This window comes from Vipera berus, assembly GCF_964194415.1.
Source record: "Vipera berus genome assembly, chromosome: 6".
NCBI classification, from domain to species: domain Eukaryota; kingdom Metazoa; phylum Chordata; class Lepidosauria; order Squamata; family Viperidae; genus Vipera; species Vipera berus.
Genome location: NC_138208.1, coordinates 28,720,163 through 28,792,251, shown reverse-complemented (window position 1 = coordinate 28,792,251; position 72,089 = coordinate 28,720,163). Strand labels below are relative to the sequence as shown.

The following is a 72,089-nucleotide window of genomic DNA, read 5'->3' as shown; positions in this document are numbered from 1 at the left end:
ATAATACATTTATTTCTTAACCTAAATTTGGAAGTATAAGATAAATATTTTTATATAGATTCCAACGAAAGATTTTGTAATGATGGAAAAGTTTTTAAAGCCAGCGTGACCAGGCATCATAGGATCCTTTCTCTGCATATTAAAGCTTCTGGGTATGTTAAAGTTGAGTTTATCAAGGGGAAACATGGCCATATTGAGCCCAGCAAGTCTGGTTGCAACTCTACACATTTGCAATATTTAGACTGATATGTGTCCAAACTATTCTGAAATGATGTTTCACTACCTTTGTGCAAAAATTCTTTAGCAGACAGCTTCCGGATGGCAAGGTGACGCCAGAAGCAGCCATTTCTTGCCTGTCAGCCTCGCAGCTCCGTAGAGCTGCCGAAAACAGCGCTGATCAGCTGTTCGGTGGCTCGGAAGCCCCCACCTCGGGAGAAGAGGAGGGGGTGAGCGTCCAGGTAGGGGTAGAGCTCTCCGGGGCTGCCAGAACTTAGAGTTTTGGCGGCGGAAGGATTGAGCCCCCCAGAAGCCTGGGCATGCTCCGGACTGCGAGGCGCCTCTGCTCTGGGTTTTTTGGAGCAGAACAGGGCGTTCGCAACCATCCCTGCTAGCAAGGAAGAGCTTTTGAGAACGAGGACGCAGGCAGAGCGATGCAGGAGATTTTGGTGAAGATGATGTTTTGATCTTTAACTCAATGGACTTTGCTGAATCTGCATGTGAAAGTGCGTAGTTAACAATAGAGGGTGAAAATGGCGGCTATATCTTCTAAAGTTCCTGCCCTGAGGCAGCAGTCTTCGGTGAAAACTTCATTGTCCTCTGCATCTGAATTTGTATCAGCTTTTACAGCAAAAGATTTGCAGAATCTGTTGCAAGAGACTATGGAAAAGCAAATGCAGCAATTTGTTGAGATAATGGAGAAAAAGTTGGAGGAGAAGTTTACAGAGAAATTAAAAGAAATGAGAGCAGACATCACATCTGCAATAGAAAGCATGGTTAAAAGTATTGAGATTTTGGATGACAGAGTGGAAGATCTTGCTCAAAATGATATTAGATTGGAAGCCAAAATGACAGAAACTGAAAATGTAATAGAGAAAATGGATTATGATTTGATTTCGACACAGTATTCTCAGATGGAGTTTGCTTTAAGAATCAGAGGCCTAATAGAAAATCCTAAGGAAAATTTGGAGAAAATGGTTTGTGAGGCTTTGGAAGGGGTGTTGAAGCGACCAGCAGATGAAATAATGCAAGACATAGATAAAATCTTCCGTGTTAATTCGTGGATCGCAAGACAAAGGAAACTACCCAGAGATGTGGTGGTTTATTTTACAAAGAGAATGATTAGAAATGAAGTTATCCAGGCCTCCTACAGTATTGATTTTGTAATTGCTGAGCAAAAAGTTCTGATTTTAAAAGAGATCCCTGCAAAGATTTTAAGGAAAAGGAAGGAATTTGCTTTTTTGACACAAGAATTGAGACGACGTGATATTAAGTTTAGATGGCAAATACCAGTGGGTATTGTGGTGACCTATGAAGGTACGAGGTACTGTTTTACCACGGAGATTCAGGCACGTGATTTCTACAGTAATGTTTTAAAAGCAGTCTCCATACCATCTTTGGAATCTACAAAGAAAAAAGGTGAGAGAGAGTCTCAACGTTTCAGAGAGAACCCGCAAGTTGTTGAAGGGTTAATGCAGGCAGATGTGAAAGATACAGGAGGGGGTCAAATTTCATTATCACTGGAGAAGGCCAGAAATTGGAAGAGGCGTGTTATTTCTGGACGAATGAATCAAGCCTGAAGATTTAGTCACATAACTGTAAGAGACAATAATGTAATAAGGATTATGGGAATTGGAATTGCTAGAAGGACTAAATATTTGGGGATATATTTTTTACCCTTATAAAATAATTATGTAATATTTCGTGTTGCTTTAGTTCTAAGATGATTATGAAAAGTTAATTGGGAAGATTTGTAGTAGTGTTTATTGATATTCTGTAGGTTATGATTTGTTATTTGGATGAAAAATTTTAAGCTTTTAGTTGGATAGAAGAATAGTTTTATAAAATTGATATAAATTGTTTTCTTTGTGATTGGAGTTAATTTGTAATATTTTTATGGGTAATATTGGAATAGGTAATAGAATATAAGAATGATGTGATTATATAAAAATTTCTTAAGTTTGGAAAGTAATCTATGGTATTTTAAGTTGTATAACACATTAGGATAATGTGAATTCAAAGCTTAGTTGGAATGAGGAATAGTTTTAGACAATTGATATAAATTGGTTTATTTGAGATTGTTTTTATTGGGTATCAGATTGGAAGGTATTATTTTGTATTTGAATAATCATTGATATGATATATATATGTATGTTTGGAATTTACCTATATGAGTTAAAGTTTGATAGTTTGAATAGTTTAGGATTGTTTGCGTAAGTTAGATCATGATTGTTTGTATTTTTATACCCTGTGTTTTGGTATTAGATTGGAAAGTATTATTCTGTATTTGTATAATTATTGATATGATATATATATATATATATATATATATATATATATATATATATATATATATATATATATATATATATATATATATATATATATATATATATATATATATATATATATATATATATATATATATATATATATATATATATATATATATATATATATCTTTGGAGTTTTCTTATATGAGTTAAAGTTCGGTAGTTTAAATAGTTTAGGATTGTTTGCGTAAGTTAGATTATGATTGTTTGTATTTTTATACCCTGTATTTTGCTCTGGGAAGCGAGGGGGGGAGGGGTTGGGGAGGGTTGGGGAGGGGGAAGAGGGTGGGGGGGAGGGGGTTGGGAGGGTTTTTTTTCTTTTTTCTTTCTTTTTTTTGGTTTGTTAAAGATAAAATGTATTGTAAAACTTTTTAATAAAAAAAAATTCTTTAGCAGATGAACTAATGGTGAGGATTTTTGCTTTATTGTTTATAACAAGTATTCAATATCTAAACTAGCAGATAGGTTTTACTCATTCTTTTTTATGTTTTAAGTACTGAAAAGGTAGACAATGAAGAAACTTCTTCATCTAAGTAACATCTTGGCTTCAGCTGCATAATGAGAAGATAGATATCAAGATCTGCATCGCAGTCAATTTAGGTAGATGATCTAATTGCTGTGTTTTGATGACCATGCAATCTTTCATGCCAGCAGAATGTCTGTCATCCATTTCATGAATGTAAACAGTATTAGTGCACATATGAAGACCACTTCAGCTATACAATAGAGCAGACATGTCAAACTTGCGACGTCACATGACACCAAGTGATGTATCGGAGCTTTTTTCCCATTGCCAGCAATGGGGTGGGTGCAGTTTCCTGCTGACGCATCCAGCCCGTGGGCCGGCAGTTTGACACTCCTGCAATAGAGAATAAATAAATCTAGGAGATGTTATCATACTCTAAACTGAACAAGTTACATATGATAGGAACACCCTCATTTTGACAAAAGAAAATGCTTGTAGTAAGGACAGAAATACAATGGATCATTCCAGAGTAAGCTAAGTAATAGGCCTTCTAAATAAATTTCATTATAATTATGGTCTATAATAAAATGTTAAAATCTCTCCAACTGCTCTTTTTTACTAAGGTATGCACTAACACATTAAAACACTTACGGTATTCCTCCTTTATATTGAGCTTATTTTCAAAGAAGCCATTTCTGACATTGGCTAGATTTCTATTATTACAAATAATTTATATTATAGGTTTGATCTGTAACACAAAGTACATGTGAAAGAGGTGAGTGGAAAGCACATATGGAAGAGATGAACTTTGTAAGAGTTGTGATTTGCATTCCCAATATGTAGAAAATTAGAAAATAAAATCAGGGAATATATTTTACTTTAGTGCTATTTGTTCATGGCAGAACAACCTCTTGTAACTTGCAGAGGTATTATTAAGATCTAACAGATTCCTGACAAACCTAGCAGACAACTTTCTCTCCCAAAAAGTAGAGAAGGGAACTAGGGGATTAGCCATATTGGATTTAATTCTCACTAACAGAGATGAAATGATAGAAAGTGTCAAAGCCACAGGAACCTTGGGGGGAAAGTGATCATGCAGTATTGGAATTCAACATTATGGAAGAACAAGCAATAGAATACAGCCAAACTAGAGTCTTGGACTTTAAAAGAGCTAATTTCAATAAACTTAGAGAGACCTTGGGAAGAATTCCATGGATGAGAATCCTAAAGGGGAAAACAACTCAAGAAGCTTGGGAAATTTTGAAAAGTGAGATAATAAAGGCCCAGTCTAGCACAATACCAACAAAGAAGAAAAATAAAAGCTTTCAAAAGAAACCAGCATGGCTGCATAAAGAACTCTCTGATAAACTGAAAGATAAAAAGGACAAGTACAAGAAGTGGAAAGAGGGGCACATAACTAAGGCAGAATATCAGCAAACAGCCCGTGCCTGCAAAGATGAAGTGAGGGAAGCTAAGGCTCAAAATGAACTAAGGCTTGCGACCAAAGTCAAAAATAACAAAAAAAAAGCTTCTTTCAACATATAAGAAACAAGAAAAAAGTTAAGGAAATGATTGGTCCATTAGTGGGGGAAAGTGGCAAGAAGGTGACAAGCAACAGGGAGAAAGCAGAACTATTTAATTTGTTTTTTGCATCTGTCTTTACACAAAGGGAAAAAACAGTCCAACCTACCAAAACCAGTGCCATAAAAAACAGAATAGAAACACAAGTTAAGATAGGCAAGAAAATGGTAAGTGAGCACCTGTCCAGCCTAGACGAGTTCAAATCACCAGGACCACATGGATTACACCCCAAGGTTCTCAAGGAACTGGCAGACGTAATCTCAGAACCACTGAACTATATTTTTCAAAGATCCTGGAGCACTGGGAAACTACCAGAGAACTGGAAGAGAGCTGATGTAGTTCCCATATTCAAAAAAGGGAAAAAAAATAGATCCAGGAAACTACAGACCTATCAGCCTGACCTCAATACCTGGGAAGATTCTGGAAAAGATAATCAAACAACAAATCAGCAAACACCTTGACGCGAACAAAGTTATCACTAAAACCCAACACGGGTTTGTGAAAAACAGATCATGCCAGACAAACCGTATTGCATTCTTTGACCAAGTGACAAAACTAGTGGACCAGAGGAATGTTGTAGATATAATTTACTTGGACTTCAGTAAGGCATTTGATAAAGTAGATCACAACCTACTACTTGATAAGATAGAAAAATGTGGGTTAGATAGCATCACCACCAGATGGATTCGTAGCTGGCTGACAGGCCGTACTCAGCGTGTGGTCCTCAATGGAACTGCATCTACATGGAAGGAAGTATGTAGTGGGGTGCCCCAGGGCTCTGTTCTGGACTCAGTGCTCTTCAACATCTTCATCAACGATTTGGATGAGGGGATAGATGGGGAACTCATCAAATTTGCAGATGACACCAAGCTGGCAGGAATAGCCAATACTGCAGAAGATAGGCTTAAGATACAGGAGGATCTGGACAGACTCGAACACTGGGCACTATCTAACAAAATGAAATTCAATTGTGAAAAAAGTAAGGTTCTACATTTAGGCAGGAAAAATCAAATGCACAGGTATAGTATAGGTGGTACCTTGCTCGATAGTAGTAACTGTGAGAGAGATCTCGGAGTCCTAGTAGACAATCACTTAAATATGAGCCAGCAGTGTGCTGCAGCTGCCAAAAAAGCCAACACAGTGCTAGGCTGCATTAACAGATGGATAGAATCAAGATCATGTGAAGTACTAATACCACTTTACAATGCCTTGGTAAGGCCACACCTGGAATACTGCATCCAGTTTTGATCACCACGATGTAAAAAAGATGTCGAGACTCTAGAAAGAGTACAGAGAAGAGCAACAAAGATGATTGGGGGACTGGAGGCTAAAACATATAGGGAATGGTTGCTGGAATTGGGTATGTGTAGTTTAATGAAGTAACAGAGTGAGCGCCTGTTACTCATCCCAGCTTCTGCCAACCTAGCAGTTTGAAAGCACGTAAAAATGCAAGTAGAAAAATAGGGACCACTACGGTGGGAAGGTAACAGCGTTCCGTGCGCCTTTGGTGTCTAGTCATGCCGGCCACGTGACCACGGAGACATCCTCGGACAAGCGCTGGCTCTTCGGCTTTGAAACGGAGATGAGCACCGGCCCCTAGAGTCGGAAACGACTAGCACGCACGTGCGGGGGAACCTTTACCTTTACCTTTACCTTAGTTTAATGAAGAGAAGGGTGAGGGGTGACATGATAGCAGTGTTCCAATATCTCAGGGGCTGCCACAAAGAAGAGGGAGTCAAGCTATTCTCCAAAGCACCTGAAAGCAGGACAAGAAGCAATGGATGGAAACTAGTCAAGGAGAGAAGCAACCTAGAACTAAGGAGAAACTTCCTGACAGTTAGAACAACTAACCAGTGGAACAACCTGCCTCCATAAGTGGTGAATGCTCCAACACTGGAAGTTTTTAAGAAGAGACTGGACAGCCATTTGTCTGAAATGGTATAGGGTTTCCTGCCTGAGCAGGGGGTTGGACTAGATGACCTCCAAGGTCCCTTCCAACTTATTATTATTATTATTATTAAGTTACAAAGCACATGTGTCTTTTGATGCATAAACTTCCCAGAATATAGCCTTCTCCATATAGTAGGTGGATTCTGTTGTTGTTGTTGTTGTTAATTGCGAAGTCGTGTCCGACCCATCACAACCCCATGGACAACGTTCCTCCAGGCCTTCCTGTCCTCTACCATCTTCTGGAGTCCTTTTAAGCTCATGCCTACTGCTTCAGTGGATTCTAGATACCTTTGGGGGTTGGCCCAAAGCGACCTGAAAACTTTCCATGGGTTTGAAATCCTAAGATGTTATGTTTTAAATATCTAAGACAATGTTGCTATTACTGCCATTATGTTCCTGAGTGCATAAAAATATAACCACCATTATTGCAATGTCTTCCATCCACCACTAATACCTCAGCATTATGGAACACTAAGATCTCTTTGCTTTAAACAGTAAATACTGTGCCTCACTTTGATGTTAGGGTATATGTGGAAAACAAACACCCTCAAAGTCAATATATTATTTGGCCAAATGATTAATGGCTACTATCTGCCTTAAAAGGATTGTCATACTTTCTACCTGGTCCTTATTTATTTAGGTTTTGGGTCCCAATAGCATTGCATCTGCCTGCCATTCACACTTCTGCTTGGTCACCCTCAGTGGTCTGGTTGAGTGGCCATTATTTCATATTTCCCTGATTTAGTGCTTGAGTCCTTGTTAATGGAGATGGAACAGGAAGAGATAGCCCAAAGCTCTGGCTGAAGCCCACTGGATTACTAGCTTGCTTGACCTACTTTTGACCCTCAACTGTTATTGGAACTCTCTAAATGGACTCTATAAAAAAAAGGTTGAATCACCACTCAGAAAATAGATTGACTTATTGCAGAATGATTTAATGATAAGCAAGGGCATGAAGACACACCTAAATTACCTTACTTCTTCTGGGTGAAGAGAATAATGGGATCAATTCCTTTCATTTCCATTTTTTTCCAGAACATAAAAAAACCTTTGCCACAGAAAACTTTGAAATATATCATACCATTGAATTTTCAGTATGCTTGCTAGTTGTAACTCATTGCAGCCTAACTTATTTTCTTTAACATGACAGAAATAGCATACAAAGAGTTAAAAGGAGTGTGAAGGTGGGGTGTAGACATAACATTTTTGTTTTTCCAGATTATGGAATAGACAATTACACTAGAATTCAAAAGAAGCTTCATTTCAAGTGAAGTAAAATACAAAAAGTCCATATCTTATATGGCTTTAGTGTAACAGGGAAAGGTTGAACATGATTTTTTTCTTATTAAATTCTTACTACAATTGTCTTTTAAAAAATGCTAAAAATATCCACAGGAAAATCAGGGAGATCTCTGTGTCCAGCTATATGGTCAAAATGATATTTGGCATGATCAGGATGTAATAATTAGAAACTTGGCAAGTATTAATGTTAATTGAAAATGAGTTTAAGAAGGGAGCACACTTCTGTATAGAGAGGAAGAGAGACAAAGAATGTTTTCAGAGGACATGTTCAAAATAAACTACTTACAAGAAAATTATTGTGCCACTCCATGAGTTTTTATTGATAGGAGGAATATGTTTAAGACACACTGACACAAAAAAATAAATCAGCGCTGACTTTGGTTATTGTGCTAAAAGTAGCATTTCACTGATAGAAAAAAAAAATAGGGTGGGTTTCCTGCTTTTAAATGATAAATATGTATGAAAAAGAAAAGTGTCACCATGGAAACCAAAGTCTTTCCAGAGTTTTTCAGGCAGGCAAGTGTTATAATAGAAACTTGCAATCATTGTAAAAACAAATAGCGGGAGACTAAAAAAGGAGACCGTAGTTCATTTGGGCCCATTTTGTACTTAAAGTGGCACTATTCTTTGTGACATTCTCATTTTCAACTGCACCTCATAACATGGGGTTTGAGATTTTTTTTTCTTAAATATGGAGCAATTTAAAAAATTGCAAAAAGATGGGGAAAATCTTCAGATTTTAATAAATATCAGAAAAGACTTTTGACAGAAATCAAGTTTTTTTAAAAAAATCTTATGACTTGCTTTGTAGCATTCCAGTTTTACCTTAATTTATTGAGGAGAAGGATTGTGGAGCTACCTTGAAATTCTTTACATGAAAAGGAAGAAATCTTTAAAATAAATCTACTTTTTAAAATATAAAATTTCAGGAGTTAGACTTTAAAATGACTGTAAGGCATCCATATGTACTGCCTACCTCCTAAATAACAGGGTTGACTGATGTCCCAGCAAAAGATTTTAATTCAGTGTCAAGAAATAAAGAGGAACATTTGGCTGAAGAAGAGGACACCCACAGTGAAGATCTTGATAAAAACCTGCATTCTGCCATCCCACTGCCTATTCTCCTTTACCTTTATTTCTCTTTCATCTAGTATTGAAAGACATGGGACAAAGCTGCATTGGAAAATTCAGACAATGCATAGTTTGTCTGCTATGCTGCTCATGGCTTCAGTCTGAATTTCTATATGCTGGCCATGAGCCTGGGCTTGCATTCATTCAAATGATGTCTACTACAAGACCCAACTGACAATTTTCCTGCTTGTCCTTCCCATCCATTCAGGGAAGCCAAGCCTAGTGATTGGCTGCTATATGGATTGGTCTAGCCCTATTTACCTTTTCCTTTGTGAGGTCATTGATGCTCTCTGAGCTTATTATTTTCTTGCAGATGTTTCATTACCCAACTAGTAATGTCTACAGTGCATTTAGTGATTATTCCTTTCTACTGGTCCTCATGTGTTTATTTTACTTTCATACATGCCTTCGCTCTCTCCCCTCCTTCCCACATTATATCCTTTGACACTAAGACAGGCCCTTTCTTTTCTCTTGTGTTCACCATTGCTTTGATGCTACAAATAGTCACAACAGAGGAAAAAGATGGAGGTTTCATGGAAACTTTGCAACAAGGTTGATAGAAACAAAGAAGGAATCTTAGTATGCTCCCTGGGAGATGTAAAGGTCGTATGAAACATGAGCTTCTAGCTTGGGAGAATACTGTAGGTCAGGGGTCTCAAACTGCTGGCCCACAGGCCAGTTGCATCATGCAGATCTGTGCCCAGCCTAGCTCCAACAATGACATGGCGAATTTGACATCTGTGCTATAGGTCCTTGATTTATCAGCCATTCTTAGATACATTGCAATATTATAAAATCTTGAGAACATATTAGCCTAGCAGGCTAGGATGGAATGCCTGAACAGAGCACCAAACAGCCCTGCTGGAAAAGGAGTGCTGCAGTGGAAGTGGGATTACTACTAGAAGAGAAGTGCTGGAGACAAACCATTTTGAAGAGGTTAAGAAAGCTCAAGTCAGACCTTTGAACTGAAGCTGGAAGACACCAGGGAGTTGTGGGAAAACAAATCATCTGTTCCTTCATTCTGGAAGTAGTGTTTGTCCTGTATCGGCAATGTGCCAAGCAGAAAATATAGATTTGTTTGTAGTTAATGAAATATGTTGAAAGAGCAGCACTAACACACACAAAACAGTTAAAAACTGATAAAAACCCCTACCACCTACATATTACAACAATAATGAACCTTGCATTTCAGTTCCTCTCTTCTATCCATCCATAAAATTACAGCCAATATTTGCAAAAAATTAGTAGTTGTACCTCTATATCAGGAGTGCTAATAGTAACCAGTAAAAGAATTGAATTTTATATATCTATTTATTTATTTAGCAAATTTATATAGTCACAAAAATTACTCTGGGCATCTTACAAGCAAAATTATGATTAAAGTCATATCACAATACAAAAACCATCAGAGATAAATAACAATAAAAAATTAAAAAATCATAGTTTGTGAAATTATTTTTAGAAACTGTTTCTGGGAAGTTAAAAGCCCAGTTTGTATCACCTTTAACAACCTAGCAGGAAGTCTTTGCATTCTCCTAGATCTAAACAAAGACAAAATTTGCTGGCATTAGAAAAAATAATATCGTGGCACAGACTTCATTTTTCTTGAGTTCTTGAATAAAATATGATCATTACTTTTGTATTTCTAGGATTGAGAAATTAGTACCACCTACCTGTGAGTCACATAAAGAATATGCTTCTACAGATTGGCACCTTTTGCCTAACTCAGCCTTTGGGCCTTTAGCAGATTGTGGGCAATGGCAGACTCAAATCCATCAGAATTTAGAAGTACTGTAATGGGCACATTGAATTCTCCTTTACATTTACAAGGATTTGATGTTGGTACTTTATGTTGACAGATATAAGAGGGGTATATATAAGATGCCCTAACTGATAAAATTTATTCAAGGTTGATAGGAGAGTTGAGGAAGAGGTGGGAAGAAAAAAAAGATATGCAGGTAAAGAAATCACATGTGATGTGTGGAGAACTGAGACAAAGACATTGCTTCACTGCAATACTACAGTATTTTTATGTTTTGCTTTGGCTTTTCAGAAAATCTCCAGGAACACAGATTTAACTTCTAAATAAGCAGTTTACATATTGTTTTGATTAGACAGCCAAACATAACAGCAAAAATATGCAGGCAGATTTCAATTCTTGATGACAGCTTGTGGGTGATTTAATAGCCTTGGCTGCTAAAGGCAATTGTTCTTGTTTAATATTCCTGTGTATTTATGCCAATATTTCTTTGTAAACAAAGCATTTGGGCTTATGTTATTGTATCGCTACTGCAAAAGCCATTTTAGAAGGTTTATGGGAGTAAAATGCACATGAGCAATATTCTAAGCCTGCTTGATATAGGCTAAAATCTAGTGAAAGTCAAGCCTGCTTCCAGGCTACATTAGAGACTGTGTTGTGATTTAACTGTCTAGTACAAAAAAAAATAGAGAGAGAAATGCAATAAAACTTGAAATCAGTAGAAATAAAAACTTGAAATCAGTACAAATATGTAGGGTGTGGAGGGGCAGAAAGAAAAATAAATTAAAATCTCATTCTTTGAACAATTTCCCAGTTTCCAATATTTGTATATTTATAAATGATTTCATAACTCTCAAAGCATTGATATGTGTTTATTTAAATGTAACCGGTTTTATAACCTGCTTGTTATCAAGTGCCAGGCATTGTGTAAGAGGCTGTTCAGGGACAGGAAAGAGGTGCTGCCTATCCAACTGGGTTTATACTAGTTTTTGCCATGGATCAAAAGCCCTTCCAGGGTTGGAATAACTATCCTGGCTCTATGCCTTTCCATAGGATTGTGGAAAAAAGGAATCTTTTCCAAGTTACAATTCAAATTTCCAAATATCTTCTGGCACCACTAACATAGAGTGATTGCAACAGTTTTAATGCAACAGCCCTAGGAATCTGCCCAGTATCATTCTGTCCCTTGTGGTATTATATTTTCTCCCCCTCCCCTCCCCCTCTTTCTTTCTCTCTCTCTCTCACACACAAACACCATTCTATTAATTTCTGACTTTTTCCCCTGGTGTTTTTAAAACATTGGAAAAATCTCAACTCATAATTTTTAACTTTAGTTTTACATAAAACCTTTACTAAATTGAACTTTTTAAAAGCAGAATACACTAAGTGATTTCCTTAGACTGAGAAAAACCATAACTCTGATGAAGATCTTTGTGATTTTCATAAAAGATTCCATGTTCAAATCCTAAGATTTCCAGATCAAACATCTGCCCAAAGAACTTAGAGACCTGTTGCTAGCCAGTGTAGGTAATCTGAATTATGTATCATAATTAACAGCTTGTTCTAATTCATTTTCCTATGTCACTAAGAAAATAAATGTGGCTGGATATTATAATATTAGGCAAGGCACTTATATTTACTATAAAATCACCAAGAGTCAGACACAACTGAGTGGATAACATCATCATCACTCATATTCAAAGAGTTCTTAGGTTGAACAATCAGCAGAAAAGAAGAAAAAAAATATTTATTTATACATATTAAGTCTGGCATAAATAATACTCTAATTTGGGATAGTGTAAAGATCTGGTAGAGGGAGTAAGATAGATAATCTTGGCAGAGATATATAAGGACCATTGCCTAGGCAAAAGAGATGAAACATATTTTACATCCAGAATAAGATAATATTTGGAAGACACACACCTCCCTAATATTTCTGAACTATAAGAAGAAAGCAGAGGTACAACAAAATCAGGACTGATGTCTGCTCCACTAGGTAAACCAGGCCCAGAAATCAGCTCCACAGGAAGGCTAAAATGGCTTTTATTGAAATTGGCTATAAGCACAGAATCTTGCAAGTGACTTTGATTCCAAAACCTTCAAAGAACCTTTTATCCTTGGGGCACCTTGGAGGAACCCTAGCAGTAGGGCCCCCCAGGATACCTACTTACACAAACAATTTTAAAAGCCCACCCAGTTTCTTCATTTTTTTATGCTTGATGCCAATACTGCCTTCTGTTATAAATGTCAGTTATCCATATTAATTCCTTTGTTGTATATTTCTTAGCTAAATATCTTAACTTTCTTTTGTTAAAATGCTAGTTTCTAGCCCTGCAGCCCTAAAGTGATTGAAAATTTGGCACAGCAATTTTTTTAAGAGTAGGTCTTCAGTGCTTAAGATTGTTCCTTTTGCCCTCCTTGTAACTAGAAAAGAAAATAGAAAAAAAATATAATAATATTAGTATAGCAGAATAATTAGGCAAAGTAAAAGAAAATAGGAAAATAAATCCAAGAAGAAACATACATGCAAAACCAAAAAATCTTGGGGGATTAGGGAGACACAATATTGGCTATTTTGATTTCTTTTTCTTCACATGTGAGAAATGGTACAAAAGTCATCCTTAAGGTAAATGACTGGGCACTACATATAGGCCAAGAAAAAAAGAGAGAGAGAGAGAGAGAGAGAGAGAGAGAGAGAGAGAGAGAGAGAGAGAGAGAGAGAGAGAGAGAGAGAGAGAGAGAGAGAGAGAGAGAGAGAGAGAGAGAGAGAGAGAGAGATATTGTGCTGCAAGGCTCAGAAAGAAAATGGCATTAATATGCATTTTGGTGAGCTCTGGAATTCAAAAGAAACTATTGTTGCCATTGTTAAGAAAATAGTGAAACAATGTGGATGGGTACAGACTTTGAATATGAGCCCCAGCTTCCTTTGCCTTCTCTTTTGCTAAACTCCAACTGCTCTTTCATAATACCTACTGTAATAAAAAGGCTCTCCCCAGGGGCTTTTTAAAACTTCAAGAGGCCCAGAGGACAATTAAGCTATGCCTTCCGCCACCCCCAACCCCTTTTCTTGATACTGGATTCTGTATAAAAGTAAGGGTTTTTCCCCCCTCATCTGCTGGTTTTGATCCATTCAAGTTAATGGCCAATACCAGAATTTTGAGAAAATACAAAATACTGAAGAGTTTATGTTTTTTATTGCATAGAAATGCAACACAACTCACAGTGAGAACAAAAGAAGAAGAAAAATCCCTAGCCCAGTGAATCCTACTAACAAACACACAATCTTATTGCACCATGTGAGCTTATTGCATAGCGCGCCGGCCCCGCAAGTCTATCATACCATGTTGACATGGAGTTATTTTCTATTCAGGAGTCTGACAGCCCATAGGTAGAAACTGTTCTTCATCCTGTTGGTGCAGCTGGCTATACTTCTATATCTCCTACACAATGGTAGGAAAGTGAAAAAGTGGTGAGCAGGGTGTGAGTCGTCCCTGAGGATTTTCCTCACTCTTCTAAGGCAACGGGTCATAGTGATGTCATCTAGTGGTATCAGGTGACAGCCCACAATGTTTTGTGCTGTGCTCACCACCCTCTGTAGTGTCTTTCTATCTGTGGCTGTCAAGCCAGCATACCACACCATAATGAAATGGGAGAGGACGCTTTCTATAGTGGACCGGTAAAAGGAAGTGATCAGTCATTGTTCCACTTTGTGTACAGTGAATACACAAATACACAGTGAATGTGTACAGTGAATACAGGTAGGGACTGAACACACAGCCCTGAGGCGAACCAGTGCAAAGCTTCAGGGAGGTGAATGTGACAGACCTAACCCTCACTATTTGTGGCCACTCCCTCAGAAAGTCTTTGATCCAGTCGCAGATGGAAGAGGGAAAATCCAAGTCAGTCAGCTTTTCAATAAGGATGCTTGGCAGGATAGTATTGAAGGCCGAGCTGTAGTCAATGAAAAGCATCCTGACATAGTTTCCAGGTTTCTCCAGATGGCTCACTACAGAATGTAAGCCAGTAGCTATGGCGTCATCTGTTGATCTATTTCCCCTGTAGGCAAACTGATGTTTGTCAAAGTCCAGTGGGAGGCATGTCCTAAGGTGTTGGAGAACCAGTCTTTCGAAGCATTTCATAACTACAGACATTAATGCAATAGGTCTGTAGTCATTTAGGCAGTTAATTGCTGTTTTCTTTGGGACTGGGACAATAGTGGCTGCTTTCAAGCATGATGGAACACAGGCATTTGCAGGGAGATGTTAAAGATGCTTGTCAGGACCCCTGGTAATTGATCGGCACAATTCTTTACCACTATCCCCAGCACCCTGTCTAGGCCTGCAGCTTTGCTGGAATTCATACCCTTCAATGCAGCTTTCACTTGATGTTCGTATAGTGGCTGAGAATCAGAAGCCCGGCAGGCATAGGCTACCGGGTCTGGTCTTTTCACCTCAAAGCGAGCAAAAAAGATGTTTAACTCCTCTACCAACAAGGCATCGGTATTGACCGTGTTCCTCGTATTTCCCTTAAAGTTAGTTAGGTGCTGCAGTCCCTGCCACACTTGCTTCAGGTTGTTATCTGCTAGGTGGTTCTCCACCTTATATTTGTATTGTTGTTTTGCCATCTTAATGCCTCTCCTAAGGTTTGCCCTGGCCTCTCTATATGTATCCCTGTCCCCTGCCTCAAAGACAGAATCCCAGTAGACATTTGCAAGACCATAGCTTGGTTTAGTTTTCTTGGTTGTTTTATCTGGAAGGCATACTTTTTCTTTGTCCTCATCTTTTTATATGATTGCTTTATGATCATAAATTGAATAAACTAAATTAAACAATGTTCCTGCCAAAACTTTGCAAAAGGATTTGCTGACTAAGAAAAATAATTTCAAACCTAATCTAGCAGGGGGGGATTCAATGATTCCCGATAGCTTCAGAGACTAAGCATTGATGATTTGCTACTATGCATATTTGGCCTGGTAATGTCCACAATAAAATTAAGAAATTATAACTTACACCATCCTGGCCAGTTTACATTCTTTCAGTTGTCTTTGCCCACTGGAATAAACCTTATGACTATTTTTAATAAAAGATAAATGTGTGCCTTCAACAGAGTATTTCCAGTTCATTTTTATTAAAAAAGTGTAAAGTAAAATCATAATGATGCACTCAACCTTTCTCTTCGAAGAGGAGTCAAAAAAGGTTTGTGCTTGCAATTACGGGATCTAAGTATATGTTGAATCTTAGACATTTTCAGTGGAGCTGAAAGTCTCATGCTGCCTGTCTCTCAACAGCAAGCCACTTTTACTGTATTGTTTTTATCTGGTCAGAATATTCAGTCTTTGGAAAACCAGGGTGAAAGCTCAGACTTTTGTGCCAAAGTCTACCCATTGTGTATTAAAATATCCAAGATGATTCATTCAGTCAAACCAACATCTTCTCATCAGCAGGTGAATTGGTTAAGAAGGCGTTATATCTTTCTCTAGCATAAGTTAAAGGGAGGAATTCCAATCAAAAAACTAAAACTGTTCTTTTGAGTAAAATATTTTAAGGAGCCTTCCTTTAATTCAAAAGAAAGCTGTTCCAAGAGAGACCTCTAGTGGCCAATTCTGAACACAACAAATATTCTGCATTTTGAAACTGTTTTATGGTCAGATGCTTGGAATTTCATTTCCAAAAGAAATGACTGCACAATTCCCACCAAATCCCCTTTTAATGTGAGTAGTTAAAGATCAACGGTGCCAACTATTAAATATTTTATAAACTTGCATATAGCAAAAACATTGTTAGATACTGAAGCAAAATTATTTTAATGCAGTTATCATAATATAGCACTTACCAAGAACTCCAATACAATGAAAATTAAAAGAATTGAGTGCAGCACAATATTCCATCTCAAAAACAAATAAATTTTACCTCTGTCAAATTGTCATAATTTGAGCTTTGAACCATTTTTTAAAGGAGTTGTTACCAATCTCTCATTATATAAAAGATTGACTCCTGGTCAATGTTGGTTCTTTAACAATTAGATGGGGGGGGGGGGAATGACAAGGTTGCAAATGAAGTGGCACAGGTGAAGCTTTACATGTTTTTAATGGGTGTCATACAGATGATGCACATAAATAATACACAAACCTTCATTTGCACTAACACAGCAACATTTTGACTTTTTTCCCCATACCAGATTGTCATCTCTGTTGACTTAATTAGGCTGCCATTGCATTTTTCCAGTATTTATTTCATTTTCTTTTTACTTCTCAGTCTTAAAACTTCCTACTGTTTTCACATCCATGTACTACGCAAGTAGGCCAATTCTGTTTAGCTTCTCAAGATCACCCAAGGCTAGATAAGGGCCATAACCTGTAGTGAACATGAAGAACTTATTCTCATAAACCCTGTTCATCCCCTTCTCTTGCCAGGAACATTGAAGACATTTTTCTGTCTGAAAAACCAAGTAGTTTCATGGTTGAATGTTACTGCCACTCTGGCAAGAACACACACGCTCCTCACAAACATGTGAAGACTCCTGTCCAGAACACAGTGAATATTGCTAAAGAGTGAGAACTTTGGCCCAATATTTTACTCCTCTCCTCTCTTCTCCTCTCCTCTCCTCCTTCCAATGTTACCTAAAGAACCATTGGCTTGTGTCCATTCCCTATTCCCAATTGGCAGTATTTGCCCTTAGAGGCAAATCATATAAGTATCAGTACATCCAATATCAACCTTATCTTAATCAGGAATAATCAACTATATACAACAGGGCATGTCAAACTCATGATGTCATGTGACATCATGCGATATATCGGGACTTTTTCCCCATTGCCGGCAATGGGGTGGGTGCAGTTTCAGCGTGACAAATCTGGTCTGTGGGCCGGCAGTTTGACATGCCTGGGACTAGAAAAATTATTTCCTATCAAGGATCAGCTTTTAAAAGAAAGCTGACTCTTTTCCAATAAGGAAATCAAGTAATAGAACACATATGCTTAGAAAATATGAGTATTTCATAATAACTCTAAAGAATTTAAATATAAAATATTTATTGTTACAACTTGAAAGAATATTCAAATATTTAAAAGTTGAATGGTGAGCAAATACTTCTTAGCCAATGTTTAATTACATGGCCAGCAATTTTCCATATAATTTTTAGTTGACCTTTACTAAAAGTATTTTATATTGTTTCTCATAGAAAATAATCTTCAAGTGGTTTGCAAATCAAATACAAATACTGAAAGTGTTCATTTTTTTTCAGATGAAAGAGAGTGAAATGGCTATTACGCTAACTTAAAATGCTCTGTGCTTAAAAGGAATCCAAAGCTTATAAGCCTTGGCACTAGCAAACCTGAGAAAATAAATGTACAGGACAGGTATTATTATGGGAAAGTGATGTGTACAACCATATTTGAAATAAATAGCAAGACCTTCTGGGAAGGCTGAATTGGAGACATTTTATATCCCATAATTAGTTGTATCACTAGAAATATTCTATTTGGATCTGAATTGGCAGTTTGGGAAATAGTTTAATACAGTTCAGATTGATCTGCAAGCCCAACTTGCATCTGAATCTGAATCTTACTGAAACTCTTATTGATTAAAAATTAAAATCATCAAGTGCTGATCTCTGTAGTAGAGCCTGCCCATTCCACTCATAACTCAAAAACTTGTAGAGTGAATCTCATTCGAGGCAGAGATTACTCCCTTGCTTGCTAAAATAAATGTGGCTCATTAAGCAAACATGAGGTATCTCAGGGTGGGGAAGGCCATGGAGGGCCTAGTGCTGGAACAGTCCCCAAGGCCTTCCTGACCCACTAAGATACTGCCTGCCATGCCAGACTCACCTGGAAAAGATCCTCTCTGCCATGGTTCCTGATGCCACCCAGATTTGAGGCTGGTGAATGCTTCCGTCCCCTCCATGGCCTGATCTGGGCTCTGGAGGCCTTTTCCAGGCCGCTGCCACCCAGAGGTGTTTTCCTAGCCGTTTGTGCTAGGAACAAAGGTTGGGGGGGGGCTTCTGCATGCTTCCAGAGGTTGGATCCAGCCCTTGGAGGACTGGTCAAATCTGGTGCCACCTGGAACGGAACTCCAGAGGCATGCAGAAGCCCCCTCCCAACCTCTGCTCATGGTGAAAATGGTTAGGAAAACATCTCCGAAACTTGGATCAGGCCCTTGGTTCCATTCCTGGTGGCAGCAGCTTGGAGCAGTCCTTCGAGGGCTGGATTCAACCTCCAAAGGCATGCAGAAGCCTCCCCTGGCCTCCAGTCTGGGCCATTTGGAGGAGGGTTCTGAGGCACTAGGGAAAATGGGGCCCTTTTCTCCCCCAGCACAGCAAGGTCCAGTGGGCAGAACATGGGTGTGAGGGGCCTGGCCTTCTGGCTCAGTTGAAGGCTTCAGGCTTTCTGTCTTACAGGAAGGAGTTGGGGGCAGGAGCAGGAGACAAGCAACTTGGTGCAACTTCAAACACTTGCACAAGACTCTGGAAACTTCCATTCTTGGCACAAAAAATATTTCCAAGCTGACTTTCCTCTCCCTCAAAGGGAAAGAAACTGTGGCAGAGAGGATTTTTGCAAGGTCCGGCACAGCAGGAAGAGAGGGGGAAGCAGTTGCAAGGAGTAGGGGGGAAATAGGGTGAATGTTGCAGTGTCACTGAAGTAAGGGCGAATGACTGCTGTGTGTTGCAATATTCGTAACTTCGGGACTTGCTCATAAGCATTAAGGGGCGCTTATCACATAACTTCAAAAGAGTGTTAAGTGAACGCTCATAACTCAGGAATTACTGTATTTTCAGACTTGGGAGTTTTCTAATTAACTTTACTTTTTTAATAAAAGAAAAACTTCCTTTTTTCCTGGGATAATTAAATGAAAACAGCTGGCAAATGTGTCTCTTAGCTAGGATCTAACTAGCTAAATTCCACATTAATAAATTACTATACATTTACATTATACCACCAAAAAGGATGTGCATCTTCCAAAGTGAGAATGTTATAAAGTGTTATAAACCCTAGATAAAACATTTCAGAAGAGTAGGAACAGTGTTTTTTAAATCTGGAAGAGGGAAGTGATTCCCTTTCCTCTCTTTTGAGCTTGTTTTAATAGGATATTATATAAAAATGACATATATCATAAAAATGACTCTAGGCAAAAAACGTATAGTATTTCAGAAGGATAGCTGCAGGGGCTTGGAAATGATGATGAATGAAATGCTGCTTACAGCTTTTTTTTTGTTTTCTGCTCAATTAGTATCAACATCTAGGGAGCTATAATGACAGTTGAAATAGTGAATAGGAAGCAGAAGTAGAAGCAGGCAGACATGCATTTTCCAAGCAATCTTTCACTACTTACAGCTGAGTCCCACAGATCCTCCTTTTCCATTTTTGCTTCTAAGAGAAACTAAAAAAAAGTCAGAGCATTCCTCTAGTAGAGTGTTTTTCCCAGTTGGCAACTTTAAGACATCTCCCATATAGGCTGGGGGACTATAGGAATTGATGTCTGCACACTTTAAAGTTGCCAGGTTCAAAATAGCACTGCTCTGGTATGTTACTTCAACATCTCTCTCCCAAAACAGTTTGATTTTTATTTTATTTATTTTTTTAAAAAACACAGTATATGTAGAAGCCAGAGATGTTAGCTACAACCTTTCCCTCTCTCCTTTTTCCTTATTTATATCGAACACTTGGGAAAGGTGTTATCAATTTTTACTAAGGGACTGACCTGTGACTATGTTCATATGAGTCTCTGAATCAATAATGAAATTCAATACATATGCTTCAGCTTTGATATGATTCCAAGAAAGCCTACTTAAATTTTGATACATTCCAAGATGATGTAATTTTATTTTCAAATTCATTTAAATCTAAAACACAGTGCTTCCTACTTCAGATTGCTCACTTCCAGTAATAGGATAGCAGTAATGTTGTCAGGACAGAGAATAGGTATGGGAACACAATATAGATCTGCTATTGTGGGGCAGCTGTTCACTTTATTTATAGCATTTCTTTTCCTTGATAACAAATTGTTTGTTTTTGCAATAATTTTGATGATCATGCTAGAGATCAGAAAGAGTCAATACTTTTATTGTAAGTTGGTCAGTTGTTCTTGTTTTGCATTAATTACATACTTCTCTAGCTCAATAGCTTGAGGAATGCTTGACACATTTCAGCTGATAAGATTTTCACAGCCATTATCTCTACAAGGAATAACCTTCTCATGCCACTCAGCTAGTAGGACTGCAATTTTTGAAAATAAACTGCTGTCTATTTCACATTGTGCAAATTATTTTGTTATTATTGCTACTTTATTCAAGGTCAAATATTATTTGACTTTAATTGTTAAATGATGAGTGCTATTAATAAACCATTCCAATGTATCCCAAACCTTTGGTCTATTGATATCTTCTGAATGAAGATATCAATAGTTACAACACCATCTACTATAAACCACATACATCAGCATGATGAAGTGCATAGTGATGTTTCATGTAAATGGCACAATTACGTATTTGCATCCTGATGTCAGAAGTAAATATGTTAAGTCACAGCATATACATGAGGAGATTGTGACACACATTTTGTCATTTGCCAGTCTTACTTTTCCTTATCAACACTCAAGGTGAGTTTCTGATTATTACAATGAACTCATGTTCTTTCAGTACCAGAGTAACAGTTTCATTTACTCAATCATTTCAAATCTATCCATATTTATTCTCCATGTTTATTCAGTTGCTGGTATTTTCTTTAGACACAATTCTTCTTGTTTTCTCATATGCTTCTAGTTCTACTGGTTGGCATATTTTTACAAGAACAAAATATTTAAAACCTAAATAATGGTTCTGTCTTCTCTGTCACAAAGACGCCTCACTCTGATGAGGCTACCTTGTACAGTTATATTATGATAACTTGTATATGGTTGTTTGAAAGGCTTCAAGCTTTTGTCAGTATTAGTATTGAGTATCTTAAGATAACTGGGAAAGGAAGATGAGAATGAAACATTAAAGCTCCCTTCAATATTAATTAAAAAGACAAGACTTTTGCCTTGGATGTATTACATTCTACCTCAAGGGGGAAAATGACATAAAACAGTATGTTTGTTTAGATGAGAGAGATGAGTGAAAGGCTATGAGAGCAACATAGGAGAAATAAAGATTTGATAAGTCTGTGCGGTAAAAGAAATATCTCTTACTACAGCAGGTCTTGTGGATTCTATCAGCTAATGCTGTCACCTTAAAGGTTTATGAGGCAAGTTAATCCAGAATGAGTTTCTGAGGATGCTATTTCCTGACTTTGGGGGGTTATTAATAATCATTACTTTTTAAGTGACAGAAAATTGAAGATCCTCAATTCATTGTTAGTGCTTTTTCACTTGAACTGACCTTCTCATATATTTGCACACTACATGGAAAATCTACAATAGGTTAATGTTAATTACATTTGGATTTTAGCTAGAAAGACTATTTTATAAAAGCAGTGAAATAAAGTAGTTTGTAAACATTTATTAATATGTACAATGTATGTCAGTAGAGTCAGTGCTGACCAGTTATTGTCATTTTGAAAAATAATTGTATGCAATTAAACCATTTTTCAACAGAATAACATTTTTGTCTATTATTTTACAGATCTTACAATTTAATGATGCCATCTTGGGCTCCTTCTATAGGGACGAGCTGAGGTAAAATAAGAAATGGGAACTTTTTGAAAAAGCCTATAAAGAGTATTCATGCAGGGCACATCAAATATTTTACTACTAGGAATCTAATATCAGAACATATGATAAGCAAGACAGAATTGCAGGAGAAGAGACATTTTTGTCTCTTGACATCTTTGTCTACTCCAGAATTAGAAGAGGTGAATTGCCAAGAGAATAGGACTTCTGCAAGCAGTAAATCAGTAGCCTGTTCCTATCATAGTTTCTTTTTGGCTTTTTGGTTAGTCCAGGTGTTCCTATATTGAGAAGAGGTGGCCCTAAAGGTGCTGGTTGCTCGCTGGAAATTTCTGGGATTCTTGTGCCTTATTTAGTCTTGGGACAAACTTGCATATGCTTAACTTTTCTGTCACAAGATACATTTGTATCTCATCTACACTAAAACAGAATGATAAAATGAATTTGACTACGTTCATATTAAGGGTAAAGTGTTTGACAGAACAATCTTTGAAAAGCCTTCACCTGCTAGGTGTGTCTTAAGCTAAACAAAAAATTCACACAGGGATTTTACATCTGAGCCTTCAGAATGTTTCAGAAAGCAGGTTTAGCTATAATCCAGCCATATGTCAGCTATATTTGTATGGGTCCAATCGAGTTTGCATTTTTATTTTCTTTTTAATGACCACATAATCCCTTGCATTGGGGTGGAATTGTCGCAACTGAATGGAGCTGAGGATTTACTGCTGGAGGCCATTCCAGACAGCTATGTGGAGCTCACAGCAGATATTTTCTCTCTTTGCCGCTACCTAGGATCAAACTCACAGCCTTCTGATTGTAAGATGGAGCTCACTTCTAGGTCCCCAATCCAGTTTGCAATAAATGAATGGAATGAAATGAAATTAATGAAAATAACTATGTGTCAAGTTTCCGACGTATGGGCTTTTCAAGTGACTCTGAGGCATTGTTTACCTTAAAAGTCCTTTATTAGCCTAATACACCAGCAAATGCTTGCTCGAAGGAAGCTGGAATCTGAAATCTCCGCCCCTTGAACAATATAATTAAACACAATTCTCCACCTTTCTAATTTTGTCATTAATCATATTCTTCAATTAATTTAAAGAATCAGCTTCCCTTCCCTTAGAAGAACTGCCAAAGTCTTATCTTCTTTAGAGAGACAAATGGCCTTCAAAATGCATTCCTACTCTTCCCTCCCACCAATTTTAAACTAAAACAATACACAAGTCTTAAAGCAATACACAAGTTTAACATAAGAAATAGCTACTTCTTCATCTCATGTCAAGCAATAACATTCAATGTTAGCAGCATTGACACTATGTTTCAGTAGTGTACCAGTTAAAAAGGGATAACAAAACAATAAAACAGCAATGCAATGGCATCCTTAATGTATTTGACATCCAGAGCAAATAACTTTTAACATATTTTTCCTTTTATTAAAAATTCATTTTCAGTAATAATGTTGAAGCAAGGAATAATACTGGTCATAAAATAAATACAGGCAATGATTTTTTTTTCTTTTATGGAACAATATTCATGCCAGTAAAATAAATAAATAAATATAATGTAAAGTTTACCGCATAAAAAAAATGTTTTATCCTGTCCTTATTGCTGCCAGTAAACAAATACTTCCAAATAAGAATACCAATGCCATCTGGTCTTCTAGAGCTGCTGTCTGTTCTCCCACAGCAGATTCCACTTGTTAAATTGTGTGAAAATGTTCCTGAAGTGCCATCAAATCCAATTCTACCATTGCAATATGCCATCAAATACCAAATACCTGATTGGCATGCCAGCATCAGTGACTCCACACTCACTACTAATCTTCTGGATAGCATCTTCAGCATCATTTGATAAGTAAGAGGTTTTGTCCCCAGGTCATTCAAAGGCCCTCTAAAGGTCACTTTTAATTAGTTAGACTTACAGACAATGTAAGTCTGATGCCTGCACTTGAAGCAGACCACTTCTACCTTGGTAGATCATTGCAGCAAACTCAGTTTTCACTGAAGGCCTTCCAATCCCAATTGTATTCAAATGACAGTCAAAGAATAACAAAAGGCTGGACCACATCCACAAATAAGTGTTGCAACTGAAAAATTTGGACAAACATGTATACACAATAGAACCTCAATTTGAGGAAAGAGGTATCTAATAAAATGAAATGTTCTCTAAATCTGAATTCATGTATTTGACAGATTTAATTTCATTTGTACAAAGTAATTTGTACTGTTATATAACTGATCTAATTACATTTTTGTCAATTATGCAAATGACAATGTCATAAATTATAGAATTATATAAGTGTACATCAAATGACATCAACTATTTGGACTGCTTTGGAATCAGTGGAATTTATCAATTACTGTATTTGCAAGTAATTAACTTTTCCTTGTTGCATCCAAAACCATATATATGTGGTAACAGTATGCCCCAAAAGGCATTTTTCAATTTGAAAATGGTAGATGCTGGGAAGCATATGCATGAATATCAGTTTCAGTATTTACAGGAACAAAACAAACCTGAAGAGATAATCCATTTTAAATTCTTGGATCTTGAGAAGAGATAGCTTTCTACTTGTGTATAACCGTTTAGCAGGATTCTGCTGCAGGATCCTAAGGTTGCTTCCTAATTTTATAAGAACAGTTAAAAGCTTCTCCCTTCTCTTCACAACAGTAGTTCTTAAACATCTTTAAGACAGTCATAAATTGTTTTATGAGCTTCTCATTAATGTATTTTGAACCTTGCTTAGTTACATAGAGATATAATCTTTAAGTCTGCCATTCTCTTTTTTTGCATTAAAAATCATTTGTAGTTTTATAACTGTCATTTCCAAGGACATTGGAAAAGATAGGTTTATGAAAGGTTATCGTGCATTCTAAAGAGGCCAGGAATTAGCATGACTTTGTAAAGGTTCTTGGAAATTGAGCAGAAGCTATAACTGGCAATAAGCTGTTTTTTGCTCTAGTAAAGTATTTTTATTTAAATATTAAGGGAAAGGTATGACCCTTGACCTCGCAGATCACTGTGCTACAGCAATAGTGCAAACTATTAACTGTCAATGAAGCACCATGGCTTTGGATCTCTCAAGATACCTATTTGTGGACAGTGCTATAATGCTCCTTCCATTAGGCATCCCCAAGGCAAATAACCTTGGCTTTAACAGAGTCAATTTAAAATTCCTTAGAGTAAAGTTAAGAGAATATCTGGATTTTGTCAGTTTAAGATGCAATGCCGACATTAGTGTCATTCCACAAATTGTATCTAGATATCATTTCAATGGAAGAAATTCACATATGCCTGCAGGTAAATATTAAATGAAGGAGACATCAAAAAGCCATTGGGATGTTTTCAGTTTCCATATCAGAATGACTCATTTTCACTGATATACATCTTATTTATTTTACTGTAAGGAAACATGACACCACTAAAATTAAACTTGGCAAAACAGAAAAGAAAGAGGAGAAAAAGTCAACAAGGGTTTGTGTGAGAAAAACTCTAGTAATGCATAAGTGAAAACTTGTTTAGAAAAGTCCTAGATTTTTTTCAAGTAGAATTGTTATTAGCATACCATCAAAAATAACTTTCAGATAAATTTTGGATTTAGAATTCAGATGATGACATTTTCCCATTCCCATTTTAGTGTTCAGAAACAAGTATTGTAGTATGCTTTTAAAGAATAAAATGTATGTTATTAACTGGATCTGTTATTGAATCATAATTAGTAAAAATGTTGTCTCTACTCAATTGTGCATATGACATAATTGTAAGATGCCATACTTAAAAAAACACTATTTCATGGTTCTCTATCCACATTATGAATCTAAAATAACTTTGATAATTGTTAAAATTATGTAATTATATTTGGAAAATGTCTTAGTATCTAGAGCTGCAATCCTATTAGGTAAGAATCTTTGGGGAAAGTTCAGCTGTTCCCTAATTTGCAAAGTAAATAGGAGAGAATCCATCTTGACTTTTTTACTTAAGGCTGCAAATTGTCTGACAATGTATCCACATGTGTATGGACACTGATCTTCTATACTTGTCAAAAGCTGAGCAGGTACAATTAAGTCATGAATTGTTATAGCTTCAACAACATGGGTTAGACAACAGGCTGATAACACTGAACCTGAGTAAAAATGTGGCCATGCACACAATTCTAGCCCTTCTGTCTGAGTTCTTGAAAAAATACCAGTTCTTAGACAATTTAAAACCTTTTTATTAAGGTGATGGATCCTGTGTAGATCCATATTCAAGCTCAAGCAAATGTTGACTACAGATTTCCTTCAAACTACAATTCTCCATTTTCAAGCTTCATTTACTATCTACATTATAGAATGGGGTGGAGACTAGATGATTCATCATTTTTTATTGTGGTTGTTTTATGTTGGTATGAAAGTGAAGGGTTTTTCTAACACCTGGTCTTTTTAAAAAATGTAAAGATTTCATCCTCCACATTGGGATGAATGACACAACAAACAACCTGCATACAATAGTGAGGGATTACAAACAACTAGGCAATAAAGTCAACAAGCTAGGAGCACAAGTAGTGTTCTCATCACTACTCCCAATGAAAGGCCAACACCCATTGAGGGAAACAAGAATTCTAGAAATAAACCATTGGCTAAAGAGTTGGTGTCACCAAGAAAACTTTGGTTTCCTGGCTCATGGACTGCATTTCCTACACAAAGGGCTCTTGGCAATGGATGGGCTACAGCTCACAAAAACAGGCAAAAATGTATTTGGAAAAAGACTGGCCCAACTCATCAGAAGGGCTTTAAACTAAAACTAAGGGGGGAGGGTGACTTCAACTATCCAAATATCAATTGGGAGACAAACTCTGCAGTGAGCAGGAGATCAAACAGATTCCTAACCAACCTAGCTGACAACTTTGTCACCCCAAATGTAATCACAAAAGTCCAGACCAGCACAATATCACTAAGAAAGAAAAACAAGAAATCCAAGAAGAAACCAGCATGGCTGCACAAAGATCTTTCTAACAAACTAAAAGACAAAAAAGAACAAATACAAAAAATGGAAAGAGGGGCACATAACTAAAGCCAATTTCAGCAGACAGCCAGAACATGCAAAGATGAAGTCAGGAAAGCAAAGACTCAGAACGAAGGCTCAGAATGAACAAAGACTTGAAACAGAAATCAAGGACAATAAAAAAAGTTTCTCCCAAAGTATTAACAACAAGAAAAAAATCAAGGAAACTGTAGGCCCACTAAAGAGAGAAGATGGCAAGGAAAATTCAGGCAACACAGAGAAAGCAAAGCTGCTTAACTCATACTTTGCATCAGTCTTCACACAAAAAGAAACTATAGCCCAACACACCAAAAAAAAAACCACTGCAAAAGACATACTAGAATCAAAAATTAAAATAAGCAAGAAAATGGTAATGGAACACCTATCCAACCTTGATGAATATAAATCACCGGTACCTGACAGATTATATCCCAGACTTCTGAAGGAGCTGGCAGATGTTATCTCAGAACCATTGCACCATATCTTTCATGGAGTACCGGGGAAGTACCTGAGGATTGGAAAAGGGCTGATGTGGTCCCCATCTTCAAGAAAGGGGAGGGGGAAACAGACCCAGGAAACTACAGACCAATCAATTTAACATCAACACCTTGGAAGGTCCTAGAAAAGATAATCAAAAAAGATCTGCGAACAACTAGAAGCAAACAAAGTCATAACTAGTAGCCAGCACAGGTTTGTTAAAAACAGATGATGCCAAACCAATCTTATTTCATTCTTTGATAAAGTGAGTAAACTAGTAGATCAGTGAAATGCTACGGACGTAGTATACTTAGATTTAAGGTAAGGCATTTGACAAGGTAGACCATAACCTACTGCTTGGTAAGCTAGGAAAAGGTGGAATAGACAACATCACCAGATGGATCTGTAGCTAGCTAACAAACCATATTCAACAAGTAGTCCTCAATGGCACTGCATCCACATGGAGAGAAGTAAGCAGTGGGGTACCACAAGGTTCCATCTTAGGCCCAGTATTCTTCAATATCTTCATCAATGACTTCAATGAGGGAATTGAATGGGAACTCATCAGATTTGTAGATGACACCAAACTGATAGGAGTATCCAACACCCCAGAAGACAAACTCAGGATCCAAAAAGATCTTGACAAACTTGAACAATGGGCCCTATCCAACAAAATGGGTTTCAGTGTGGAGAAAAGCAAAATCTTACATTTACCAATACGGATTGGGCTAGACCTGGCTTAAAAACAGTAACTGTGAGAGGGACCCTGGAATCTTAGTGGATGATCACTTGACTATGAGCCAGCAGCGTGCAGCAGCAAACAAAAAAGCTAATACAATCCTGTGTTGTAACAGAGGCATAGAATCAAGATCACATGAGGTATTAGAACCACTTTATAAAACCCTAGTAAGACCACACCTGGAATACTGCAGCCAATTTTGGTCACCATATCACAAAAAAAAAATGTTGAGAGTTTGGGAAAAAATTCAGAGAAGAGCAACTAAGATGATCAAAGGCCTGGAGACTAAAGATGGTCGGCAATTTGGCGGGTCAAATCCCAAGTGCCACGTAACAGAGTGAGTGCCTGTTACTCGTCCCAGCTTCTGCCAACCTAGCAGTTCAAAAGCACGTAAAAATGCAAGTAGAAAAATAGGGACCACTACGGTGGGAAAGTAACAGTGTTCCGTGTGCCTTTGGCATCTAGTCATGCCGGCCACATGTCCACGGAGATGTCCTCGGACAAGCGCAGGTGCTTCGGCTTTGAAACGGAGATGAGCACCAGCCCCTAGAGTTGGAAACGACTAGCATGCATGTGCGGGGGAACCTTTACCTTTACCTTAATCCAAAGAAAAGAAGAAATAGGGGAGACATGATAACAGTGTTCCAGTATCTAAGGGGCTGCCACAAGGCAGAGGGGACCAGGTTGTTCACCAAAGCACCAGAGGGAAGAACGAGAAACAATGGTTGGAAACTGATCAAAAAGAGAAACAACCTGGAATTAAGGAGAAACTTCCTGACAGTGAGGACAATCAACCAGTGGAACAGCTTGCCTTCAGAAATTGTGGGTGCTTCATCACTGGAGGTTTTTAAGACCTGTCTAAGACGGTATAGGTTCTCCTGCTTGAGCAGGGGGCTGGACTAGAAGACTCCAAGGTCCCTTCCAGCTCTATTCTATTCTAAATCAGCTGATCTGGAAGGGGGTAGACTGGTAGGATTTTGTTTATTAGGAAGTATAGAAAATCTAGAAAGAAATAGTTCTTTGTAATTAATATTAACTCAAACAATTTTTATTTTTGTTCTATTGCATATATACTTCAATATTAGGATTTTAAAAAACCTGATTAATGAGCAATTCTGCACAATTAGAACATTTATTTTTATTTTTTAAAAAAGCATGTTTGCAGATTGTCATATCACTGAGGTCCCCAATCTTTTTGGCACCAGGGACCGGTTCCATGGAGAGAGGTTTTTCCACAGACCAGAGGAGATATAGGTTTGCATGCTGCTTGCATCCTGAAGATGGGGCTTCACTGGTTTGTGTGGACCAGTTTCTGGCATGCTGTGGACCGGTACCAGTCCAAGGACCAGGGGTTGAGGACCCCTGTCATATCAGATAAAGTAGAGAAGTCCTACTGCTTTCAGAAGTGTGGAGAACTGCATGGAATTTTCTGACTCATGCACAAAGATATTTTCACCAGTTGATTTCCTGTATACCAGGTGTTTCAAACCAAAATCAGATGCTACAGAAGGATTAGTTAATTCTTGAGAACTGCAAGACTATTGCATTTTCATTACATATATACAAAAGTTTCTAGAAAGTAAACAATGAATAAAATTAAAGAATTACAGTGTGCTATCAAACATATACAAATTTAATAAATAAATAAATAAAATTAAATAAATAAATTTATTAAATGAAAATCTGTGCCTCTACCTGGAAGAGTCTACCATAAATTAGCCATATATCCTACATATGAATCCGTATCAGAACTAAATTGATATTTTCCATTTATTTAAATATTGTATCTTGACAAATACTTACATTTAGAAATGGTATATTAAAAGGCACCAAAAATGCAGACTTTTTTTACAAGTGACACAAACAAAAATTAAGTTAGGGAAGTTAGGAACCTATCCTAACATGAATGAATTTTATTATATCTTTCTGCATTTCTACTTTGATGGAAATGTTAATTTTCATTACTAATTTTAAGGAATAGAGACATTATGCTTTCTACCACTTTATTTATTTATTTATTTATTATATAGCACCCATTTCATTCTGAGTAGCAACTGATTTTCTGATTTCCAAGGAAAATTGGTCACAAGAATGGAGCAAGCTGGTTAATTTAATCCTATCCAAAATACAACATTGAAAAAAAGGACTATACGTACAGACTTTGCTCTGTACATATGTAAAGCAAGATCAAGAAGAAATGTATGTACAGATAAGAAGTATGACATTTTTTTAGAACTTAGTTCTAACTCAATCAAAGATACTTGTATGTGGTTCTCGCTACACAACTTTCACATATATTGACTCAAAACTTACTACTGTAGGATTGCCAAGTCCCCACCAATTTTCTTCAGGAGACAATTTAGAAGATGAAGTTTAAGGTTTAAGGTTTATTAAATTTATATGCTGCCCTTCTCCCTGAGGACTCAGGGTGGCTCAAAACAATAAAAAGTTAAAAGATATAAATACAAAAATTAAAAGACAATTAAACAATATAAGAAATAAGAACATTTTAAACCGATAAAAACCAAATTTAAAAACCGTGATCAGTCCAGGCCCGCTTGTTGGAATAACCAGGTCTTTAGGTCACGGCGGAAGGACCGAAGGTCAGGGGCCATCCGCAGCTCCGGGGGCAGTTAGTTCCAGAGGGTTAGTGTGCCCACAAAGAAGGCTCTCCCCCTGGGGGTCGCCAGCCGGCATTGCCTGGCCGATGGCACCCTGAGGAGGCCAACTCTGTGGGAGCGAACCGGGCGATGGGAGGTTGACATTGGCAGCAGGTGGTCTCGCAAGTACCCCGGGCCTAAACCATGTAGGGCTTTAAAGGTGATTATCAGCACCTTGAAACACACCCGGAGGGCAACCGGAAGCCAACACAGCTCACGCAGCAGTGGTGTAACATGGGAGTATTGAGATACTCCCATAAGCACCTGCGCGGCTGCATTTTGCACCAGTTGAAGCCTCCGGGTGCAATCCAAGAGCAGCCCCATATAGAGAGCATTGCAGTAATGCAGGCGAGAGGTGACAAGGGCATGGGTGACTGTGCATAGGGCATCTTGGTCCAAAAAGGGGTGCAACTGGCGTACCAGGTGAACCTGTGCAAAAGCCCCCCTGGTCACGGCAGTTAGATGATCTTCCAAATTAAGCCATGAATCCAGGAGGACACCCAGGTTGCGGGCCCTTTCTGAGGGGGGAAATAGCTCCCCCCGTAAGAAGAGATGGAACCTGTTGGACACTACGAGATGCCGATATCCACAGCCACTCGGTCTTGGAACAGGAAGCCTGTTCCTTCCCATCCAGACCTGCACCGCCTCCAGGCACTGGGACATCATGTCAAGGGCATCACTGGGTTGGCTCGGGGTGGAGATAAACAACTGGGTATCATCAGCATATTGGTGATACCTCACCCCAAAGCCACGGATGATCTCACCCAGCGGCTTCATATAGATGTTGAACAGGAGGGGGGAAAGAACCGACCCCTGAGGTACCCCATAAGAAAGGGGCCTCGGGGTAGATCTCTGCCCCCCTGCAACTACAAACTGCGAATGGCCCGAGAGGTAGGAGGAGAACCACCGTAAAACAGTGCCTCCCACTCCCAACCCCTCAAGCCGTCGCAGCAGGATACCGTAGTTGATGGTATCAAAAGCCTCTGAGAGGTCAAGTAGGACCAGGACAGAGGAGCAACCCCTGTCCCGGGCCCACCAGAGATCATCTACCAGTGTGACCAATGCTGTTTCTGTGTTGTAACCGGGTCTGAAACTGGACTGGTATGGGTCCAGATAGTCCGCTTCATCCAGGAATTGTGGAAGCTGACGTGCCACAACACTTTCGACAACCTTCGCTACAAAGCGAAGGTTGGAGACAGGATGATAGTTATTCAATGAGGCCGGGTCCAGAGCAGGCTTCTTGAGGAGGGGCCTTACCACCGCCTCTTTTAAGGTGGAGGGGAAGACACCCTCTGTCAATGAAGCATTGAGAACTGCCTGGAGCCAGCCCCCTGTCACCTCCCTGGCAGCCAAAACCAGCCAGGAGGGATATGAGTTCAATAAACAAGTTGCAGCACTCAGCCTACGCATAATCCTGCCCACATCATCCAAAGTCACAGGGTCAAACTCACCCCAAATGGTATGACCAAGACCTGCCCTCTCCACTCCGTCGGATTCTGCCCAGTTGGAGTCCAAACCAGTCCGGATCTGAGCAATTTTGTCCTGCAGATACTGAACAAATTCCTCAGCCCTACCCTGCAAGGGGTCATCCCTTGGTCACTGGTTAAGCAGTGAGCAGGTCACTCTAAACAGGGCGGCTGGGCGATTATCTGCGGACGCAATGAGAGCGGAAAAGTAAACACACTTTGCCACTACCATCACCACTAGGTAAGACTTAAGACAAGTTCTTAGCTGTGTTCAATCAGATTCGGATATGCTGGACCTCCAACAGCTCTCTAGGTGTCTTTTCCAGCGCTTCATCTCTCGGAGTCCCTCGGTAAACCAGGGGGCCATGCGGGATCTGCGATGGGTCAGAGGCCGCAAAGGCACAACTCAATCCAAGACCCCAGCAGCAGCTCTCTCCCAGGCTACCACTAGGGTCTCGGCAGAGTCGTGGGCAAGGGAAGCAGGAATGTCCCAAGCTCCGTCTGGAACCTTTCAGGGTCCATCAGGCACCTGGGGTGGAACCACCTGGTTGGTTCTGCCTCCCAGCGGCGGGGGGTAGCATACTGAAAGTCTAGCCGGAGAAGGAAATGATTGGACCATGACAGGGGTTAGATAGTTAAATCCCCCCTACCCAGATCATTAATCCAGTGCCCAGAGATAAAAGCCAGGTCGAGTGTGTGCCCTTCATTATGGGTGAGGTCCTGAATTATTTGAGTCAGGTCCATGGCTGTCATGGAAGCCATGAACTCCCGAGCCAACTCAGACACCTCACCCATGGAAGGCAGATTGAAATCCCCCAGAACTATAAGCCTGGGGAACTCAATCGCCAACCTGGGCAAGATGTCGAGGAACTTGGGCAGGGCCGATGATACGCAGCTGGGAGACAGGTACGTAATCAATAGGCCCAACTGAACTCTAGGACCCAACTTCAAAAGGAGAGACTCACACCCACCTATCTGAGGGACAGTGGCCACTCGCGGACAAAGACTCTCCCTAATAATAACCGCCACCCCCCCCACCCCTGCCCTGGGCCCACGGCTGGTGAAGCACCCGGAAGCCCGGTGGGCATAGTTCTGAGAGGGGGACACCCCCTCTTCACCCAACCAGGTCTCCGTGATGGAGGCCAGGTCCGCGTTCTCCTCCTCAATGAGATCATGTATGAGGGGAGTCTTGTTCACCATGGACCTGGAATTGAAATAAACCAACCTGAGCCCAGGGTCCTGCAATCCTATGCCCCCAGGGGAGCAAGAAGAGCCATGAGGGTGGGAACAGGCAACCACTTGAAGACAGCGGTGGCCCGTTCCCCAGTTATGATAAAGCCCTCTGCTCCCACACTCTCTGCCCCTCCCTATTACCATTGGGATGGGAAGACCCTCTTCACTCGGAGCTGAGTCCCCGCCCAAACCCCTACTCCCCCCCCCCGCAACCATCTGATGGTCTGGACTGCTTTCCGGATCGAACTCCCCCAAGTTCATTCCGGATCCTTTGGGCCTCCCCCCTCCCAGATCCCCTTAAAATTTTGTTTAAAAATCTCAATAAAAAACCCCTCAAACTCCTCTTTGCAACATGCCATCTCTCAGGGTCCCATAACCCATCAAGAAAGATCTTCTATAAAACAGATGGACGCTGTTGGTCCAGAATGCAATGGCCAGAATGGCTGGTGAGACAACTACATTAGTAGCAATTCTTAGGTCGCTCAATGGATCCCAATAGGTTTTTTCAGCATCTGGTTATTGCTTTTAAAGCCTTTAATTGCACAGAATTAGATTTCATCAGGCACTGCCTTGCCTATTTAGAGATGGCCAGCTAAAATATTTCCCAAGCCTGAAGAAGTAGATGGATGCCTTCTCTGATAAGCCCAGATACCTTGGGATGCAATTCTCCAAAAGATATGCTTTGCCTTTTCTTTTATTGCATTTCACAAGGAGCTAAAACCATACAGTACTATTCCAATCTATGTTTGGCTGAAAATGAATGATTGGGGGACATAATCTTGAGTATATAAGTTAGGGATTATCGTCTATTTCCGTTTTTTTTCTTCATGGCCTATTACAGCTGATTATTGTCACTTACAACTATATAAACAAGCATGGTGTATTGAATGTGAAATATAAAATGCATGTCAGCACTGCTTTTTTTAAAGAGTCTGCAGGTTAGTAAATATGAGCTATACAATGGAATCTTTTATAGCCTCATTGACAGAGATAAGAATTTCTTTATTTCCTGTGGCCATAAAATCTGTATGATATTTATCATTAAGACATTCAAAAAAACCCAACAGAGTTTCCAGTGCACCTTTGTGCACTTCTTTGTAAGATACAAATATCACAGATAATATTGAATCATTCTCAGCAAAATTCATCCAAGCAGTTTTCTTGGCAAAACCATGGAAGTGATTTGCTATTGTCTTCTTCTAGGATATTTTTTGAACTTCTTGATCTAGTTATCTCCCCTGAATTTTCAAACAGTTTTCAAACGGTTCCTCCTTCCAAGTCCTAATGATGCCTGACCTTTCAGAAAAGGCTGGCTATATACTCACATCTGCAAACATAAGCATGCTTCTAATACCTAGTACAATCTTGGAACCACACAAATTACTAAAAAAAAATGTTGAAACTATGCTCGCTCATTTTACTCCATCTCACAACATATGGACATGTGAATGTTTAGAAAGATATGCAATAGTACCAAAAATGATATAAGAGAATATTAAGAATGTCAGCTAGATAAAGCATTCTCCTTATGTCCATTCCATATAATAATTAATAGATTAATATTATCTTAATGGTGACATTCTAGCATCACAGCTAACTTCAGTCAGAATAATTGTCATTTTTAATGACACCTGGAAAAAAAAGTCAATGCTTGTACAATATGAACATTATTCCTGTCTCTTTACAATATATACCCTCCCATAATTCTCCCTATACAGTTGTTTTCCATCAGTCTTTCTCTCCCTAGCCCTGCCTCTTATTCAATTATAATGCTTGAATGCAATATTTCCAGGCTACTTTTCCTTGCTCATGAAACTTTTTAACGAAATGTTAGCATTTGCAGACACCAGATGTTTTGACATAAGGAGAGGCAATATGTAAATTTTAATCCATGCTAGGAACAATAGCCTGCAGGCACCTTTTTCTTATTACATGAATCATATACTTAATCACAGTGTGGTGGATCGTATCAGAATCCTTGCTATCCTGAGCATTCGACATTTGTCTTGTAGTTGCCAATTAATGAAACTGATGTATATTTAAGTTGATGGGTATCAGTGATTTACTAACATTGCTTGACATACTTCACAACTGGTGCATCCTTGATTAGGCTAGCAGATTTGACACTGATTAGCATCAAATCTTCCCAAGTTTGCTTCTAATCGACATTGTCCATACAAATGATACTGACACTGAATTTGATTGGAAGTCTTTTGTTAATGTCATTGTCTCTAATTAAGAAGATAGCAGACTGTGTCTTTGTAATCTGTATATTGTGATTCCATTTTCTCATGCTATTTAACTGAGTTAACAGATTGACCCAACTCTGCTTACATACAGATCATTCTGTGCCTTCAAACACACTAAAGTTTTTGCATCATCAGCTCCCATGTTAAATTTTCTTTTCTAGTTCATCTAATTCAAAATTAATTGAATTACAAGTGTTAATTAGTCCCACTGTGTATAACACAATAATTAAAAGAGTTATAATTAAATAAGTCCAAAGCAAATAAATTGGTATATTACACTCACATACCATGCTAAATAGCCTTTTCAAAGAGTATGAATTTTAAAATATGCAAGACTGCTACAAAGCTATTGCTAGCATTGTATTCCTATTTAATCACAATGTACCATTCTATCATATGTATAATCTTTTAAATATATTCTAGAAAAGCATACATTTATTACTGGGAGTTTTAAATGCTAAAATTCTTTCTTATATTCATGAAACATGGATATCTTTTGAATGACACAAGGTTGTGTAATTATCAGCAATTTCCAATGTATTGCTTGCTGAGATAAAATATTCTGTTTCCCTTAAACTGTCTGTGGAGGAAGTTTAATATACTTAAAAGGGTTGGTACAGCTTCCTTATTTAATTATTCAGAATCATCTTTCCTATGAGCAATTACTACAGCATTTTAAATTGTTTTCAAAACTTTAAGAACATGATTAAAACAAAAAAGATAGGATTATATTAAGGATATGGTACATAGTAACATGACCATGATGTTTTAAAATGGCATTGTGTATTTATTGTTCAGCATAGTGTCCGCAGTAAACAGGCTTAACTGGTATTATTATTATGTGTCACTGGATATATAGCTTAGTGCCATTCTGACTTCATGCAAGTTATAAAAAGATCTATTTTACTTGGGTTGTAATTGTATACTTTAAATAAATAAAATATCAGCATGTATTAAAACTACTTTAATAAAAATTGAATCAGTTGGTAAAAAAGCATATTCTTTTGCATGCAGTTGCTTAAAAACAAGTGGTTTTATTAATGTTAAAAATAGTAATTTTTATAAAAATGACTCTACAGTAAATGCAAGTGATCTACAAGCCTCCACATAATTTTAAATTACAATAATTTTCTTTTTTATATACACAGCCCTATTATAATCAAATTTTCTATAATAATGTTCTTAAGATTAAATGATGGAATTATTTCCAGTCATTTACAGTATATTATAAAGCCACAGCATTTTTTTCTTTTTCATTTTTCCAGTTTTTTAGAATCTTTATCTCTGCTCTAAGACAACTTAGGGCTTTGGTATTTTATCTCATGAGTATCTACATTTACTGTTTGAATTAAATAAGAATATTTCAATTCTTTTTTCTTAATTGAATATCTCTTACTAGAAAAAAAGAGATAAAAAATATCCAAAGATCCTCTTCCAATGAGTAATCTAGTTGTAAATTCCTAGGACCTTTACCACATGAAAAGTACATACTCACCCAGTGGTGGGATTCAAATATGTGAACAACTGGTTCTCTATGTGGATGCTGCTTCCAGAAGTCCATTCTGGGCCTGGGCAACAAAAAATTAGCTATCGGTTCTGCTGAACTGGTGCGAACCAGCTGAATCCCATCACTGTACCTACCATATTACCGAGCCTTGACTAAGTTCCTTTGAAAACTTTTGGGATATTTTTCAAACATATTTGAACAACTACTCAAATATTCATTTGGCCTACCTCTGTTCCCCATGTATAAGAACACAGTAAGAATGCAAATCCTACTTTCTTTGCATAAAAGGACACAATAAAGATCTTTCAGTATTTGATCTTATATTTCAAATATTGGTAAAAAAATAAATGCACTTCATTCAAATAAGACATTAGAGCAATTTGCACAGTACTCTCTCTCTCTGTGTATGTGTGTCTGTGTGTGTGTGCGTGTGAGTGTGAGAGAGAGAGTACTGTGCAAATTGTTCTAATATCTTCTTTGAATGAAGTGTGTGTGAGAGTGAGAGAGGCATAACATAGACACAAAATGTACAAGTTTCTTTGTTAAAATATTCAAACTGAGATTTAAAACATGGATGCATATATATTGTGACATCATCAATAGAATTATACTGCAGAAAAAGATGCAAGATTAAAAAAAACAAATAGGAAGCATCTCAATAGTATCTAACTTATAATGGACGTATAATCCATTTAATTTCAAAATATTCATTAGGAAAGCGTCCAGCAGAAGGTTATTCTGAAACTGCCTAGATTCATTGGAACAATTAATATTAACAATGGGTCTTTTACCATCTTTAAGTATTAGGCTGCATTCTAGGCCTTTGTTTATTTGGCCTGGACTTTTAAAATCACTGGGTGATTTTATTCCCAAAATGCACAGGGACAATGGCACACCAATTTGTAATTATACAATTCACCTTAAAGTGATATTGCTGGGCACTAGATCCTGTTTATGGGGAATAGGGCAGTCCAATTAAGTGAAGATAGAGATGTCTTCCCACATGCAACACTGTTTTATATCCCTAATGCACACTTTCCATGCTGATAGGTTTCCGACACATTAGGATTCATTCCTAGTGAATAAATAATTTAGATTGGTAGGAAATATGTTCATGATCAATGTCAAGTATTCCAGGATGTGAAGCACATTCTCTGAACTTAAATCTTTGTAAGCTATTGTGGATGTAGTATGATACGTAGAATAATTTCTTGAAGTTGCCAAATATCTATTTTAGGGTCCTTCTTCAAATATCTATTTTAGGGTTCTGCTTCTCATTTTCAATAGTTCAAGCATCCTAAAATAGAACACATACCCTCTACTTTTAGATTGATATGCAATGGGCTACCTTTGACCCCAACATTCTCTAACACCAACCTGCTTCTATACAATAGTGGAATAAAATTGCAAGGTACAGCATTCCTTGTAAATAAATAATAATGATACAAAAGGTCTGATGATTTGAATCAACACTCCCAAACAAGGGACTTATGAAAATAGATTTTACATGTGTTTCTACATAAAAAGGTACAGTGGGCCTTCTATACATTAACTTCCATGCACAGAGGCCAAAGAGAAACCAAACTTCTTTTCATAATTCAGAGACTTTGTAATGAATAAATTAAGCTTTCATTCAAAACGTTTGTCCTCTGTGCATGAAAAGCAATGTTCTCCTTGAATATGTATGCCCCCCTTGTCTTGCCTGAGAGTAAAATCTTACTAATTTCTATAAAGTTGGAAAATGTTCTTATTTTTTTATTTCACACTCAATCCTTTCCAAAATACTGTAGATTCTATCAGCAACCAACCTGATTATGCTGAAATAAGCAGCAGCATACATATATCACTAGTAAAGCAAGGAAGAATTCTTTCTATTCTATCTATGGAATGTTCTTCTATGTTATAAATCATCACCATCACCTGAACTACAACTGCTCCTTCGGTGGCTTCCTTTTGATAGAGCAGGAGACACAGAAGATAAAAGAGGGTCTATCCCAAGTGGTGATATTTTATCATCTAGTAATATTTCTTCTAGTCTCTGTTCTTTTAAGGCAGCACTAAAAGACAAGTCTGTAAAGTGGGAAAGTGGATCAGAAAAGGCGGCAGCTGGGTCATGTACATCAGCATCTTGCTCTTGAACCATGGCTAGGTGTTGCATATAGTCTATTGAATTCTCTTCTGGATATTCCCGTTGCCTCATGACCCTGGATGCTAAGTCAACCACACTGACTGAAGACATTGGTAGTCCATGGGCATGTGCTTGTATTTCTAGTTCCTGTGTTAGAAAACAAAATATTTAGAGAGCAGGATTTTTAAAAAATCATAGGGATTCCATGCATCTCAGTATTATATCTGGTGCAGTTCTGAAACCTAGTCTGACAATATGCTTAAAATGTAACATACTAATGCGACAAGCCTAATTTTTTGTATCTTTATAAAGCCATATAAAGACTACATAATAGCCATAATGATGAACCATGGACTCTTGGTATGATTTGGGAGTTAAGATTGAAGCACAAATATAAATGCTTCAGTTCCAATTCAGGAACAAAAATCAGGGGGGGGGGGGAATCATCTAAGGCATTTTCCTTCTAAAAAATGGGAAACAGATTATGAGATATTTCATAACACTTTATTTTGTAATGATAACATAAGTTGTATCATGATATATAAAATGGCAAAGTTGCAAAAGTAATCTATGATTGGAAATCAAGATATCCATTTAAAATATCTTAGTGCAAAACCACTAAGTTTCCAAAAGTCCATAAAACAATAATATTATAACTACATTATTATTTTATAATAGAATAATAAAAATAAAGGCTTAGAAGAAATTAAAACTGTTGGAAGGGAGGTTCAGATTCTGAAAAAGGAAATTATACACTGCCTTTGTGACAAAATATATAATCTGAGCTTCTTCACAATTTTTCTGGAAAGTCAGTGCTTTCTGCATCCAGAATACACACACACCCATAAAATTGACAATTCTTTCTGTTAACAGGATTGTTTTTTTTTCCTATCAGCTTCTTTAAATAGGCAAAATTGAAGAATGCTTCATTTTAAAGCTAAGCATTTTGCATATGCATTTGCATAAAATATTTCTTAAAAATAAATTCAATTAATGTTACAATTATTCTCTCAGCACAGTACACTTTCATTTTAATATCCCAACAATAGAAATAGAAAGAGAGAAAGAAAGAAAAAGAAAAAAAGGAAAAGGAAAGAGAGAGAGAGAGAGAGAAAGAAAGAAGAAAGAAAGAAAGAAAGAAAGAAAGAAAGAAAGAAAGAAAGAAAGAAAGAAAGAAAGAAAGAAAGAAAGAAAGAAAGAAAGAAAGTCAAATATTTGAATAATGAGTGCTGAACTAAACATCTAAATAGAGTGCTAAAAGTAAGGCTTTTAGTTCATTTTTCTCCAAAATTTTTAAAGCAAAACAAAAACATTTTTCTTCCCTTGCTTCAGAGTTTTCAGAAATATTAAATATTCTTTGTTATTTATGACAGGTGAGATTGGAAACCTTTGCTTTCTCTTTATAAGCTAATGAAATATTAGCATCATTCCTACATTGTTTATACCTTATAATTGATAGAATTAAACCAGTTTTAAACATTTATAAATCAAGCTCTCTTTTCCATAAAGTAGAAATTGATTTAAACTGTATATATGTATGTGTGTTCTTTCAATATTAATCTTTCAATATTTGTAAACTAACCCAACTAGCACATGACAAATATTACAATAATATAATGATAAAATAAACAAAAATAATACTATAATAATAATAATAACAATATTAACAATTTTAAATTTACTAATTTGAGAATATTAACATATACATATTTTAATAATCTAAAATATTATCAGGTGGTCTTCCTACTTTGCTTATAGATGCAATTCTGCTGGTAGAATGAATTCTTAATATCCTCCACGATACAGGTGACCTCTGAAGAAGAGAGAGGTAGATACGATACTGGGAAAATGAGTGAGAGGGAGTTCTAATGTATGAATAAAGAATGGTTGCTTAATATAGCTGTTTAGCAGGGCTTTTTAATTATGGGGAAGCAGTGATCATATGGAGGCAACTGCCTAGGCTTAACTCATATTGGGTTCATCTCCAAAGAAATTAAATTATTTGAAATTATCAAGATCACATTTTTAATTCATGTCAAAAAACTAATCAGTTGAAGTATGATCCTAATAGATATTCTAGTAGAAATTATACACAAATTCCCACTGTCTGGGTTCTTGAATCCAACAGACCAAAAGTAATAAAAGTGGGAGATCGTGACGCAAGTACATGTTTTGCTGCATACCTCTCAGAATTTTAAAATGCCCACAATTTCACATGTTGCACTGTGATTGTTTTTATAAAAACGATTACTGTTTCCAGTAAACATCTATTTACAATGTTATGCATATTCCAGCTAAAGTATTTTCAAATCCTCTAATTTCACTGAGTGTTTTTAGTGCTGTGTTACTTAGACTTGGAAGTCCTATTGATCTTACTGGAGTTTAATACTCTATTATCTAAGATCACCATACCTTACAACACAGTCCTACACATGTCTATTTAATTTTAATTTAAGCTATGGCAAACCACTTCTGAAATCTTGCCAAGAAAACTGCAGGGACTTGTCTGCATTATTGTGGCTGATGATTATTCTCTTGATTTTGGTTGCACTATTTACCTCTGAAAATGAAATACTCCCAAGTGGGTTTTGCATTGAATTAAATACTTAAAAATGCCTGTGACTGCACACTAATTCTCTTACGACATTCAGGAATGCTATCTAGAACCTTATCCAATTAAAACTGTAGATCAATCACAGTCTATTATAGGAAGTGACCAGAAAATTACATGCTGCTTCATTTGATGTTGGACAATGTACCCCAAAATAAAAGAAGGTTAGGAACATTTTTCAAAGTATATCTTAAGTCTCCAAGTAATTACGGTGTAGATCTATGTGTATGTGTTTTATAATCATTGAATACAGTTTGATGAAGTAAACGCTGTAGCAAAATCAAAAGATGGAGGAAGGAATAGGTTGGCTTTGAACGAGCATTTTTCTCTACAAACCTGAATTCGTAGCAACAGTCGTCTGTTAACCTGCTCTAATTTCTTCTGTCTCTGCTCTAATTCTTGAGCTTTCTGTTGTTCTTTCTGTAACCACTTGATATATTCCACTGATGCCTTTAAAATAGTTCCTTTATTCCAGCGCATATCACTGTAGAAAGTAATGATAACCTTTTCACAATTGTGCATGTCAGCAAAATTTATAAAAATGTGCAAAATCTTTTATATTAATATGAAATAATGATTTACATGACCATTATTCATGCTTAGATATTATTGCTTCTGAATGGAAATTTTAATAGAATAGTTAAAAAGCCCTTATATATTAAAATTCATCCCAGAATGAAAATAAATGTCAAAAGAACGTAATAAAGTGACTTTTTTGGTATAAGATCTAAATGCAAATTCATGATTCTACTTTTATAGTTTTTATATTTTTAGTAAAAATGCTTTTGTTATTAACTCTGATTAAAATCTGTGTAGAATTCTCCATTAATGAACTAGGAACCATACATTACTCACAATTTAAGCATAAATTTCTGAATATAATTTAAAATTTATAACTCTTTACCTGATTTTCTAATGAGCATATTTTATTCTTATTTGAATAAAAGGTTTTGTCTAATTTTGATATTCAATGTTAATAGTACACCAAAATCAGTTTAGTTGTAGCAACAATTCCACATCATATTTTAAAACCCGTATGATTAAAACAAACTAAAACAAACTTTTCTATAAAATACTACATGAAAATGCTTTGTATATCTAGGCTAATATGATTTGTCACTGTTAGTAGGGAAATACTGACCCCAAAATGGCATTTATCTTATAAGTATGCTATTTCAAGTACAATGTTAAAAATATATTATGTAGATTATAAGTTAAATTGGAATCTGTGATTACCCATCAACTGACACAAAAATTGACTCCAGCACTCTGCCACTTTGGATGAAATGTCCACACTAAATATGATATCTAAAATTCCTGTCTGCTTCATTTTTTTGTATTTTCTTTTTATTTAAATTATAAATACAATGATAAAAATGGCAGGTGAACTCACGGGTCATTAGACTTTGGAATAAGTGTGCCAAGCTCTTTGATCCGGTAGTTAATGTTATACCTTCTTCTTCTTTCAACTATAAAACAAGATATCTTAATAGCAACAAAGTTGTTCTGTTACAAAACACCATACTCTCTTTCAAAATTCACAATATTTCTACTTTGAAAAGCTTGAAAATATTTAATCTGTGAAAGCCATTAAATAGCTAGCTTAACTATCCTGAGACAACTTTTTTTAAAAAGAGAAAAATAATCAATACCAAAATATTTATCTTTAATGAAAGAACACCTAACTCTTCATAAACTATGCAGCTAACAAAGATTTTATAGGAATGTAATGTATAAGATAAATGTAACAATGTGTACCTCTAACATTAAGGCTGTGTGTTCAAATAATAATTGTGATTCTCATTTGACAATGAACTAAAATTGTGAATCAGTGGTCAAGGATCAGTGCTTTTATCATATCAGACATATTTTGAAAGGCTGCAAAGAGGTGATAATACCATCATGTGTTTGCTGACGTTTGAATGAAAATATTTACTTTACAATCTCATCAATGTTTACTTAAACAAAGGTCTAGCTTTGATCTTAAAAATATATGCTTTATTCTTTCACTAATTATAAATCTTGAATACCATTCATGCTTGAAAATTTGGTGAAAAAACTGCTTAATAGTACATAACAAATATACTTTAAGTTTTTTAATTAGTTTAAAAATGTTTTTGAACAAACAATACAAGTCACTTTTTGATTGTAAAATATTTTGTAGGGTAAGGAGGGGGAGAGGGTGGAGTTAGAAGAGGAATCAGCTTACAATCTCTATGTGGCCACAGGCCAAAGTCCAGCCTCCCTTAATTCTAGTGATCCTTATTTAACATTTAGCAGGTGAAAATATTGCTTACGCATGAGTGGCATTAAATCACTTTAATTGGACCTTCTTGTGTGGACCTGTTCTATCACACCTGACATTTTTACATTTAATATCTGCTTGTTGCATGCAACCATCCACTTGCTTCATATTGCTATAGAACATTATGGCACCATTAGTGGTCATTGTCACCAAGATGACTATTCAGAAGTAAGAATATCAAGATTATTATTGAAATTATTTGACACACAGATATAATTTATTTGGAATGTGCAGTTTCATTTTAAGATGCCATGAAGCATGATGCATGTATAAATTGCACAAAAACAATGGGAATAATGTACAGTCCAATTATGTTAACCTCACCAATTCATACATAATTCAATACAATAGTATGGGATATTGGTTTCATTACTTAGTTTAAACTGGATAGGAAAATACCATTTTCCTAGATATCTAACCTTATAGCATAAACCTATTACAATTTATTAATGGTAAGATGATATGGGCTACACACACGATCTCTGCAAATTGAGCATTCTGCTGTTTCTCCTAAAAATCCATACAGAAAACAGCATAGAAGCAATAGGCAACATATCTAAATTAATCCAAGGCACTAAAGGACAATAATGCAGTATTATCAATGTTTAATAATTTGGGGTAAAATCAAAAACAATATATGAAACTGAAATGCCAAGTGGCACAATTTGTAGTATTGCTGGCTAATTCTGCCCACTCTAAGGAGTTCAATCCTGACCAGCTCAAGATTGACTCAGCCTTCCATCTTTCCGAGGTCAATAAAATGAGGACCCAGATTGTTGGGGGCAATATGCTGTCTCTGTAAACTGCTTAAAGAGTGCTGTAAAGCACAATAAAGTGGTATATACTGTAACTCTAAATACTATTGCTACTTCTAAATGTCCAAACCAGCAGGAACCATTATAATTTGATAACATCAGACATAGATAAGTCTAAAATAGGATTATTAAAAAATACATACAAAAAGTGAAAAAAGAGGTAAGCATAAGAAGAAATAGAAACACCATCAAATCTATCCATACCTGGGCCAATACATTGGTACAATACACTGCTGGAATTATGAATTGGACACAACCTGAACTGGCCAATTTGGACTAAAAACAAGAAAGCAAATGATGATTCACTATGCATTACATTTCCATAGAGCAGGGGTGTTAAATTGCTGGCCTGTGGGCCGGATTCATCATAGTGAAACCACACCCACCCCATTGCCAGAATGGCAAAAAAATCATGACACATCACAACACGTCACGTGATGTTGCAAGTTTGACACCTCTATCATAGAGATAGTAATAGATGAAATGAAAATTTTTATTTACTTTAAGACCTACAGACTGTCAAACAAGAAAACGATTACATAAAAGACAGCAAGAAAAGGCAATGATCCCAGTTTAAAATTGGAACTTATTGAATGTGTAGGTAACAAAATAATATAATAAAAACAAGAACAGAATACTGGGACGAAAAAGCATTACATGGTCATTTTTTATAAAAAATCGAGGGAAAGTGGATGAAGGTAAAATCTGGCAATGGATTACAACTGGAACATTAAAAAAAGAAACTTGAAGACATGATTTTGGCCAAGAAATTGTGAGAGTTGGTTTATTGTCCATTTCAATTTTTCAGGTCTATCCTCTTCACAAAAAAAGTTTTTTCAGTCTTTCTTCAACAATAACTCTAAAGCAGGGGTGTCAAACTGCTGGCCCACAGGCCAGAGGCATCATAGTGAAACCGCACCCACCCCATTTCCGGCAATGGCAAAAAAGTCATAATACGTCATGACACGTCATGTGATGTTGCAAATTTGACACCCCTGCTCTAAAGCAAACAGTTATTTCCACAGTCTATTAACAATAGTAAATATTTGGAAAGTGTTAAATGTACTCACTGAGATTATGGTTGTCCTTTTTTAGTCTCTCTTTTGTGATTGCTTGTGTATCTGTGAAAGAAATAAAATCTATTTAAACAGGGCATAGGTTACTTTATATGAACAATTATCTTTTTACAAATAGGATTTTAAGAAAAGTTTTACCATCTCAGATTTACTAATTCTTTTTGCTACTTCCTGCTTCCTTACTTATTGTTTACAGTATGTGCTGACTTTTTAAAAATATCATGCATTTTTAATTTTTAAAATTCTGTGTAAGCAGTATCCAATTTGTTGTACTTTACATTGTGGTGATAGAAAACTTTATAATACTTTAAAGGGAATAAAGTTTCCAGGCATAATCTGATTTGTATGTTGAAGAAAGAGGAAGAAAATCATCTCTTTGTTCCCTTTAAGTTGCACTGATAATCTGCATGGTTGTTAACATTCTTTAGATTAATTGAATGAAAGTCTGAAAGATGTTAATTCATTAATATGGTGAATGGCTGTATTGTAAACCTTTAAAAGAGTCATTTATGATGACCTGGAACAAATGTAATAGATGATAATTTATTTATATCATGGGCCAGAAGTCAAAATATGTGCAGATCAATTATGTTTCCTATAGTAATTACAGCCATTAGCTGCATGTGTCTAGATATAAGGACCAGCAAGGACTACCATGACTTTCATTGTTAGGGATATTCACTTCAGAACAAATACAGTAGATAAAAATGTTTTGAACCAGATCATTCTAATTCAGGGAGGCTACTAAATAGAATGCTTAAATGGCTAACAGTGTTCCCTACCTGTTCTTCACATTTCATAATTCATTACCAAGAGTGAAAACAATCACATGGATGGTTCAAAACCAGTTAATAAGGAATTAGAGAGTAGAAACAGTACACTGTGAAGGTGTCCAATGTGTATTAAATGTTTATTTAAATCACTTCTTCTATGTTTTCAGTCTGCATGATTACATTTGTTCTACAAACAGACAGACACTTCAGCCTTTGTTTAAACAAGGTTTTTAGTGTGCCAAACTCTCAAAGCTGTATTACCTGTGATTTCCCTCTTAACTGGATAATTAGAAGGACAAGAAGTATTGGAAAGACCCATATTGGCAGCTGTCATTCCTTGGTCACTGTTGTATAAATCCAGAATGCTACTTGAAAGCTTTGAAAAACACAGAGTGAAAGAAAAAGACATAAAATTAGATATGGAAGAATGAAAATAAATTCATGATTTTATCATGGGAAAGAGATATATAAGTACTTAAGAACAAAATTCCATTTCAGATGTGTATTCATGTCTTAATCTCAATGGGAACTGCATCTAAAAACATACTTTGCCCTTATCATGTATAAAATAAAATAAAATGTTAAGGGTCAAAATTGCCATTGTTCCATATGCAGAAACTAGGAGTAGGATGATTTGAGTTTTATATGCAGAATGATGCCTGGTTATGGCTCCTGATGTCTGATTTTGAATTAATGCCATAGCATATTTTCCAATAACAGGATTACTGCTACAACACTGCAAATATGAGTTAAGTTGAAAGGGAAAATAACCTTGCTGATCTTACCTGAGACCCAAATGAATTTCTAACTATCTCCCTGAACTCAGTTCCTAAATTGTTCGTGTTTCGTGCAGCATACAAAAACGATGCAGTTATGCAAAGCATCTTAAAATAGACCTGGATAGAGCATGTTGTGGGCAATTGTCTTGCAAAGGCATCAGGAGAAATTAGGTAGATAATTAATTATCTATCTGCTATGTAGACATAAATTTTATAATCTGCTATTTGATTATTCATTTCTGACCTTTAATATAAAATCCTTCCAAACATAAAAATAAGCTTGTTGGGATTTTTAAAAATAATTTTCAAATTTGTAATGCCCTTGATTGATAGGAATAGTTGATTCATACAGAAAAACTAGAAGTAACAGCTTTTGGTGTGTCTGCAATTTTCCCCCATAGATAGATACTACATGATTTGGAAAGGGAACTGTTTCCAGGGTTTTAACTTGCTAGGCAACTGGCTGGCTACCATGCAATCAACCTTCATCTGCTCTTATAATGTTTTAGTTTTATTAAGATTCTATGGCCCCAAGGGTATGCTTTTTGTTCTTTTCAAGATCAGTGCACAACAACTGATTGTTTTGTCCTGTTTGCTATATGGCTACATGGAACTCTTACAGAATACAAGTAAGGAACAATGAGAGAGAGATAGTAGTTAAGGCACCAGACTAGAAACTGGGAGAATGATTTCTAGCCTGCCTTAGGCATAAGGCCAGTGGGGTTATCTTGGGCCACACTTTAAGAAATAAGCAATGGCAAACCACTTGCCAAGGGACTTGTCCAGTCAGTCCAGGAGTCAAGACTAATTCAAAGACATCAAAAAAAACCAACCCAACCCAAACCAAACCAAAAACAGTTATAATGAGATATCAGAAAACAGATGAAATGAATCAAAATAAACAACTATTTTAAATGCATCATAATCCATAGTATCAGTAAACTGGAGTATTTAACTCTATATCCAAAGTAAATGTAAATATAAAAACCAATTAAAATTGCAATTTTATTTGCAAGATCTAATGTTTTTATTAAAATGATAAAAACACTGTTGCACTGTGATACTTTCATGCCTTTGAATTTTTACATACTCAGAAATAAGCTCGATAGACCTTAAAATGGTTAGCATATGCCATATTCAAATCTAATAATGTTAATAATATCATTAATCTGGATAGCAGTCAAAAGCTATTTTGGTGACTTTGGACTAATATTACCTTTGAGTCTAACCTTCCGTGAAGGATTGTTATAAATATATATGAGGGTGGAAACTTGTGTAATTCATTGAGCTTTTAGGTTGAAAGATCAGATGCAAATGTAATAACCAAATGAATGCATAAATAAATATTGAAGAAAACATCTTATTTTCTTATATTTAAAACTTCTACCATTCCATCATATCTCAATGATGCATTTTAATCATGACCTTTCTCCATCCCCAGATAATGACTGAATGAAAAACTAGAGATGGAAAAACAAAAAAATGGAATTAGCTGTCTTTAAGAAGAGAAAATGAATGAATATATTGAAAGTAGTAAGAATAAAATGTAAAGAGTGGTGGCCATATCTATCTTGTAGGTACCAAACAGGACATGAACATTGCAACATCTACCTTGGAAATTGATGTTAAAGGGGATTCTATCTCAGATATTGGATGAAATTAATAACCATTGATAACCTTTAAGATTTAATGTAACCTTTTTCAATCCATCCAAAAATCTAGTTTCTTCTATATTTTTAGCAGCAGACTTCACACATGTATTTTGTGAAGAAAGGTCCTTTCTTTGTCCCAACTTTGCTGAAATCAGCTATTGAGGACATCTTGTGGTGAAGCCTGGTATAGCAAGGCAACTTTCCCTTTATTGTGAGGTCTGGCTATAGCCCAGATTTGTCCTTGTCATTATTTTTAAAGATAAGAACTTGAAACATCTGGCAGAGAAAACAACTTCTAGGAATAGTGGAAGTGGACATTTTCTGACCCTTATCAAAATAGCCTCCACCAAAGACGTATCTGGAAACACCGTAGAAATGGATGAATACTACCCACAACTTAATTATAAACTTATACGTGAAAAAATTCTTGAAGTGATTGAATTATTGAACTCCAAACTGAAAGATAAAAGTGTCAGCTTAAACCTACCAAATGAAACCCTGACTGCAATTGATGAACTGACAATTCAAAAACCAACAGAAGAGGAAGAAATTAATATTAAAACAGGGGACCTTAAAGAACAACAACTACAATTTACTGAGAGCTTTGATACCCAAACTTTGATCTTAATTGCAAAGCCTACAATCCAAAAAATAACAGAAGCTGAAGAAAGCAACACTAAGATGGAGAATCTTAAGTATCTCCAAGCACACTATACTGAGAATCCAGCCAGCCAAACAACAACCACAACACTGGACATGACCTCTTATCTAAGCCAGAAGGGACCGGAAGAAGAAGACCAGACTGAACCAACAATAGCTATACTAAAACAAACATGGGGATTTGATTTATTAGAGCAACAATGTAATGATTATAAAGCGGCCGGTTCCTTTGAAAAATTGACAACTGGATGGTCTCCCTCAATTCAAACAATGTGTGTAGGAATGAAGGGAGACCCATTTCAGAACTTAAAGGCACTGGTATGGAAGCCTGCCTGGAACAAAAAGAAAGCTAGAGTTAGATTTAAAAAATGGGTTCTTTTCTTTGTCATTTATAATGACAGAGCCTAAAATTTTTTTAATGGGCTAAGGGGAGTCTTTAATAGATATAAACTGACTTTATATTTAGGATTTAGACTTGTAAGGGAAATGAAAATCAGCTATTAGAACATAGTTTTGAATTATATTATAGAACTTGGAATGATATAATAAAAATTACTTAATTAATAATTGATGAACCACTAAGGCGAGAAATAGAATATATTTGTGAAAATAAAAATGTATTTAAACAACCAATATATGTATTTTAGATATGACAACTATTATATAATGAAATAGGGGAATTTTGGGTTACCCGAAAACTGAATATAATGGATACTAAAGGCTAATTCAGAGCACTGTAACTGAAATTAGGTAAAATTTAAAAACAGGACATGGATAAATATAAATTAAAATATATTGATAATTGTCTCAACTGACCATGCTATAACTAGAAATGTATTAATTTGATTGAGATATTGTAATTAAGGGAACTGGAGATGGAATTTTTGCTGATGTAACCTGGAATATGTACAAAAAGATTTTCTTATTGGACTTTTGATTACCCAATCACCACGTTGCTTCATAAATATCTGGATGTAAATTTGGAAAATTAATAAAACTTGTTTTAAAAAAAGAATGTGTGAATGAGAGTGGGGAATTAGGGAAAGAGATGCTGCTTAGGAAACCATCAGACAATAGAGACAGGAGCCCCCACTAGCTTAAAGGTCAAAGGAAGAAACTTATAAAGAGCCTGCTCTAATGGATTAAGTCATTTAAAGAGGCAATGGGAAGTGGAATTTTTATAACTTCAACTTGCAAGCTTCTGTTAATGTAGCCTTAAAATAAAGCAGAATTAGCTCAACTAGTCTTGTTTCATGTTTGGTTTTTCTGAGATGGCTGACAATACCCTAGTTTAGGTAAACACTTGTGTTGAATTTAGTGTAAATATAAAAAATGTGGAGAATCTTGGTAATTTTGATGGAATCAGGTTTAATGGACTAGCATACATTCCATCAGCTACATTAAGTATTGCCCTAAATTATCAATAATATAATGTATAATGTTGGGATGCCAAAGGAATCAGGATAGTTACCAAAAAAATGAAAAGAAAATATGAAAATATATGAAAAGAGAAAAGGATACAATGAACATTAAGAAGGGAGTGCTGATTATAAAGTTAAAATTATCGCAGGAAGGTTAATTTATTAATAACTATTGTACACATTAGAGTTTCACTAAACGTTCACCATACATTTGTGAGTGAGTGTACAGTAAGCATTTGTATTGCCTGCCAATTTAAGACAATACCTTATGCATTTGAAGGAGTGTTTTCCAACTTTGTGGCTGCCATGGAGAAACAGACAAAAATACATCAAGAAATAAAATAACAAAAGGTACATTTTTTGTAGTGAGCATCAGGTAGCACTATCTAACTCTAAGCTATATAGAGCCTTTGGTACAAACCCTCTGTCAGGTGAGAACAGCAAGAGTTTATTATTCTCTCTTAGCACGACCAAACTCATTAGGTTTTTGCAAAGATTCAGTGATGTATACACCGCATTCAAAAGAAGAATGAGATACTTATCATGCTGACAGCAGGTCTGACTTGATGCTCTGTTCAAAAATGTTCTCCAGAACTAGATATCTTCTTAATCAAAATGGGAAGCAAGAGAAGGAGGAGGAGAAAGAGATAAATGAAAATACCATTTCATTAATTGAATCATTCTGTTTGGTTTTCTTTCTTATATTCCATTCCTCACATTTAAAATGGAATGAGGGACTCAGTCTCAAACTAAATGGGCTGTAGAATATCTATGTGTCAGCTATTACATCTCAATTCTTGGAATACATCTACATCGTATTGATTTTTTTCTGTTATCTTTCTGAAATGCTTGCAGCAATGTACAAATAGAAATCAAAATCCTATCTGTAGGCCTTTGAATAAATCAGCAACATCTATGAAAAAAGCTAATATACAGATAAAAACAATGGTCACGATTCCTACAGTATTATCCTTATTTTATTTTAACGAGGAAAGCTAATATAAACTCTACATCATTACAGTAATCAAAGATTGACTAATAGTAAAAAGCAAATCTGCAGCCAATGCAAATTGGCTTCTTATTAAAAATATTCTATAAGATAGCTGTCATGCTGAAACTACAAACATACACTAAGCAAGTCATGCAATGTAGAAAAAAGGTAGGGGTGTAGGGCACATGATCAAGAGAAGGAGGAAATATGTCATAGGGAAGGAGGAGTTGGCTACCCAGATAAGATAGCATATTATAATTTCCCCAAACAACCATGTGGTGGCAGCACACTCCCCGTCTGGTATTTCATAATACCACTATAAACTTGATACCGGTAGGTATGCAAATACAAATAAATGGTTGTGATTTGCTTGTTGTCTTAAAAACCTGAGAGATATAAGAAATAAACCGGAGATATATAAGACATAAAAACCTGAGAGATATAAGAAATAAACATGCATACATATTGCAATAATAAGAATTGCCATTACAGGCCTAAAATAGTCACTTTTCTTCTTAAAGTCAGGATCCAACCAGGAAAGGTGATGAGTTCAGTCCTCAAGAGGCAAAAGCAGGACAAGCTCTGTGATGGGTCTGGTGAAAGTTTTTGGTGCCTTTCAATTTATTTATTTATTTTAATTCCATTTATATCCCGCCCTTCTCCGAAGACTCAGGGAGGCTTACAAGCTTAGCAGTAGCCTTCATTCTATGTATATGCCTGCTTATTAGGGCTTTCACACACACACCCAAGTGGCATTATTACAAAGTCAGCTTAATTGCTCCCAACAATCTGAGTCCTCATTTTACCTACCTTGGAAGGATGGAAGGCTGAGTCAACCTTGAGCCTGGTGGGACGCGAACCTGCACTAATTGCAGGCAGCTGGTGTTACTTAAGGAGGCATTAGCCCACTGCTCCACCAAGGCTCTAACATTTAGATTTAACGCTTGATATTTATCATTCCCAAGATTTTTAGTATACTCCCAATTTGTCTATCACCATTCCTCACAGAATCTAATATTCAAGATACACATCCCATTTACTTAACTTCTCACCCTCTATGTCAACAAATTAAGGATACAATATGATATCCTTCCTTTTTGCTAATTTTCAGTTGTTTTTAAGTAGTAATCAAAATTTCTTTTTATTTCAATATTTAATACTTCCTCTCTTCCTTTTTGTATCTGCTATCTCTTGCTTAAACTGATAATTTTTGTTTTTAACATTCCATGTAGACCTATTTATTACTTTCAACAATAGGTTTTTAGCTTGTCTACATTATTCACCTTTACATGATCTTTATGCACAAATTAATATTCGAATTAGCTATTAATATTTATACTACTAAATTTTAATGACCATTTTTTTATCTCAGTTCATAACAATGTCTTATGTTCAACATACACATCTTATCTATTTAAGTACATTCTGTTTCAGATTTCAGTGATAATAATAATAATAATAATAATAATAATAATAATAATAATAATAATAATAATAATAATAATAATAATATTTATTTGTATACCGCCCTTCTCCCGAAGGACTCAGAGCAGTGAACAGGGCAATAAATAGTAAAATACAGAAATACAAAAATTAAGAATGGATTAAACAAAGTGCCCAGTACCTTAGAACAATAAGTTAAAATACATTAAAACATTAAAACAATAATAAAACCCAGACCCATCGAAACTCCATTCTTCTTGAATCTTATTCTGGCTTTTTTCCTTTGCCAAATCATCTTCCATGTCCTTGTTTTTGGGTCATTGAACCAATCTCCTTGTAATATCATGTTTATTAATTGATATTGGCAAAACCATCCAATCACCATTTTTTAGAGGACTTGTAGGTCTACTGGGTCATCTCTTTATTCTTCCATATCTACGTGGTTGTTCTGAATTGTTTATCTTCTCATCCAACTGTTCTTTTTCTAGATCCTCTAGTTCCTTCTGAGTTGTATAAGAAACCTTTTTCTTTTTCCAGGTTGTCAATGTCTTTTCTGGATTTTCAAATATCAATATTTGTTTAATAGTAGATTCTTCTGTCATCGTACTTGAATGTTTCATTTTTTCTATTGTATTTTGTATAGATGATTCTTTAGTTGTGGTCAAAGTTTGAGCTTTCATATCTGGGCTGTCTTCTTGTTCCTTCCCATAGCCTCTTAATATTTCATTGGTTATGGTAAGAATTTGGATTAGTGTTTTCAACATATAGAGAGTTTGTTGATCTTCATCTATAAGGAAATATTGTTCCTGGTCTTCTTCCATATTGGTATTTTAAAGTAAAGGCTTTACACTTAGAAAATCCAAAAGAGAGAATTTTTTTCCCTAGGTAGGGAACAAAAAGCCTTTCACAGCTGTTGTTTCAAAGTTCTCAAGGTTATGTATCTTACCTATTTCCCTGGGCAGTCAGCCAGGCCCCTTTTAAAGTATCCCTTTGAGTCCCAAAGTTATCTTAATCTTTTCAGTTTTTCTTTTCTTTTTTTTCATAAGAAGAAACCCAGATTTCCAACAGAAGTAAATAAAGAAAAATAAGAAATAAAAAATCTTTCAGTCCACATGCTTTAAGAAATAAAGTTCCAATTGGGATTCAGTTACTTTTTCAATGTTTAAAACACCCCTGGGTATTTAGTCGCCGCTCTTTCTGGAGGGAGGGCTGAAATCCCCTTTCCCTCACCGCAGGGAGGAGAATGCTTAGCAGCTTAAGGAGGTACAGAAAGTAATTAGGGTGTAAAAGAGGTAGATCTCACTCAGTCTCTTCTGCACTGCTTTAAGATTGCCTAGTGGAAAATGTGACTTCAGCTGTTCACAGCCTAGGGACGAGCCATAATGGCTGGTCCTTTTGTCCGCCAGTTTGGAGGGATCACCAGGACTAACGGGAGAGTTGTGGCTCTCCCGCAATCCAGCGAGCATCCCTCCTTGCTGGTCGCCTCTTCAGGGCAACTTTTGGCCCTTTTCAGGGCCCCCCACTGATGCGAAACTGGACGGGGGAGAGAGAGCAAGTCTCCCAACCGTCCATAGTGGCTGTGTGACAAACCAGAAGTGGGAATCTGTCTGATCTTGACTGCCCAGTTTGGACACTTGGGATCAGACTTTGATCTTTGGTCATATCTGTCCAATCTTGGGTGATGCATATTGGGAGCTAACCAAAGATAACACTTCTTTCTCGCATGCATATTCCAGAAAAAAACATGACTTGTTTTTTGAATAACTTCCTATTATGACATTTGGGCCAGCTTGGATAGGTCATGTTCTTGACTATCACTTTGATTAACTGTTAAATTTCCTATATTGGTTGTTCCTAGTTTACCTAGCTCAGAAGGCATTTTACTACAAATGGTTTGATCTATTAATAGGTTTGACATCAATATCTGTTAAGAAAGACCTTGGAAGCATTTTAGTCCAATCTCTGCACAGAACAGGAATCCTCAGATACTCTACACAAATGGCTGTTCTACTGTTGCTTGAAATCCTCTAGAGATTGGGCACACTCCAGGAAATATACTGTTCCACTGCTTAATAGCTCTAGCAATTATAAAGTTATTGCCTGAATTTGGATTTGTCTCTGTAAATCTTCCTTCTATTGTGCTATTCTGGGATATCATAGAGAATAAACACACACCTTTTTCCCTGTGACATCTTTCAATATTGGAAGACAAGATAGCAGAAGACTGCTATCATGTTTTCCCTTAGTGTTGTATTCATTAGGTAGTCATACTTATCTACAACCTAATGTTTTTACCTTTCTATGACCCCATTTGTAATCTGGTTTCCCAATCTCTATCCACCTAGTTTACTATAGGAAACATAATTGTAGCAATCACGAACCAAGCTTACATTTATACCTTTATCATCTTAAGGCAACATACCTGAAACAGCTGTCAGACATTGAATCTACAGATACATCACATTCATATCATAAATTCATACATACAGTTACAGTATAAATAACCAAACATTCTGTATTAAGAATTACTTTGCATTTATTTCTGAAATCAATCCAGTTTGGGCCATGTTAAAATCACTGTTGCTATCTGTCCAGAAAACTTATTTCTACATTTAGTTAATTCAAATTTTAAAATTGCTTACTTGTTTAATTTGTTCACCTGTTAATTTAACTGCTTCTAATTTAACTAGTTATCAGCTACAGTTTGTCTCAACAGAGCAGCACTCAGAGCCCATTTTTAGCCTGTAATTAATTAGAAAGTATGGGGCATAGGTGGTGACAAAATATTTGGTTTGCTGCTAATTGCCAAGGAAAAAAATAACAAAAATAAGTCTTCAGTTTAAACCTTAGACATACTGGTTTAAAATCAATGACAGTGCTTCAAAAGTTTAAGAATGTAGTGGTATTTTCATTAACAATGCATATGATAGAAAAATGCATTTTGTGGTTCATTTTAATTAACTAAAATAGAATTTGTTCAATGTTTGTTTCATTTTTTATTAGTTCACCTTTATTCAATTTAACTAACCAACATGTCCATGTCTTTGCAGATGAATTATCAAATATGCATTGACTATGGACCTTTTAATGCAAACTGATCCACTGCCTCTAATGCAACTACCTACACAATAAAGCAAAACTATCAAAATATTTTTCCCCTTCTAAACTGGAGAAGAAACAGTACAGCTTTGTGTATTTTATTTGGCCTAGCCTATATTAAGCCTGTTCACAAAGAGGCTGCAAGTCTGTCTTATTAGCTGCAAGCTGCAGAAATGACCTTGAAGTAACTTTAATTGTTTATTTTCAATTCTCTGTGATTTAACTGCCCGTCTACAAGACCTTTCATCCTCAAGGTAACACTTGTCTTTTTACCAGGCAAGAAAAAATGCTGAGTTTGATTAGATTATATAGTAAACAGATGGATAAGGCAGACAATATTGGAAAACCAGAACATCCAAGGAGAATAGTGTTCAAACTAGATAATGGAAACATAGCAGTGATATTAACTAGATAACCTTTCAAGGAATAGGTCAGCAGCTGATATGTAATTATGCTGTGGTCCTTTTCTTCAAACTAGAACATACAATGCCACAATACCCATTTCAGTGCTAGATTTCTGATCACATGAGTTTTTAGCTCATTTCCAGTAGAATAAATCTACCTTGGGACAGGACTGACTTTCTCATAGTGTAAAACAAAATCTTCCCTTAAGCCAGACTTCAAGGTATCTTCTCAACTAGCAGCTTGTGGTTATGTATTGAGAACAATTCTATAGCAGAATATAAAGAACCTTGAGAGTGATTAACCCAAAAACTTTTGTAGCTGTCATTTTGGCTTTTTTGATCCTACCTCTCAGGCATTCATACTAACATCTTAACCACCATACTACAATGATCTGAATATTTACTGCAATGAATATGATAAGACCACATCTTGCCAATATGTGACTTCTCTCATTTTTTTTAAAAAATGAAGCATTCAGTCCATATTGAAACTTTCATTTCAAATAATTGTTCATGGAGATTAAACTTTTAAAGGACATAGTGTACAATCTCAACTACATCATTTCAAAGTAGCAAAACAAAGCAAAGCAAAAACCTTCTAAAATGGTGTCATAAATTAGCAGTGTGTCATTAATACCCAAAAGATTTATTGAGCAAATGTTTTCTCTCCTTTTGGTCCATTTTTAAAAAAATGTATATTAAGGTCTTAATTTTTCCACAGAAGGAAGAGATACGGGCTGTCCAAAGGATGAATATATAGCAAACAACAAAGGTATAATATAAAAGGAGGTAAAGCATAATCTCTAATGGCAGTGAAGTGAAGAAGAAAGTGAAGAAGAACTAAAGAGCCTCTTGTTGCAGGTGAAGAAGGAGAGTGCAAAACTTGGGTTGAAACTTAACATTAAGAAAACCAAGATCATGGCATCTGGCCCTCTCAATTCCTGGCAAATAGATGGGGAAGAAATGGAGGTAGTGACAGATTTTATTTTCCTGGGCTCCAAGATCACTGCAGACGGGGACTGTAGCCAAGAAATTAAAAGACGCTTGCTCCTGGGGAGGAAAGCCATGGCAAATCTAGACAGCACACTAAAAAGCAGAGACATCACCCTGTCAACAAAAGTGCGTATAGTCAAGGCTATGGTCTTCCCAGTTGCAATGTATGGCAGTGAAAGTTGGACCATAAGAAAGGCTGAGCGCCAAAGAATTGAGGCCTTTGAACTGTGGTGCTGGAGAAGACTCCTGCGAGTCCCTTGGACTGCAAGGCGATCAAACCGGTCAGTCCTAGAGGAGATCAATCCTGACTGCTCTTTAGAAGGCCAGATTCTGAAGCTAAAACTCAAGTACTTTGGCCACCTAATGAGAAGGAAGGACTCACTGGAGAAGAGCCTAATGCTGGGAAAGATCGAGGGCAATAGAAGAAGGGGACGACAGAGAATGAGGTGGCTGGATGGAGTCACTGAAGCAGTAGGCGCGAGCTTAAATGGACTCCAGAAGATGGTAGAGGACAGGAAGGCCTGGAGGAATGTTGTCCATAGGGTCGCGATGGGTCGGACACGACTTCGCAGCTAACAACAACAACAAAGCATAATCAGGCTTGCAAGAATTTGTTGTTATAGCCAATCCCAATAAAGCATAGTTTTAGTCTTTCTGTGGAGTTCATTTCCTAGCTTAGTTTACCTACTTGGATGGATATCAATCCTTTGCAAAAAAAAAAAATCTACACATTAACAGTGGGTTTTTCTGTAAGTGGTCTATGTGATTGTGATTGCTATACAATTTGTATAATGATCATTTCAATGCCAAATATACATTTGTTCATGTGGTAGGTGATTTGCAGACCCCACTTTCACATTATACTAAAATGGGGCTGTTATGTACTGATATTAACAGTTAATGTGTTTTGTTTTAAATTTGTCTCCAACTGTTTTGGAGGAAAACTGAAGTTTGTATCTGAGTGGGAAAACCAGCTTTAAATTTGATTGGTCGCTGCCTAGTGGCGGCACATATAAATATATGTCAGTCTGTCAGTTGAGTTCAGTTCTGTTAATCTTGCAAATAAACCTGTTGCATTAGATCAGTCTGATCAGTGTCTCCAAGATCCCACTACGCAACAGTGGTGATGAAGGTGGGATCTTTCCAAAGGAATGATGCCTATTAGAGTTGAAATCACACGGTGTTAGCCCAGCCACCAGAGCCCTGGTGGGACCACGTCCCCACCCTCTCTGCCAATAAACCAAACTGGAGGCACATCATCCTGAGGGATCCATCCCCAGGATCTATGCAGTTCATCTCCTTCATGGCAAGAGAGGTGGTGTCCAAGACCTCACAAGAATAAGAGCATCACCAAGGTGGGCAGGCTCAATGAATTTGATGTCTCCCACCCAGAACAGTGGAGCTCCTATGTCTCCAGGGTGGACACCTATTTGTGGGCCAACCAGGTCCAAGAGGACAGGCTAAAAGCAGCAACCCTACTCTGCATGTGTGGACAGGCCACATACGACATTGCTGAGAATCTGGTGCGCCAGCCAGCATTGAGTCAGTAATGTATGCTGACTTAAAAAAAGATTGAAAGAACACTTCAAACCTAAGCTGTCCATAATTGCTTGGCGTCATGCTTTCGAACAGAGAGAGCAAAAGTCAGGGGAGTCGGTAGCTGAGTTCGTAGCCTCACTCCAACAAGTGTCACATGACTGCAAGTTTCCAGACCTGGAGGATCGTCTCAGGGACAAACTCATGTGTGGGCTGATGAATAGAGATTTGCAGCAGTGCCTTATTTGCCATAAAAAAGCTAACCTTCCAAGGTGCCTTGAAGGAAAACATGGCAGATGAGGATGCTGATGGAGCAATGAAGGCTCTAAGGCTGTGGTGGCGAACCTATGACATGCGTGCCATAGGTGGCATGCAGAGCCCTCTCTGTGGGCATGTGCACCATCGCCCCAGTCCTAGGCCTTCAGCTGGGTTTTATAAAACCTTTTCGCTTTAGGCCTCCACCATGGAGCTCGACACATGGTCAGCTCTGTCCATCATTTCATACAAGACTTTAAGTTATATCTGCAGACAAGGCAAGAAGCGAGTTCAACTCAAACCATCAAGCCTTGTTCTGACAGATTTTCAAAATCACGGTAAAAGGTGAAGCCACCGTAAGAGTCAGATTCAAAGAGTTTGATGGTCCCCACAATGTTGTGGTCATTGAGGGACAGCGCACCAGTCTAATAGGACTGGACTGGTTCAATGACCTGGGCATCCGAGTAACAGGCATCCACCGCACTCAAACAGCTGACCTGGCAGCAGTATGTCAAGAGTATGCTGATGTGTTCAGTCCTAACTTAGGACAGTACAAACGGGCACACATCTCCCTTAAACTTGATCCGGCTGTCACTCCAATCTGAATAAAACTGTGCCTTTTGCATTAAAACCTAAGATTGATGCAGAGCTGGACAAACTAGTACAGCAGGGAGTGCTCCAACCTGTGGACAGTAGCTTGTGGGAGACTCCCATAGTGACCCCTGTTGAAATCAAACAGGGACATCCACATCTGTGCAGACTACAAGTGCACAATTAAGAAAGCTCTACAGCAAAATGCTTACCCAGTTCCAGTGGTAAGCCACATCCTCGCAGCACTTCAAGGAGGTTGCCTGTTTGCCAAACTGGACCTCGCACAAGCTAACCAGCAGCTGCCAGTAGACAATGCCACAGCAGAGGCAGAGACAATCGTCACTCACAGAGGGGCATTCAGAGTTCATCACCTGCAGTTTGGAGTAAGTGTTGCCCTGGGATTGTTCCAGAGCTTTATGGAACGGACACTTAAAAATATACTAGGTGTCTGCCCCTATTTTAATGACATCCTGATTGCAGGTGAATCTGCGGCAGTCCCAGCAGATCACCTCAGAACAGTGTTTCAACAGTTCCGGGAAGCAGGGTTGAAGTTGAAAAAAGAAAAATGTCAAATTGGAGTGGACTCTACTGAATTCTTGGGGTTCCATATAGATGCTGCAGGAATACATCCTTCAGAAACCAAGCTTAAAGCTATCCAACAAGCCCTCAGACCTAAATCCAAAGGGGAGTTGCAGGCATTTCTAGGACTCTTAAACTTTTATCACTCATTTCTGCCACACAAAGCTGCATTTGCAGAGCCACTCCATCACCTTTTAGACAAAAAAGCACCCTGGGTGTGGACAAGCACCCATGACAAGGTATTCAGAACAGTCAAATCACTGCTATCATCAAATTCTGTATTAGCTCATTTTAACGAGAAACTGCCCGTGACTTTAGCATGTGATGCATCACCATATGGTATTGGAGCAGTTATAAGCCATAAAATGACAGATGGTCATGCAGTCCCCATAGCATATTATTCTATAACATTATCACCACCAGAGAGAAACTATGCCCTTTGTATTTGAGCAGGAAAACCAGCTTTAAATTTGATTGGTCACCGCCTAGTGGTGGCATGTATAAATATCTGTCAGTCTTTTGGTTGAGTTCGGTTCTGTTAATCTTGCAAATAAACCTGTTGCATTAGATTGGTCTGATCAATGTCTCCAAGAACCCACTATACAACAGGGGCCATAAAATGCATCTCCCAGACATATTCTACCTGCAGAATATCATATGTATTGATTGAAGCTTACTCCCTTTTATTGCACCCAGTCTTCAAGTTAGAAACTTTATAATTTACCCAATTTGGCTTCCAGTTGCCCTCCGGGTGAGATTCAAGGTGCTGGTAATGACCTATAAAGCCCTACATGGCATGGGTCTGGATTACCTACGGCAACACCTGCTGCCGGTGTCAACTTCCCTCCATCCAGTGCGCTCCCACAGAGAGGGCCTCCTCAGGTGCCACCGATTAGAGAATGTTGACTGGTGGCCCCCAGGGGGAGGGCATTCTCTGTGGGCGCGCCAGACCTGTGGAACCGCTTACCGGTTGAGCTCCGGATGGCCCCCGACCTTCACTCCTTCCGACGTGATCTAAAAACTTATTTATTTGAACAAGCCGGCCTGGTCTGATGGGTTTGGGGTTTGGGATTTTAATATGAATTTTAACTAATGTATCACATTGGGCATAATTATTTAATGTTTTTTAACTTTTGTATTTTGTATTTTGATATTTATTGCCCTTCGGGAGAAGGGCGGTATAAAAATTTAATAAATATAAATATATATAATTTGTGAAATGCGAGAGTATATTTCGGGTACAATGCTAAATTAAATGGATTAAATGTTAATAAAGAGAAATGGATGCTGCCAACAACTATCAAGGTTGCTAAGAATGTCATGCCAACTCCTATGATATTGAAATATACATTTTTAATAATGTGTGTAGAAATAAAGAACAAGAAACGCATCATATTATCATCAGCAATAAATGCAAAGTAAAAAGTTGAATGTCTATAAGATGCTAAGGTGCCATGATGAAGAAACACAGCCAAAGATCACTCCAAAAATGTTTGCTTGGAGGCAAAGGGGAGGCACAGTGAATGTCAGGGTTGGGCATGCATGCATTCTATGCTGAAATAAATTATATTGATTTAAAAGAAATGAGGTGACCTAGTAGTCTGTTCTTTACATATCCAGTAAGCATTTATCAACTAAATTCCAATTTATGACAAGTTTTATCTCAAACAAAAATGTTGTATAAATATTTTATGTACAAATTAGGCAGAACAAAACACCATGGCAGCTGAATCATTTTAAAAACCTAGTTACTTCTGAACAAATATTAGTATACATATAGATATACAGTAGGAATACACTAGATGTCAGCGAGAGGATACAAACCACACTGAGATATAAAAGCTCTATGAAATCACATCCTCACCATAAAATTACACAATTATATGTTACTTAACTGGAAAGATAGTATTAAAATATAGTTCTGCTTGAAACCACCTCCTTTGAAATAAAAGAAAGATGAAGTCATTTTGCATGTTAAAGATTAGGTAGCATTTTTTGAAATGCTCATCTTCATATGTTTCACCATGCACATGAATGTTATACCAAATAAGACAGCAAACTTTGGTAAGAGACAAAGAAATACTGAACAATATTCTTGGGTAGTCAAAATGGATTCCATGTGTACTGTAGAATATGGCATGCACTCAGTATACAATGTCTTTCCACATGCTATATTTCAGCAGAACCAGAACTGAGGGGAAAGCATCACTTTCCATTGCTGATAATGATCATCTATGCACAGCATATAGATGCACTGTATTAGTGCTTTTAGCAATTACCAGATCAACTTGAATGTTCAGAACATTTGCCAATTCACTATATCCAGTGGGAGTAATACTAAAAGTTCCAGAAAACTTTTCCTGTTATTTGCTAGAAATAGTTAATTGCAGTACATTTGGGGAGCACAGCTTATGTAAATGATAAATTTATCATTTTTCATATTTATTTATTTAGGAAATTTATTTGCTGCTCATCTCATATCTAATCTCCCCTCTTGAGAAATTTACTAAAGTATTATACTTAATTGCAATTTATATATAGGAAAGTGTGCTTCAGTATTGTTATATTTGACAACAGTAAGTTTCAACAACAATTGTTAAGTCTGTAAATATATACTATATACCATTCTTGTTCATATTTTTTCATACCTACGGGATACTTAAATGATTAAAATCAACCAATACTAAAATAGTAAGGCATACATTCTCTTGGCAATAATTTATATTTTCATAGAAAAATGCTATCCTTGCAAATAAAAATAAAATGCTAAGGAATTTGATTCATGTATGTTATTCTGCATGAACTTTTCCTGAAAAAAGTAACTACAAACTGATGAAATATTAAAGGCATTTTAGCAAATAGATGAATCCACAACCTCACTGATATAGTTTTACAACTTTGAACAATACAGCTTTCTATGGCACACATTTACAATTTGTAATTGCAAAAGATAGTTTGAACGCAAGCAACACATTTTACCTGATTATAATTCCATACAGTTTTCTGATCCACATTTTCAATTGTTCTTATGAAAAAGTATGCCAGTTACTTACCACTTTTGGCATGAGCAGTGGTGTTTCAGAGCAACTTATCCCTTCATCATTAAAATTTGATTCCATGTTGATTATCTCATCTATAACTTCTTCCATCTAATATAACAAGAATTGTTAATGAGTGAACATGAATAGTTAATAGAGATATTTACAGTACAATCCTATACAGGTTCTTGCCAAAGGAAGATCAATGATACATGCACTGAATGAGGTAGAGGACTGCAGTCATAAAAATAATAATTTAAGAACAAAAACAAAAACAAATAATATTTGGTAAACCTATCTCCTAAGAATGGTCTGAAAGAGAACAACGTCATGATACTGCTACAATTAAGTGGAATGGTTCCAATATACTATGTGGGTTAAAGATCACCTGGAAACAACATGTACGATTTTCTGAGTTCTTTGAAGAAAGAACACAGAAAAAGAAAAAATTACCAAATGGTTACTTGTTGATTTTGGGGGAAAAAATCAGAATATTCATTTGAGGAAATAGACAATGAAGTCTCTGAAATATGATTTGCCTTCAGCCAAACAAATTGATTTCACTTATTTACTGATTTTATCCTATTTCCTAATTATCTCTAATCTGCTAGAATCATCCACATGACTAATCCAAAATGCATTTCCTTCTCTCTCAGTGGGATACACATCACATAGCCAAAATTATATTGCTGTTTATGATAATAACATCTTATTAACTATTTATTGATCTCTTATTAGCTAGAATCATTTATGTGACTAACTTACAGTGATAACAGAAATAGTAAATAAGAGTAGTTAGACCAGATGGCAGAAATAAGGGTTCTGAAGATTTTAAAAATAACTAAATAAAATTAAAGCATTTGGGGAAAATTTTCTATCCCTGGAATATCAATATTTTGGCCATGAAGCTAAGGCATGGGAATCTCAACAACTGAAATAGCTACAGATTGGTCAAAAAAAGTATTCCTTAGTAAAAGGCACGGAGCTTGAAAATGAGGAAGGACACATACTCTTAGAGGTGAAGGAACCTATTGCTTTATAAAACCATTTCCAAGAAGTGATTCATTTCAGTCCCTGTCCAAACCAACCTACTTGTTCAAAGATCTGGACAACCTTATGGTCTACATTTACAGAATAGGAGCAAAAACATCCAATGTTTGCAGCATTGACAATTAAATAATATTCTTATACAGTATGCAATGCAATGCAATAATTCTACAACTCTTGTTTGCTGGAACAAGAGATAGTTATAGTATATTTACATGAAAGAAAGAGTACTTTTTCTTTGAAATGCAAAGGAAGTCTCAAATGAAAATATGGGAAAACAGATCAAATAAGTAATGTTGTCCCCCCCCCCTTACTTTTCAGAGCAGGCGGGTAGCACTGACTTAAATTGAACACATTATTCTTTTAGGTAAAAGTAAAAAACCTCCAGTAACAAACATCAACCCTAACATTTTTCCCTTTTACATATGTTGTTCAGTTATGGTTAGATTCCTTGGAAAAAGGAAAATAACTTCTTAGCATATCAGTTACAAAACACATCATTAAGCAGTGATGATATGGTAGGCTTGTTAATGATGATGCATGGCTTGTTGATGTCCAAATGAAGTTGGATACACAATGAAGTTATGATTTTTTAATGTGCAAGCTTTATGGTGCAATCAATAAAATTAATGTCTAAAGTCATCCTTCCTTAAACCTATTTTATTTAAACAACAAGAGATGAACAAACTGGAGAACTGTTCTTTTTGTCAACTCCATTCGGTATGATAGCCTGCTCTAAACTAATCTCACAACTTTAAATCATACCCCATTTTCATGTTCTCCTCCAAGAGTTAGTATCTTGGTTACTGGACTTTCAGGAACGCTGATATTACTAGTAGGTGGCATATGATCACTCTTTATTATAAGTGTAGATCCTGAAGAAGGTACAGATTGGGAATGAGGCAGTAATAGAGATTGGCTAGATAACTTGGTATCCAGTGTCAGAAATGGTTTCACTTGATGCTGTGGAATTTGCTGAATGTGATACCTCACTGGATTTTCCAGGTGGGATTGAATCTGAAAAGAAGGGGAAAAATTCCTGAAATGTTACTTTTTCTTTGTAAGCATGATATACAAATTTCTGATATGAAAATTTGATAGCAGTTATATTTCCACTTGAAATCTATATCCTTTGAATGTCAATACAAGTAGATCATTATTCCTATTGCTTGCATCAGAATTATCTATGCTACATTCACAAACCAATAAGAAAATCCTGGTATTTCAAACCATTTTCCTTACTCTCTAAATTTTCCAATTTTCAGTCACTATTCATTCCACTATTGGTGGGAATAAATATTTTGAAAAGATAACTAGACATTATTTAATATGTCATTACCATGCAATACTGTTTTAAAACCTTGTCTGAAATGAAACCTATCTACACAGTTATGTCCCAATAGAAAACATTCCAAAAATGGGCATTACATTAACAATGTAACTAATTACTAAGCATTTTTTTTAAAAAAATTAGCTCACCTGATAGCAAGAGCAATCTGTCAAATGAGGCATTTTCAGATTTACCACAGATTATCCAGGAAAGTAGATGATGAAAATCTGACTTGACCAATACAGTATTCTCAGTGCTTTGCTTTAGGACTGACAAAATTTTGTGCAACCAAAGAGGCATTATAAAATTAGTGGTCATGCCCTAAATGGCTAATTGTACAGTCCATCCTTTGATTGTGCAGATTGACAGCCACAACTTCAAATAACACTCATTTCAGAGCCTCTCCACATTCCTACTATTTATCTACTTCAAGGATATGTACTGTTACATTCAGCCTCTGGCCTTGAAATATTCTAGTGAGACTAATGAGAAATTTCTACTAATTTTCTTCCAATGTTTCTTAAGATTTAAATAATACTGAAGCTTTTGTGTATTATATTTTAATTTACTTCTACTATTAAATGTAGTATGCAGTTCTAATCCTAGTTTTAGTTAATGTAATGATTTTTCAAACAAGTTTAAGTAAACTCACATTCTTATACTAATTTTTCAGATACTCATTGCTTCCTCAGCTATCCTATGGTTATTTTATCTTGCTTTTACTTTTTTCAAGTTCTATCCCATTACAGGTAATTATGACAAAATTTTAAATGAATAAAATTGCAAAGAATTAACTCAGAAGCATTAAAAGTGGAATTTAAAGATATCCATCTCAGTTCTCAATCTTCTAGAAATAAAATTGCATTTACAAAATTGCATAGGTCAGAAAATTCAGCCAAAAATATATCTTTATTTTAGTAGTGTTTAAGCACTTCAATTTGAGCGGATCATGCTGCCAGTGAAGCTGTAACTGATTCACAATTACAGTGGAAATGTTCATTGTAGTTTATGTAGCCAAATAAACAAACCATGGCTGTTTTAAACTAATTTTAATATGTGCATTCACTCTTTGATTTAAAGATATTTCCCATGAGAAAAATGTGTAATATTAAGCATTTGAAATCAGACAATTATTTTTAGTGCTTATTATTCAGTCTGGTCTGAAATAATCTTATGGATTATATCTAGATGTTAGAAATCATATGCATGTTTACTCAGAAATAAATATATCCATCTGCATAGATTATTATATATATCCATCTGCATAGATTATTATATAACTGTAACCTATTTGTATTATAAAATACAATCCTGACTAAATATTAAAAGGATGTTTGTAACATCCTTTATTTTCAATTTAACATTTGCTCACTATCATATTTCAAGAGTATCCTACTATATCATTATATTCAGCCTTCCTAAATTCATTTTTATCTCTGCATAGCATTTCATTTACATCAAAGAAATGTAAGAGATCTATCTGAAGGACAACTAACTCACCAGAACTAATAGTAATTAATAAGCATAGGGTATCTAATCATATAGAATGGTACACTAATGAAATGACCACCTTAAACCACATTTGATTCTCCAATATTTATTCTTATAAATATGATCTTCAGAGAGCATCATGTATAAGTTTGACTTGAAAACTAAAAGCATCTGCATCACGAGATTCTTCATACATGAAGAATCAGTTTCACCTATGGAGGTGCAACTAAAGCACTTGATTTCTTTGTTCATCTTGGGATTTGAACATATATTGTTAGAAAGTTCCAGTCCCTTGATTATTAATAATAAAGCAGACCTTCTTTCATTTCATCAGGATGCAAGAGCTGCTCTGATGCTTTTGGCATTGTGAAAGTAGAGGGGAAGGCACTGAGGGCTTTGCTTCTTTGTTTCTGATTTTCAAAGGAAAGAAAAAGGATTGTCCACTTTTAGGAGACATACAGCAAATGCTAGGATCTTCTGTCTGCTGATATCTGCTGCTCTACATGTAAAATTAAATGTTCCCTTGAGTTTTCAAACTTTCAACATGGAAGTAGTTAGCTATTGCCTTTACAGCAGCTGCCAAAATCTCCACTGATTAAGAAAAAGGCTAAGCAGGGGTAATTACAGTTAATTCTTGAATTAGACAGTATCAGAAAAGCCCGGGGCTGGAAGCAACACTGGAAAATAAAATAAAAAAATAAAAAATAAAATTCCAGCAGGATGATTACTTCTACTTTGATACAAAGAAAACTATATGATCATGTTCATGTGGTTCCCAGAGGTTAGTTTATATGGTCAGATTGCAAATATTATTGCTGAGGTTTTTTTCTCTCTCTTAACCCTGAAAATAGAATCTTCTTTATATTCTTCTTCATCAATAGCTACATTTGTATTCTGTCCTGTTCAGAATCAAGGTTATTGTGTGTAAAAGCTTTGAAGTTTAAACAAAACATTCATGTGACATTAAATATAGTTATTTATATTAACCTTTTGACATCATAATCTTCAACAAACTTTGAGTGAAATGAAAGTAACTGAAGAAACAACTATTTTCATGGTTCTCTTTACAGCATGGGCTGCTCAAACTGCATTATTGAGCTGTGTAGTTTAGTGTCAAAATCTAAAAATAGTTCTGGCATCTCTCTTTCTCTCTTTCGGTATACACTTCTTTATCATAGCTGTTAGGCATTATTAAATCTTCTTGTATTATAGTTCAAGAGGAACTATCTTTAGACCCTGAATTCCTTGCAATGTTTTAGCACTGACAGCCAGTAAGTCAATTTAAAGCCAGAATAGTTAAATAATGCAATGTTCAACTTAGTTGGAGATAACTTGCGTTCAAAGTCCTGAGCTGAATAGATACTGACGGACCAGATATACAGTACTTTCTAGACACAACATGGATTTACTTACCCCTTCTATCATATATCCCAGAGTGATTTATAAGAAACATAATTAAGATTACAAAAAAATACAGAACAAACCTAAGATTTAAAAAAAGAAATCAGAAAAGTAATATGAACTAATAGGAAGGAAGGAGAAAAGGAGTCCCTGCAAATTTTATTCCACTATGTTGCCAACTATAGGGGCCAGCACTCATCTCCATTTCAATATGAACTAATAATTAGTATTAAACTTGTGCTTCATTAATGCAGTAAAGCAAATAAGCTGATTAACATATACATCTAACAATATTTCATTCACATACCCTTCCTCCCTTGTACATAGCTCTAACTAAAATCTTAGCCTTGTGATGTAATTCATGCTAGCAACAGCTACTATTTGGAGTTTACATATGCCAGGAATTAGAAACCAAAGCCTAATTTCCATAATTTCAATTTTCACCATCCCAAAATAGAGACCACTTTAAGGTAAGACAACTTAAAAAAGTCTATGTTGGGGAAATAAATTTTTCAATCTACTGTTTATATGTATTATGTCTACCATAAGGAATGAATGATGAACTTTTTAAAAGAAATCATATTTATTTGTATTTTTGTACATACTTCTAATAATGTACTATAGTACTATATATAAAAATATGTTTTACAAGCTGTATTCAGTTGCTGTGCTTACTTCTTCAGGGAGAAACTCTAGTACACTAACTACTTGCTTCAAAAGGCAGTGGGAATTTACCCCAAAATTGTTTTTCCCTAAAATTTTCCCAGGAGATAAGAAAAAAAGAGAATTAGTCCTGCAGATAGATCTAATAGCAGCTCTGAGGGGTCCTTGGTGCTCCCTGAGCTTGATTGTTTTCTTGTAGACATTTCATTACTCAAACTAAATAATGTCATCAGCATCATCAGCATAAGTAGAGAAGGGAACTAGGGGATCAGCCATATTGGATGTAGTTCTCACTAACAGAGATGAAATGATAGAAGAAATTGAATCTACAAGAACCTTAGGGAGGAGTGATCATGCAATATTGGAATTCAACATTATGCAAGCACAAGCAACAGAACATAGTCAAACTAGAGTCTTGCTCTTTAACAGAGCTAATTTTAATAAACTTAAAGAGCACTTGGAAGGATTCCATGGATGAGAATCTCCAAGGGGAAGCAACTCAAGAAGCTTGGGAAATTTTGAAAAGTGAGATTATAAAAGCCCAGTCTAGCACAATACCAATGAAGAAGAAAAATAACAGCTCTCAAAAGAAACCAGCATGGCTGCAGAAAGAACTCTCTGATAAATTGAAAGACAAAAAGGACAAGTATAAAAAAAGAGGGGCACATAACCAAGGCAGAATATTAGCAAATAGCCTGAGCCTGCAGAAATGAAATGAGGAAAGCTAAAGCTCAAAATGAACTAAGGTTTGCGACAAAAGTCAGAAATAACAAAAAAAGAAAAGCTACTTTCAACATGTAAAAAACAAGAAAAAAGTCAAGAAAATTATTGGTCCATTAGTGGGAGAAAGTGGCAAGAAGATGACAAGCAACAGGGAGAAAGCAGAATGACTTAACTTGTTTTTTGCATCCATCTTTCACAAAAAGAGAAAAAAGTCCAACCTATCAAAAACAGTACTGTAAAAAACAAATTAGAAACATGTTAAAATAGGCAAGAAAATGGTAAGTGAGCACCTGTCCACCCTAGATGACTTCAAATCACCAGGACCAGATGGATTACATCCCAAGGTTCTGAAGGAACTGGAAGACATGATCTCAGAACCACTGAACTATATCTTTCAAAGATCCTGGAACATTGGGGAACTACTGGGAAATGGTATAGGGTTTTCTTTCTGAGGTTGGACTAGATGAACTCTAAGGTCCCTTCCAACTTTGTTGTTGTTGTTACCAGAGGACTGGAAAAGATCTGATATAGTTCTCATCATCAAAAAAGGGG

General features: G+C 36.4%; 1 protein-coding gene across 1 annotated transcript; it reads right to left on the bottom strand.

Moving 5' to 3' along the window:
* Positions 1-39,633: 39,633 nt before the first annotated feature.
* TFEC (transcription factor EC) lies at positions 39,634-67,438 on the bottom strand (the record flags this gene model as incomplete). Its single annotated transcript, XM_081332038.1, has 8 exons — positions 67,409-67,438; positions 66,695-66,946; positions 64,898-64,993; positions 47,703-47,817; positions 46,663-46,731; positions 43,866-43,941; positions 42,809-42,956; positions 39,634-40,008 (listed from the first exon to the last, which is right to left on the bottom strand). The coding sequence occupies exons 2-8, from the start codon at positions 66,773-66,775 to the stop codon at positions 39,634-39,636; spliced, it is 960 nt and encodes a 319-aa protein (XP_081188164.1). The 5' UTR covers positions 66,776-66,946; positions 67,409-67,438.
* Between the last annotated feature and the right edge of the window lie 4,651 nt (positions 67,439-72,089).